This window comes from Leucopleurus acutus (genome assembly GCF_964270905.1).
Source record: "Leucopleurus acutus genome assembly, chromosome: 16".
In the NCBI taxonomy this organism is placed as follows: domain Eukaryota; kingdom Metazoa; phylum Chordata; class Mammalia; order Artiodactyla; family Delphinidae; genus Leucopleurus; species Leucopleurus acutus.
The window spans coordinates 50,390,018-50,450,965 of record NC_139158.1 but is presented as its reverse complement, the minus strand read 5'-3'; the positions used below and the strand labels follow the sequence as shown (position 1 = coordinate 50,450,965).

General features: G+C 48.8%; 1 protein-coding gene across 1 annotated transcript; it reads right to left on the bottom strand.

The window, feature by feature from the left end:
* Positions 1-1,660: 1,660 nt before the first annotated feature.
* On the bottom strand, positions 1,661-37,284 carry JAG1 (jagged canonical Notch ligand 1). The gene is made up of 26 exons (XM_082858200.1): positions 36,667-37,284; positions 35,923-36,228; positions 27,301-27,352; positions 21,741-21,995; positions 20,005-20,065; positions 16,045-16,175; positions 15,690-15,809; positions 15,139-15,252; positions 13,660-13,773; positions 12,963-13,076; positions 12,502-12,548; positions 11,993-12,166; positions 11,443-11,593; positions 10,482-10,646; positions 9,888-10,001; positions 9,281-9,394; positions 9,084-9,197; positions 8,828-8,944; positions 8,312-8,339; positions 7,765-7,850; positions 6,553-6,666; positions 5,798-5,907; positions 5,484-5,717; positions 5,141-5,272; positions 4,800-4,950; positions 1,661-3,815 (listed from the first exon to the last, which is right to left on the bottom strand). The coding sequence occupies exons 1-26, from the start codon at positions 36,745-36,747 to the stop codon at positions 3,358-3,360; spliced, it is 3,657 nt and encodes a 1,218-aa protein (XP_082714326.1). The 5' UTR covers positions 36,748-37,284; the 3' UTR covers positions 1,661-3,357.
* Positions 37,285-60,948: the final 23,664 nt, after the last annotated feature.

Here is a 60,948-nt window from a genome sequence, read left to right as displayed (position 1 = left end):
TTACATAAGTCTAGAATCCCAGGACAGTGTCCCATCCTAAAGCACCCAACTGTGAGCTGATGCTTTCCCGGAGTTTCATGGTATATATGTGTTCTAATGCTGGAGTTCTAGTTAGCCATGTTTCTGGACGGAAAATTCTTCCTTTTCCAGGGCCTGCTTACAGAGGGCACAGAACATTCCCAGGGGATAGGGAAGGTTCTAAGTCCCTTCTTTTGCACATTCCTGCCCCCAGGATAACCAGGGCCTGGAGAAAGGGGACCACCTCCCTTAACGACCAAGGTCGTGGCTTTGAGCCCTGTCCAGATGAGACCATCTCATCCTTTCCACTACCCAGCGTGTCCTGCATAGAAGGCTCCTTAAAGTAACAATCACAAGATCGCTTCCCTCCTGGAATAAAGAATTGCAGAGGCTCATTAAACTCTTTTCTTGGCACACAAGCCTTTGGCAACTACCCAGGGAATTCTGGGTCCTGCAGAATCCAAGTTTACAAACCACCAGGGCAAGGTAGCATTTGAACTCAGACTGTCCTGCTCGTCGGGTCTGTACTGGGAAAGCACTGCTCCCTCCCTCTGACCTGAGCCCCGCAGAGCAGTGATACGGGGGCCCGTTCCAGGACAGGGAGACATCGTGGAAACCCAAACCCGTCACGGTCCAGGTCCTTCGCGCTCCCTCCCCGAGCCAAAACTCTGTCCCGGACTGATCCCCCCGATGGCCTCCACTCGTGCACGAGGAACCAGGGGACTGATTCCCCTGATGGCCTCCACTCGTGCACGAGGAACCAGGGGACTGATTCCCCTGATGGCCTCCACTCGTGCACAAGGAACCAGGGACGCTTCAACCCGCCATCCATTCTTAACCAAGATGCCCATCGGGACACGCCTCCTAGCCTGGTAGAAAGAGAAGCTTCCCAAGAATGAAGAAAGATAAACATCCCCGTAGCTTTTCCTCTGCTCAGTTTGTCGCTCCAGCTGGAGTTCTACTATGAAGACTGGAGGGGGGTGACAGCCTGGGTGTCACAGCTCCGAGGAGGGTAAGCTATAGCTTCCTAACCAGAGGAGGGAACTCCTGGCAACTCCTCAAAGCTGCTGGAAGCTGTCCACATGCCTGTCACTGGTGGTTCATCCCTCCGTGCCGAGATGCCAGAGGCAAAGCTTCCCCCACTCTACCCCGCCCCGCCATGTGGGGCAGGCTTGTTGGCCGCTGGCCCCAGCAGCCACGAGCAACAACCACAGCTCACCTGCCCTTCACAGGTAGGAGCAGCCCGGCTCTGGCACCCCAAGGGTGCACGGGAGGCCAGCCACTCACGCACTCCCTAGGAGCAAGGTGGTGAGGGGCAGAAGGGCCCTCACCCCAGAAGCTTGTAACCACCACCTCCTGCGGAGACCAGCCCAGAGGCACAAGGTGCATGAAAGCCACAAGGGTGTGGTCTGCAGTGACGGCAGGACATCCACATTCATCCAAACAGCCAGGGGAAAATAAAAGAGAAAGCATCCAGTCTCCCTCCTAATCCCCCAGCACCAATTCCAAGCTATTTAAAACCCTTTTACTGCGGTGGGCGTTCCCCCGCAAGTGCTCAAAACAATTCAGTCCACACTGCAGGCCATTAATCCAGTGGTGTTTATTCAAGCAGTATTCACACTTGCTGTCGAATAACAAGGGCATCTAGGCCCCCAAGACGGGGCTCACAGCTCCAGCTTCACAGCAGCCCCTCGGGGTTTCGAGAATGTTATGGCTGAAAAGGCTTTCCGTTCTTGATGGGGGACCCTGTCAAGCACAGCCTACTTCTCACACCCCAGTCACCAGGACAGACCCAGGGCGCTGGCAAAGGCACAAGGCAGAGCCAGGCAGAACTACGTAAGCTCAGAAGAGGCCACACTGGTCCGTGTTTTCGTACAAAAAAATTTAATAAATATGACTTTTCAAAATTTATTGCCAGGAACAACACATCAAAGATGTATGTTTATGTTCGTATAACACTAAGAGGGCAATACAAAGGATCTTCACGGTCTTAACGGTGAACCGACGAAGTCAGTTTTTAATAAGTCTTTTTGATCTTAAATTTCATCATAGCATTTTGATTTCCTCACTTAAGGCAGGCAGTGGACTCTGGCAAATCTAAACAGTGACCTTTCTGGACATTGTACGGTTCAAGTATTCAACTAGCTTATGAGAATACTCCCTAAATGCAGTAGATAACAACACAAAATCAAATCTACAAGTGGTTCAGTCTTACATTACGAATGATGAAAAGAAATCAGAATTTACAAGATAAGATTGGTGTGCTTCCAACTTCACACAATTAATTTGATATCTTTAATGATCTTCAACCACTCACGTTTTGGCTACGTTTAGTCATAGCTCAGCTTGTTCCCTTAAACTGCTCGGTAGCAGATCACCTGCCTGTCTCTTTCAAGTCTAAAGCAAAACAAAAAAAACGAAAAAAAAAAACACTTGTTCTAGACTAACTCTCAAACTGCCTCAGTCGGGGTTTTAAACATCTGACGTCGTACGAAAAAAAAAAAAAAAAAACAACTCCACCAGTATTCCAGGCACAGAAGGCCATCCTATTGTCTTAAAATAAACTATTTTCAAACACCTTAATTTTGGCTTATAGGCAACACGTAATAAGAAAATAAGGTCAAAAAATAAAGCCATACGCTTACAACGCTATCAAAAACCTTCAATTCTAAACACGTACATATAAATAAAAAGGAATGATGTCTTAAGGCTCTTGATTATTAAGTTAATAAATCAAATATACACAGTGATTAATAAAAAAGAATTATTTACAGAACTATACAAAATTCTACTTTTGACACATTTTTCCTCTTTAAATTCTTCATTTTACCAGCAACTGCTGACATCAAAGTCCCCCTCCCCCAACAACAACAACAAAATACAATAAAAAAAATAAATAATAAACTCATTTGTGATAGTTGCTGTGGTTCTGAGCTGCAAAGGCACTTTTCAAATACAGAACTACTTGGACGTCATCATAAAACCAATATACAAAAACAACTCAAGAGTCAATAAATATAAATAAAAACTATGATCCTAAGACTGCATCACCATCGGGACATCTGGCAGAAGTGGAGGCTGGAGACCTCGGGGGCCGGGTGTTCTCCTGGGAGCCTGATCCGACAGGGGCGGGGCCCCGGGGCCTGGTGTTTGCATAGCTGTGCGATGCAGTGCTGCCCAGCCAACCACAGAAACTACCATTGCCAGTGTAAGCCAGCTTGTCAGAACTTAAATTAACACAGGGGTTCTACGTCAAGGACAGCCTGGGACCGGAACACGACAGGACAGCTGGAGAAGCTTCAGGAACCCCGGGCGCCCTCAGACTCCGCCCGCCGTCTGCTATACGATGTACTCCATGCGGTTCAGGCTCTGCGCGCTCTCCAGGTCTCTGTTGTCCTGTTTGTTTGTCCAGTTCGGGTGTTTGGCCGGCGTGCCGTGGGGGGGCTTCTCCTCTCTGTCGACCAGCGTGTACGTGGCCTGCCTGGCGAAGCGGGCTTTCTGCTGGTGCTTGTCCATGTCGTCCTCTTCCACCTCCGAGTTGTGTGTCCTTATTTTGGACATTTTGGAGTTCTTGTTCTCGTAGTCCTTGATGGGGACTGTGTTGGCCCCGTGCTTCTCGATGGGGTTCTTGATCTGGTTCAGCTGCTCCCGCACATTGTTGGTGGTACTCTCCTCAGAGGCCGAGCGCGCGTGGCTGCCGGGCTTCCGCCGCTTGCGCACGCACCAGTAGAAGGCGGTCACCAGGCAGCAGACCCAGGCCACGGTCAGGACCGAGCTCAGCAGGGGCACCAGGAAATCTGCAAGGCAGGGGCACCCCCGTGAGTCCCGCGCCCACGGCTCCCCTGTCCTTGGTCCCTAAGAAGGGCGCATGGGGACGAGTCCCTTTCCCAACCACACATCGTCACCTCCCAGCATCCCTGAAGAGACCAGGCCGAGCAGCAGCCCGTAGAGGCTCCCGCCTCGGCGCGGAGCAGCATCTGGGCCGGCCACGGGGAGTCTGGCTACTTAGGCAGCTCATTAGAGGAGCCGGTTTTCGGAAGCATGAGCAAGAGGGTCCCGGCATGGACGGCTCAAATGCCCCCAGTGGTCCTGCGCCCGGCAAGTCGCTTCACTAGAACGGTGATGCTCGGGGCATCCACGGGGGACTCTGGACATCCTGCGGGGCCATCGAGCCATCTATCAAACCCGTGTCTCGGTGCTTAGGACGGGCTGTCCCGCGATACCGGAGCACAGGACAGGCTCCGCACAGACACACGCTCAAGGCACAGCCATGCTCTTCCCGGGACCCAGAGACAATGTGTGCCTGGAAGGGCGCCTGCCTGCCGGAGCACAGCTTGCAGGCAGGGGAACAAGTCAGGGCCGCCTCTGCCCTTTGCCATGTGACCTTGGTCACGTCAGATGGCCTCTGATTTCTCAGTTAAAAATGGGGGGTCCTTGAGTAGGGAACCGTCAAGTAACTCCCCACCCTGGAGGTTTTACTGGACGCCGGTTGTATTGGTCTTATTTTGTTTTGTTTTTGCGGTACACGGGCCTCTCACTGTTGTGGCCTCTCCCGTTGCGGAGCAACAGGCTCCGACGCACAGGCCCAGTGGCCATTTCTCACGGGCGCAGCCGCTCCGCGGCACGTGGGACCCTCCCGGACTGGGGCACGAACCCGTGTCCCCTGCATCGGCAGGCGGACTCTCAACCACTGCGCCACCAGGGAAGCCCTGTATTGGTCTTATCGATGAGATGGACGTGACAGTCCTCACAGAAAGGGACCACTGCCCCCATCCACCTACCTGTTCTGTTCTTCAGAGGACGCCTCTGAACTCTCACTTCCGCAACGGCGGCGATCAGTGAGCTGTTCCCTTCACGTTTACTAACAAGATCTATGATTTTGTCGGTGATTTCCTTGATTGGGTTTCCATCATCCCGGATGTCTTCAGCAGACTGGAAAAGGAAGACTCATCAGACCAGAGGGGTCAGGGACACTCCACAGTCACCTTCATTCAAAATTATTTGACCACACGTGTATGTCAAGCTCTCCTTCAATGTATCTGCTCATCTGGACACTGGCTAAGTGAAGTTTCTGAGCTACTTGGCAATCGAACAACTAAGCGTGCATGGGTCTCATACTCACAATGGCCACGTTTATTTCATTGTTTGCAGAAGGGGAAGGCTCACAAGCTATGTAGATTGAATATTCAGCAGAAACATTCTTCAAAATATTCAAATTCCGCAACTGGCTGCAAATATGCTCTGTGGTGAGACCCTAGAACGAGATTTTTAAATCCACACACACGTAAAAGAGCGGAAGGAAAAAAGGCTGCTGTTTGCTTGAAAGTGAAGCTATATTCAGAAGCTGAGCTCTGGTGTAAGACAAGAATCTAGGCTAAGGAGGAGGAGATCCGAGCTCGTGACACCCCTGCTTTAGGGCAAGCAGACACACCCCACCTCTCCAAAGCCAGCAAGGTGTTCCGTACCGGCGACATCATCTCCTTGTTGAAGGTGAACGTGATGTTGGCACAGTTGTCCTGGTAGTAGGGGTCGGAGGCACACTTGGTCTTCACGGGCTGGAGGCTGGAGGACCGGCACTCACCCACACCAGTGCAGGGGCGCACGAAGCACTGGGCGTCCAGGATGGGGATGCAGCTCTGCCCACTGGGGCACTCGCTGTGCCCTTTGTGCAGCGAGCAAGGGCGGGGGCCACACCACACCTGCAGAGACAGAGAAGAGCTCAGGAGACGCTCGTTGGCAGTTCCAGAACCAGTACGCCGGTGGCTGGGGCCACGCCTACCTTCGAGCAGGCAATCCTCCCGTCCAGGCACTGGCAGGTGTTGCAGTCATCGTCCCACTTGGCCCCATCAGGTATCACGCTCCCCACGGTGATGCAAGATCTCCCTGAAACTGAGGTGGAGACTCGTGAGTGGGAGGAGTTGCCTTTTCTGGAGACAGTTCTCCTGATTCTTCACTCCTGACTGTCGGGAAGTGATTACACCTGTTGCCCCTTGCCCCATGACAACACAGTTGCTCCCACGATGGGCAAGCATCCCTCCCTCCCCGGTGGCCTTTGCACCCGGCCACGTGACCGGCTTTGGTCAGTGCAGTGCGTTGGGATGCGATGTGAGCAGAGTCTCTCCTGGGTGAGCTTGGCCCCTTGAGAGCCTACTGTTTGCCAGGGAAAGGACATGCCCTGGATACAGTGCTGGTCCAAGGAGGATGGGGTGGCACACAGACCTGGGCACCCAAGCCGAGGCATCCATCGCTCTGCTTGTGCCTTTGTGCCCACGAGCAACACCAATACTGGTCATACGCATGAAGATCGGGGATGGTTGTCACACAGCATAGTTGTGGCAACAGCTAGCTAAAACCAACAGCTACGCTGTTTTCACGGGACTGCCCCCCCTCAGGTTTCCCCTTCCCTGTGGTCCCAAGTGGATGTCCCCCCTCCGTGTTCTCTGAGCATAGTTCCATTCACGAACAGTCAAAACAGTGACTGCAGTGCCCGCTCAGCCCGCAGGACACACGGGCAGCTGGGCCCGGCCCACTTACCTTCCTGGCATTTAGCACCACTGTGCCCTGGGGGGCAGACACACCGGTACCCATTGATCTCATCCACACAGGTTGCCCCGAAGGCACAAGGTGAAGACTGGCATTCGTTGATGTCTAGGAAAAATGGAGTCCGAGCTTAGGCCCCAGTGGGAGGCAGCAACGTTTTTCTAAGTTTTTACTGACAAAACGTACAGAGAAGCTTTCTAAGTATAAGCTTAACGCATTTTCATCACATGACCAGCACCCAAATAAAGAAACAGATCATCAGTACTCCCAGAGTCTCCAGTCACTGCCCCGCAAGGACCACCACTAGCCTGATTTCTAACAGCTGAGAATCATATGGGGAAGCAGCAATTTTTAACTGAGGTTCCTTTTTCTCTGATAGTACAATTTAGAACAAGGGCCGGCAAAGATCTTGAAAAGGGTCAGCTAGTAAGTATTTTAGGCTTTGCAGGCCATGTAGTCTCCGTTATGACTGCTCAACTCTGTTGCAGCATGAAAGCAGCCCTAGACATCAACAAGGGTGTGGCTGTGTGTCAATAAAACTTTATTTTGGCCCCCAGGCCATAATTCGCTGACGCCCGATTCAGAAACATGAAACAGATACACAGTTCCCCCATCTAGTAGTTCTTGAAGTCCCAGACTTGGGGACCTCAAGGACCAGTAAAACTTTAAATACTTTAGGGACAAGAACACAAAAGTAGTACAACTAATCTATCACCTTTTTTGGCAAAAGAAAGAGCATGTAAAAAAAAAAGTAGGGAAAAGGCTCAAAATAAAGAATAAACTGTGAACTTCCTGAAAAACTGCATTGCCTGCCTCCATTTTGTTTAATCATTTCACCGGGGCCTGATCAAGCCCTGGAAACCGCAGCCCCAGTCCCTTCTGTGGCCTTAGCTCTGTCCCCTACCAGCATGGATGTGGCAACGTCCGCTTGCCCATAATTTCATGTTAGTCACGGGGACAGGCACACTCTTTCCTTAGGACCTCAGAGTAGATTAATCACCAAATTCTGTGGCTGACGCTCTCTCCCCTAGAGCAAGGAGGGCTGTGTCCCCCAGGGAGGGGCCGGCCAGAGCCGTCTTAATCCCGGCTGGAGGCAGGAGATTACTCGTCAAGGCTACTTAGAACCATGGCCATAATTATTTTAAAGATGAAAACTCTCAGGCTGAGGGTTTGGAGTGGGAAGACCCCGTCGGAGGTGGTCCTTACTTATCCTGCAGTCGGGCCCAGCGAAGCCGGGGGCGCACTCACAGCGGTACCAGTTCTCTCCATCCACGCATGTGCCACTGTTGTAACTATGAAAGCAAAGACCCCTCGGTCACCACCAGTCCACCACTTCCCCTGCCAGTTCAAAGGTAGCCATGCCAGTTACGATCAGCGGCTCTCACCCCTGCTCACATGCACCACCGCCTGGGAGCTTTCAAAACACTGATGCCTGGGTCCCACCCCCAGAGAGTCTAATATCACAGGTCTGGGTTGCAGCCCAGGGACTGGAACTTATAAATGCTCCCCGGGTAATTCTCGCGTGCAGCCAAGGTTGAGAATCACTGCTCTAAATGAGGACACAACCTGACTAAAGTGTGGTCCACGGACCAGCAGGATCGTCATTGCCTGGGAGCCTGTCAGAGAGGAGGAATGTGCAGCAGCTCTCAGACCTCCTGCATCCGAACCTGCACTTTAAACAAGATCCCCAGGAGATGCCCACACGTGTCACAGCCAACAACAAAGCGCCGGCTTAAAAGGTGGCCATGCTTACCAGGGATGAGGACTGCAGTCATTGGTATCTGCAAAGTAAAAAAAGACAACTTAACAGCGAGGCCTTCTTAGCCCTAAGTCAAAACACCAGTGATTTCCACAATACCCAGATGATAAAGCTGTCGTTAACACCGGCAGAAGGAGCTTAAGACCTCTGCTCAATTGGAACCAGGCCCACACCACACTTGGTCCCATTCACCGTGGGACACATGTACACAGGAAGAGGCCCTGGGTGGGGTGGGCAGGGGGTGTGAGAATGGATGGAGACAGGCTGCTGGTCAGACTGGAGCTGGGAACCACGACGCCATCTGTCTCCACTTATCTCCTCGGCGACTTTCTCATGCCCAGGTCAGGGCTGCATCCCATCAAGTCATTAGAACAGACCCAGGTGATGCAGAAGCAGACATCAAACAGCTCTGCTTCTGGTTTCCATTGCCAGTCCCTGGGGGTGTCAGGATGGACTCCTGCAGCCCTCAGAGAGTTCAAGGTGGCAAGCGGGGGGAGGGGAAACACTCACTCTGCGTACAGATGGGCCCCTCCCAGCCTTCTTTGCAGACACATGTGAAGGACTCGCCGTTGACCACACAGGTGCCCCCATTGTGGCAGGGGTTAGGCAGGCAGCTACTGTTTCGGGCTATGAGACAAGAGCAGACAAGGCCACCCTCCCTGAGGATCCAGTGACAGTCTGGAGGGGCAGAAACCAGGTCCCAGGAAATAGTCATAGGCTCACAGGCCCACGGCCCCTGTGAGGCCCAGGGAGGGCGGAAAGGTACCTATGTTACAGGTCGTTCCTTCCCAGCCTCCGGGACACATGCACTTGAAAGCATCCCCCTCGTCATAGCAGGTGCCACCATTGTTGCACGTAGCCTCATCACACTGGCTGTCACCTGGAGGAGAAGATCCCGGCGTGAGCCCCTGGCCGGCCCTGCTCACAGAAGACAGGGCAGGATCCCAGCCGGCCACCACTTACGTGAGTGGCAGGTCTTGCCTTTCCACCCGTTTTTACAGTCGCAGTAAAAGTCGTTGACCAGGTCGCGACACGAGCCCCCGTTGTGGCAGGGGTTCTGGCTGCAGTCGTTAATATCTGCAATCAGAGGAGACAGCCGGCTGAAGACGCTCCCAAGCCCATCCACGCCCCGCGACGCCTAAGGACCGCATCTCTCCACCCCCAGCCCCTGCTTTCCATGCCCACTTCAAAACCAGCAGACACCCGGGGACTTAAACACGGTCACCCTTTCCCAGGAATAAAGGAGCCCCCGACAAGCCATGGAAGTTAAAGTCAAGATGGGCAGAAAGGACAACCCAAACAGCAAGATGATCACTTTTCCTGCAAGTGGGGATATCTATCATCCTAATTACAGGGTCTAATTCTATAAGCTCCTCCGCAGAAGTTCCTTCCCGCTGGCTGGCGTCAGCATCAACACATGCAAATAGGACACAGGCCGTGCCGTCCCAGAGCAGGAACTGTCGGGGTCCAACTCCCAGATATTTCCACGAAGAAGAAAGGCTTCCCATGTGGATTCTGTCCTGCCCACACCCCCCAGAGCTGTCTGTCCCCAAAGGACCCCTGAACTCACTGGTCTCACAGTAGGCGCCCTCCCAGCCACCACTGCAGATACACTTGTAGGAGTTGACACCATCGATGCAGGTACCACCATTTTTACAGGGGTTGCTCTCACAGTCATTAATATCTGTGAAAGGAAAACAAACAGAAACACAGGTAAGCAAACGAAGGAAAGTAATGCCACCGCCAAGCACTGTTCTGCGGGCTTCCCTGCCCCTCCTGAGAAAATACACTGGGCACCTCAACATTTAACTCCGTCAGGACTGTTTCTGAATCCGGCAGGCAGTTTTATCAAGCAGGGGCCTCCAGAGAGCACCCCGTCCCTTTTATTTAATGCCTTCACACTAAGCTACTTGGAGAGAGTGGGGAGGAAACTCCTAGGGAAAGCGGACCACCCGATCTAGTAAGGTTCCAGAACATTCTAAAATAAACGTGCTGAAGACTTAAGAGGCGTCAGTGATCTCGTAAGTTAAACATGACCTCAGTCTTAGATTGTAGATGGTAAACCTGGACTGATCTCTCCTGAAATGATTCCAGATGCCCCCCAGCTGGGCCGGGGCAGGGTTTGGGGGACCTCGGCCCATTCCCCGAGGATGCGGGGTCTTACTTTCATGGCAGTACGTTCCAGTGAAGCCTTTGTTACAGTCACAGGTGAATTTGCCTCCCGACTGACTCTTGCACTTCCCGTGGGGACCGCAGACATTGGAGGAAATATAGCGCACCCCTTCAGGCGTGTCATTGGAGGCCATGGCCACCGTGCAGCTGTCAATCACTGCGAGACAGACTTGGGGTCAGATCCCCGCCAGGGACCCGAAGACCCGGTGTTCCTGAGCCCAGGACCCATGCCACGCCTGCTCTCCTGGAGCCAGGCACCTTAGCCAGGCTAATGAGGGTAAGAAGCCAGCACCTCGGTGGCCAAGACTGGCAACATGCTGTGTCACGCTGTGACAGGCAAAGCCGAGACCCCAGGCGGAGTTTTTTTTTTTTTTTTTTAGGCGTTTTCTCCCTATGGAGCCAGGAGCCCACGTGTCTGCGGGCCCTGTTCATCCTCCCTCTACTGATACATCTACCAAATTTGCTAGAAGCTGGCTAAGGAGGAGGAACAGCCTTTCCCTCGATGTAAGGGCACTTACGGCTGCAGGAACCTGGAAGCCTGAGCCATCTCACACAGCAGCCACAGGCGGCCGTTTAAATTTAAGTGAATGAAAAGTAAGTAAATCAGGGCTTCTAGTTGCCCTGGTCACACACTAAACGTTCCGGGCCACACGTGTCCCGAGGCTACTGTACCTGACGGTGCAGATATCACCGTGACAGAAAGTTCTACTGGCAGAGGTGCCCTGAGGAATCCACCCCGGCCTTGCACATCAGCGTCCCCCAGAACGGGGATGCTAAATGAATTCCCTTCTCTGCCCTGGGCTATTTGCAGGTATGGTCCCCCCGAACTGGTGGGCCTGAATAGGTTGTTTCCACGTGTTCTGGCTTCCCTCCGAGTGTCACGGGGCAGTGACGAACGGGCAGAGGACAGCAGCCTTGAAGACAAGCCAGAACCCTGGCGGGGAGGGAGGTACCTTCACAGGGGGTGGTGCGGCAGTGGTCTTTAAGGTGGGAGCAGTTCTTGCCTTCATAGTCCTCGGGACACTTGCAGAAATAGTCGCTGGCGCGGTTGTAGCACTGGGCACCGTTCTGGCAGGGATTGGGCTCGCAATAATCGATGTCCAGCTGCGAGGGCCAGGGGCAGGGGAGGGGGGACACAAAGTAAAACAAAGGCGTGATTATGACTCCTCTGGGGCAGCGGCCACTGGAATTTGACCCTTCCGTCTGCTTCTGTTAGGAGAACACCCAGCATGATTTACAGTTGTGTCCTAGCGACTGTCCAGGTACGCATTTGAGACAACAGGGCAGAATGAGAGAGTGCTGGGTCTGGGATGAAATGGACAAAGAGAAATCGACAGGCTGCCGGACAACGGGAAGAAAATCACTCATCACCCTCCTTCCACGGCGCGTGTCTAGCAGAGATCCCTAGTCAACAGGAGGCTCCAGACAGTGTTGGGAATGGGAAGGTGGGGGGAGGAGACTGCCTGTGAAAACTGGGCCATCGGGCGCTCCAGCCCGGCTCACCTGACAGAGGTTTCCAGAGAAACCAGTGGGACAGAGACACTGGAATCTGTTGATTTCGTTCTGACAGTGACCCCCGTTGAGACAGGGGTTGCTGGCACACTCATCGATGTCTGTCTCACAGTGATCGCCTGCATAGCCAGGTGGACAGATACAGCGATAACCGTTAACCAAATCCTGGAGGGAGGAGAAGGAGGGTGAGAAACACATGCTTTTTTTCTAGGTGCTCCACAAACACAGGGCTTCAGTGGTTCAGCGTGACTGTTGCGCTTCAGCTGATTCACTGAAAGAGATGCCAAACCTCTCCAAATGTGAGAGAGGAATTTCTATGTGCATGCCTCCAAGATGACTCCCGGGAGGCTGGGGTAACATGAGCCCGAGTGAAACTTCCAGAGACTCACTTTTCACCTGCATTTTTAAATCTCCCAGGGACAGAGCTTTCCCAGGGTCACATAAATCTTAAGGCTTGTTGTCAATCACTAAGGTTTTGATATAAGCAAAGATTTACATACCCGACAGGAGGCGTCATTCTGACATTGGCCGAGGCAGTCATTAATATCTAAAAAATAAACAAGTCACCGTATTGGAGGGGCAATTTACATTGAAATTGGGCTTCACTGAAAAGCCTTCTCTGCTCAGGACAGATAAAAACCTCCAATCAGATTTCTTGCGTGCTTCCCGTGAAATAAGGTTATTGGTGGGAACACTCCCTAGTTCTTCCAGACTGAGGTACTGAAACTTCACATCATTGTTTTAGCCACCTTATCAGAGTACGGCCGTTTTTTACCAGCTAATGAGCCTGATAACGTGTATGTTTTCATTTCTGTGCCCATCACTCCCGCTCCAAAAACATTCCCTCTATAAGGTTTCTCCTTCCACTACTCAAGTCTTAGACCTGGAGCCTGAATACGGCTGGCAAATGCCTTCAACACCCCAGTTTCATGAAAATCAAAATTGAAACAGTCTCACTCACTTATGTCACAATTCTGACCCATCCAGCCCGGGAGGCAATCACAGTAGTAGCTGGCAATCAGATTCTTACAGGATTTGGCATTTACACAAGGTTTGGCCTCGCATTCATTTGCATCTGAAAAACAGAGAGGATGAACAGTGAGAAGTGGGGTTCTACCCCACCTCCCCCCTCAAAAAAAACACCATACAAATAGTTTGTCTGAAACGAGACATTTTAATAAGCTAGCTAAATAAGAGATGCTACTTTGAACATCTGAACCCTCTCCCCTAGCTATGCTCCAATAAGGAATGCTAATTGATAACGTTCCAGCTGCTGTTGACAACTAGCCCCCGACAGGACAGCAGAAAGCCACTAGGCACTTCTGTGCGAAACCCAGCGCAGCCTAGTTGCTGGGATTTAATAGTGGCAAAAAAGAATGCAGACAGCTCATTCCTCATGAGATCATCCCCGTTTGGAACCCAGCTGAACACTCCTCGGACAGACGATTGACATGGTTCAAGGAATCCCACGACTTTCCCACAGGGCCTCAAAGAGCCAGGCCATTTGCATGCGAGTTATTTCTTCCAGGCCTGCTGGCTGGACCCTAGATAATAAATGACTTCTTGGTACGATGGCACGCAAGCTTGCACCGCTGGCCACATGTACAGCTCCCTTAATCGCTCGGATCAAGCCAGCCCCGGTGCAGGAATTCTCTTACCTAACTGGCACGTTTTGCCCGTCCACTGGGGCGGGCACACGCACTTAAATCCGTTAACCAAGTCCTGGCAGGTGCCCCCGTGGGAACAGTTATTTGGAGAACAGTCATCAATGTCTGTTTGACAAAAAGAGGAGAGGGTTGGCAATTTAATCTCAATCCATTTGACAATTAGATAATTTAATACCACCCCTCACGTGAGGGGCCTTCACTTAAGAGCCAGACACCTGCTGCAAGTGACTGCTACGATGACGATAAGGCCTGATTTTAGCTTTAAATCCCCCACTGGCCCAGTTCATTTAATCCGCAACCTGAGCGGGTGGGAGAGCCAGCTGGATCCCCGGAGCATCAGCCCTGGGTAACTCAGGACATCTCTCACTGCCTACCCTTTATTTTTAAAGACAAGTTCCATCACGGCACAGAGGTAACTAAGGAGAGGTAAGGAAAAATAACTTCTTCGCTGGTGGAAAAAAAAATCATATTCTTGTTTACTCACAGACTTTTCCCGAAAGCACATGCCTGGGGTGCCCAACCTCCTCCTTCTGCACTAGCGATTCACCTCCTGCCCGGGTAGGAGGTGCCAGGCTCTCCTCATGAATCTGCTCACCGAGCCTTCACACCCCCAGGAGATGGGAATTGCTACTCTCCCGTTTAAACAGGGCACAGGTTGGCAGTGACTACAGTCCCACAGTGGTGACGGGTGGCGGGGCCATGGTGCCAGCCCAGGTGATCCAACCCCGGAACCCAGCTCCTTAACCGTGTTGCATGCTGTTCTCAGGGGGCTGAGGACCGTGGACCTCGGGCCTGGCTGCACCTCTGAAATCCAGGAGCTTGTGTGTGTTTTGTTTTTTGTTTTTGCCGCGCTGCATGGCATGTGGAATCCTAGTTCCCCGACCAGGGATCGAACCTGCGTCCCCTGCACTGGAAGCTCGGAGTCCTAACTGTTGCACCACCAGGGAAGTCCCCAGGAGCCTGTGGAAGGTACGAACTCCCCAGTTCCAAAGGGAAACCGTAGCACCCAGAGACCTATACTGGGAAGCACTGGGGTAGTCCTGGTGTGCGGCCAAGTCCCGCAGCCACTGTCACTCTGTAGCCCTGGTCCCTCTTTCAAAATTTGTCCCCACCATGAAATTCAGTCATGACCACCTCCCCCGCAGGCATCCTCTGTACAGCTTTGAGGAGAATAACTGTAATTCAGTTCAGAGGAGGCACAAGTCCAGGGAAAAGGACGCAGCTACCCCACGAGCGAGTTTCTTCCAGTCAGAGACGCGTGTGCTAACTTAGCAGGGTGCCTTAGGATGGGGGTGCCAGGAGACTTCCAAGGGCAGAGGCCGGAAGCTCAGGTCAGCCTCACCACCAGACCCCCTCCCATCGAGACAGACCCATCACTAAGATCGACGTGGGACCCACAACCCTGTACCTTGACACAATACCCCCCTCCCCCCCCGCCAAGAAAGGGCACAAGCCAAAACGCAGACTTACTTGTGGAGCACGTGGGGCCGGTCCAGCCCGGAGAACACTCACACTCAAACCCCAGGGAGGTCTCTTTGCAGCTGCCTCTGTTGTGGCAGGGATCAGAGAGGCAGGCGTGTTCCGCTGTGGACACCAGCACAGCAGTCAGCAAGGGGCGCCCACCGAGAGAGGCTACCTAACACTCCCCCCGGCAACCAAATCCCACGCCCGGGCTACCAGCTCGAGCTCGTTTCAAGAAGTCAAAGCAGGTGTGGGACGTAACCCCGCTGTGTCTGGGGTGGAAAGGAAGTCATCTCTCTTGCTAAGCTCTCCGGCCCCATTTCTCCAAGCTTTTGACCTGGGAGCTGGGTCACTGCCCTGTACACGCCGCCCCCGATGCAATCAGCAGCTCCCAAACCACCTGAGCAACTGGACAGAGGTTTCAAAGACCCACGGAACGGCTGGGAGGACAGGTCTTAACGTTGGAGGCTATTTTCATCTTTTTACGAGTCCCTAAGTGTATTTAAGCTGAGTGTACAGAAAAATTAGACAAAGGGATCTCACTGCGCCTGGTCACTTACCAATTTCACAGTTGGGTCCCGAGTACCCCTCAGGGCATGAACACTGATATTTGTCAGGCCCTGTGTTGCTACAGGTTCCCCCATTGAGACACGGCTGGTGGGTCCCACAGTAGTTGAGATCTGCCAAAAAGACCCCAAAGAAGTCACTCAGTGACCAGAAACACTGTGTTCCTAGACCCATTCCTCTTTAAAAACTAAAACCGAGGGAAACAGACCCAGATTCACAGGGTTAAAGGCAAATTCAAACAGATTTAGAATAAAAGCCCCTGCAAATAAAAATAAATGAAAGTACAAACCAAATCACCCACACCCCACCCCCGACCTCCAGCCCCACCCAGGCCCTCCCCAGACATACCTTTGTCGCAGAGCTGGCCACCCCAGTTGGTCTCACAGAGGCACTGCCAGGGCTCGTTACAGGTGCCGTGGACGCACCCTGGGTGTGGGATGCACTTGTCACAGTACAGGCCCTGCCAGCCATACTGGCACCTGGGGACACACAGCAAACCCTGCTTTACCCTTTAGAACTTGCAGGGAGATCGGAGCCAGAAAAACACAAGGATGCAAAGCCCAGGCTTGCTGCTTCTGGCGACAGGATGGTAGACTGTCAAGGTCTGTCCGGGGGTTCACTCTAAGCAAACATTTTCCCAGTTGGACTGAGGTCCCCTCCCAGGCGACCCCCAACAAAAGGAGGGCTGTTTGGGGAGAGGCCAGCACTGGGCTGCCCTCCACAAAGCCCCTCTCTCTTCTCAGGCTCCCCCATGAGCCCAGGGCGGAGGCTTGGAATAAATCAAGCCCTGGGGGGAAGGCAAGGGCTCTCCCTGCAGTGACAACAATAGCCATGCGAAGCCTCTGCAGACGCAGCCCTTTGGGCAAGTTTTACACAGCAACGCGGCTGGGCTGTGTCCCAGCAGCAAGTCACGACCCCAGCACACAAAAATGCACCGAGACACCAAGTGCGGCAGGAAACTGCCTCCCAAGGAGGCTCCCTGAAATCAGACGAGGAGGGAGAGGGGCTCCCTTCCTTGGAGAGATGGGGTAGGATCTCTGGACCCATTTCTGCAGGGAGGACGAGGAAAGCAACAGCGCTTGGAACCGTTTCCGTACATGATTTATGACCTGCCCCCCTCGTGGCTCCTTAGGCTAATTTATTTCATAGTTATTTCTCACTTTGCACACACACACACACACACACAGTCAACTTGGTTTATCTCGTATTGGGGAAGGGAGTCGAGTTTCCTTTATAAGCGCCTCATTAATCGGACTCTCTGGAGGCCAAATGGTGCCTTTGATCCCCAAACAAAAACACAAACATACACCTTCACCTGGGGCAGGGGCTCCGCTACTCTCCCCTCAAGTTTCAAGCCCTCTGAAACTCTAACTGCCTTCTCAGAAATCAAGCTCTAGCAAACAGGAGCTGGCAGTGGGGGCAGCCCACAGTGGAGTGAAGGTGGGGTGAGCCAGAAACAGCGACCAGCAAATATTTCCATGACGGGACCCAGGAAAGCCATGGTCAGAATCGCCTCCCCCGCAAAGAAGGAAAGGCGTTCTGCGTCCAGAGAGCTGGAGGTGGGCTAAAAATCCTTGTCATGGGAAAATTACAGGGAACCAGCTAATCGCTAATCATCCACGGCCGGGAGTCAACTCAGCCCCTGAGAATTCTGACTCACCACTTCCTAACTCCTAAAAGCAAGCCATCCACGCCCCAGCACACAGAACCACCAGGCTGTGCGGCTAAAAATCAGAGGATTCTGGTTCATCTAAAACGAAACTCCGGTCTAAATGGCAAGGCACTATTAAAGGAGTCAAATAAGAACAAAGTAAATCCTCTGGTAGAAATGTTTTTTCAAAGTGGACACTCAAGGTAGTGGGAGATCACGGGGACGCTTGTGTAAAGACCGATAGCCTTAGTTTGAAAGGTAGATATTAAGAAGGAACTGACTGGGAAATAGCATTATTCTTACAGTCTTTCCCTCATTGCCTTCCAGATGAAGGATCACTACACCTCTTCCATTTGCTTAATACAAGGAGTAAGAGGCAGCTGAGGACCCGCCTCCGCTCTTAATCAGTGAGAGCTGGATACCCGAGCATAAGAAAGGAACCACAAGAGGCCCTGGATGACTTCAAAAGAAAACAAATAAAAATACTGACCCTAAAAGAGGCATCCACAAGGTTATCCCAGTGTAATAATATATGATTAAGGTTCTCATGAGAAATTGAAGTGACTTTCCTCATAGGATGATTCATAATTGAGTCTGATATTATTGGCAGGCTCGCAATAAAGCAAGACTGTGCACCCAGAAAAAGGGATTCCAGGTCGACCTGGGAGCAAGAGAAGCAGTAAAGTGTTCTCATGCGGGGGAAAAAACAAGACAAAACACACCTCTGTAATACATGATCGGAAGGACAACTTACAGGTAACTTGCCATCAGCTATTTCTGGAGCAGGAAGCAACCAGAACTTCCTTGGCGAGAAGGTTCTGTTCTGATTTTTCAAGGGAAGGAGAAGGAGATGGCCTGGGAGACCATGCAAATGATGTGTGGGAAAGTCACACCTTAAGTAAATAAGGGCCTGCGAGTCCAGGCAGGGAGTGGGAGGGAGACTTCGAAAGAGAAAGGCCTAAATTCTGGAAACAAAGCCTGCTGTTCTGGCTGGGAGGGCCCTCCCCAGGCAGCAGTGTGTTTATTCTGATGACAGGAGCAGAAATCGAGGTTGCCCTTGACTGATACTCATCTGAGCTGAGCACCCGCGTGCTGAGCACGAAGCGGGCGCAGCAGAGTCCCTGAGAGCACGGCTGATCTGACTCTCCGGAACAACCTTCACGAAGAAGAGCCTGCCCCCAAGCTTGACAGTAACGCTGTTAAATACCACAGTCGGCTGCCACCAGCGATGGGGGTTCGCAGGCGAAGCCCTTCAGTCTTCCAGAAAGTAAACTTATCTTTCTGAAGTGCAGGAAGAGACAATTTCAGGCCAGCCTGGTTTTGTTTTCCTTCCAGCTGCCCTGATTCCCACTTCAGCTTCAAGCCCCAGAGCTCAGAGCTCCCCGCTGCATGGGAGGGGAGCTGCGGCAGCAGGGCACAAAGGTACGGAGGACCACAGGGGTCTTCAGGATTTTCGGAGCAGCAAAATCCTGTGGCTGTGCTCAGCCTGTCGAAATGCAGATTTCTGGGCCCAACCTAGGGACTGGGGTTCCGTGGGTGTGGGGGGGCACCCAGCAACCTGCATTTCCACACGTCCCTGGTTAACTCAGGGAATGACACTCTGAGTACTGAGGTTTGGAGGCAGTGAATCCCAAAGTATGGTCCCCGCCCCCCCAGCAAGAACAGCACTGCTGGGGGCTTGTTAGAAATGCAGAGACTTGAGTCCACCCCAAGCTATGGAAATCAGGATCTGCGTCATCACAAGAGTCCCAGGTAATGTCAGTTTGAGATGCACTGGTTTAGACTAAGGATTCGTAAGTTTCCCTGGGCTCAAACTGGGGTAGCTTTGGGGGAAAACATGACAGGCCCAAAGGAACCATTGAGTGTCACATTAAATCTGCTAATCCTTCAGATTTGGGAGGAGAGTAAAGTGGGCGATCATGTCAAAATGCCACAGACACCAACAGTATTTCCTGAAACAAGCCTTTCCCAGATTGGCATGATGTACATTTCAAGAAGTTCCAAAAACTGTAATCGGGAAGCCGTGGGGGAGGTCTCCATTTGGCTTCTTGCATTGTCCGGGACCATAAAAGAACAGACTTCAAAGGCCAGCAGCAAAAGTCTACATTCATCAGGCTCAACTGACAAGATTCCAGCGCAGCCATTAACCTCTCAGCACCGGCCAGGCTCCCGCCTGCAAAGGGGCCAGGAGATTGTCCTAATCCCATTCTAAAGAATGCTCCACTTTCCCCTATTGATGGGAAAAGTGGGGGAGGGCTGGGAGACAGAAAACCAGGCGGGGGCTGGAGGGTGGAGGAGGAGAGAGACCGCCGCAAAAACCAAACCCACAGCCCTCCATCTAGTCCATTAGCACTTTAAGGGGAAGATTATAAAAACGAGTTATCAATTTACAGAACCGTTAATACATGAAGTCACTGACTATGCCCAGAAGAGTTTTTTTTTTTTTCCCCCCGAGAGAGAAGCGTGTGCATTTCACTGGACAGCTGGTATAATTTAATAAGCTTCGGATGTGCCTACTTGAAAAAAAAAATTTTTTTTTTTTTTTGGTAATGCTTTCTTGTCCTCCAAAGTAAAAGAGGCGTATTCACAATAAAGTCAGTCCTCCTCTTGTATTAAAGGGATCATTATTAGGAAAAAAAAAGAGTTTAGTTGTTTACCTGCAGTCACCTGGGAGTTTGCAAGACCCATGCTTGGGGCTACAGCCCTGCCGGCAAATAGCTGTAAAAAAAACAAAAAACAAAAAACACAGAAGGATGTGTCAGCACACTGCCAGTTTCTTGCACTGTCACCATCATGAGAATGACCTCGTCCATTAAGCCAACAAAATCCACTATTTTATGAGATCTCGTATCAAGCCCACTGTAAGGAGAGGAAGACGGGAGGTGCCCCAAGAATAAACCCAGCTTTAAACTTCAAGGCCATGCTAGCAGATCCTCAAACATGATAGCACTTGGGGACAAAATGCAGGCAAGCAGGTGGGGGAAGGGGAGCTTTACGGAGTCTCCGAACAATAGCTATGCTGCTCCCGGTCAATTCCCACCCTCGCCAAAAGCAAAAAGGAGGTCTAATCCTTCCTCAACTCTGTCCCCCAGCCTCTTCAGAACCCTCTGACCAAATAAATGCCTGGTGTCTCTAAAATCCCATGGGACTCACGAAGCCAACCAGGCCGGCTTCACTTGGCTGGCTAATCCACGGGCCAGATCTGGTGGTCCTTTTTTTTTTTTTTTTTTTGCAAAGTATCCACAACAAAACCATTCTGCTTCCTTTATTGAAAAAAGTTTTTGAACAGACATTAAAAAATAGTAGGTAGATACTTTTTAAGTAATTGTTACTGATTTTTAGGACACCAACTATTTAAAATATGGTTTATCAATCCTTTCATTTGGATCCCAGGAAGGCCATCCTTTTCACTCTTGTCTCTAATTATTTAAGAAAGCAATATTGCCCAGGAGACCTGCAAATTCCTCTCTTTGCCCTACCCTTCAGTCACAGTTCAAAAATTCGTTTTTCAACTTGAGTTTATCTTACAGGAATTTACCAAATTATGTGAACTAAGCAGAGTGTGTTAATGTTGGTGAGGGCCTATTACATGGTTGACTAGAATTATACACCAATTTGCTATGAATTAGAAGCTTTGTAAAGGTAAAGACCACAGATAATTCTGTGAATGTCTGTGAATATGTGATAACTCCCTGTATTCTAATAGACAGGGCTGGGACAGTAGACAGGAGGTCTGGAAGTTTATCCCACTGTGGAGGCGTTCAGTTCACCACTCGCCCCCTCCCCTCAATACCACGGCCCCCAGAGATGCCCAGTGAAAGCTGCCGTAAGGCCACCCTGAGCCCAAGGGCTGTCATTTTTCACAAGCTGTTCAGACATTGGCTGGGCTAACCCAGTCCCACCTGGCATCTGTTTTGCGTCGGATGCCTTAAAAAGCAGAGCCTGAGAAGGGGGTTCGGGCACAGAGAAAGAGGTAGAGGGCAGATGGGCAGGGGAAGAAGCTGAGCAAGAATGTGGTCTCAGCGGGAGCTTGGCCTCAGCCTGATCCCAGGGGAAACTCTGGAGTGTGAACTGTAGCCCAGAGTTAACGCAAAGGGGGCTGTGGCCTTCTTACGCCCATGTCAGCCATTCACAGACTGTGAGCTGGAGGGACGGGGCGTGGAGTGCCACCTGTTTGGCCAAGGACAACGTTCAGAGAAGGAGATGTTAGCAGCCAATGCTCAGAGCATCTGGGGGATGGGGTACCAACGGCATCTTCATGCTTCAGGCCTAGAAAACAGCCCAAATCTCACCATACCCAAGAAAGCCACCTGATGGCAGGGGCGTGAGAACATGACACCCAAAGGGACAGCCACCAGGAGCTGGTTAACCCACCAGGCACGCCCACACACACCTTTGTTACATTCAGGGCCCATCCAGCCTTCCATGCACGTTTTGTTGCCATTCTGGTCGCAGGCGTAGTGGCCAAAGAAGTCGTCTCTGGGTCGGCAGAACTTATTGCAGCCGAAGCCATAGTAATAGTCATCACAGGTCACGCGGATCTGATACTCAAAGTGGGCCACCCCCGTGTTCTGCTTCAGCGTCTGCCACTGCCGGCTGGGGTTGATCATGCCTGAGTGAGAAGCCTTTTCAATAATGCTGTCGGGTTCTAGAGGCAAAAAAAAAAAAAAAAGGATTAATCACACCAACATTTACATCAGATATCAGAGCTTTCTCCCCCCACCGTTTTGATGACTTTTAATAACAACAAATGCACACGGCACAAAATTCAAACAACACAAAAGGGCAAAAAATGAGCCATTCATCTCCCTCCCCATCATACATTTACCCTTTTTACTGGGCATGTAGTATTTCTTCATCTGGAAATAAAGTGAAATCATTTACCTAGTTCCCAATATGTGCACTGAGGTTGTTTTGGCCTTTGGCTATTAAGCAAAGCCACAGGGAACATCCTTGAACATATTTGCCTGTATGTGGTTCTAGAAAAAAGAAATATCCCAGAAATGGAAGTGCTGGATCGAAGAAGACACACACAAGCAACACGCTTCCGCCCAGAAAACCCAAACCACCAGGAACAAAAGCCCCATCTGTCTGCCCTCCCACCAGCAAAGGAAACTGTTTCCCAACAGCAGTGCCAACACTGCGTTATCAGACTTTCTGATTTAATGGGTATTTAATTAAGTGATGGTGAGCATCCTTTTGACAAAACCATGTGTATCAGCTCCTCTGAACTTCAATCTGTTTCTCTCCTTTGCCAACTTTTCTATTGCGCTGTTTGGTCATACTGGTTTGCAAAAGCTCTTTACATGTGATAGAAAGTGGCCCCTTATGGAAGGCTATTCTTGAAGAAATTTCATTATTCCAGGTAAAGGTTAGCAATCTTTATTTTCTGGCTTTAGAGTTTTGTGTCTTGCTTTAGAAAGGCTGTGTCTATTTCCAAACTCTTCACTGGAAGCCAAAGAGTAATTTTTTTTTAATTATAAACTTTGTCACCTCTTAAGCTGGCATTTAAATAACAATACCATGAACTTGATGCATTTCACCTTTCACCTTTGCCCAGAAGGCAGATGGGAAAAGCATTCATCCCAGTTTACAGACAGGTAGACTGAGGGTCAGGCTCCTTAAAGAGCACCTACTGAGGAAAAGAGACACACCTGGGGCCCAAACAGGTCCAGGAGGAAGAAGTGGTCCCTGCCCTGGGGTCACCTATCACTTAGTATGAGAAGAGACAGGTACAAAAATAGCTCCAAACTCCAGGTGCCAGGAGTTCAGGGGAGGGGCGTGAAAAGGAAACAAGGCCCCGAGTCAGCACCCACCCTGGTCCTGTGTTTGTTTTCTTAAACCTGCCAGCACCAACCCTTGACGCCTTGTCAAATTCAAGGCCACCTTGGAGAGACCGTTAGGACCTGCTTGCAGTGTCTGTGTGATTCTTATCCACATACACCCCTTTTTCTAGGCCTGTGCTCGTCTGCAAGGCTAGGCAAACCCCACAGGTGACCAGGAGACGGGCACTCCTAGGCAGCTTCGGCCACACTCCACTTCCAACAGCGCCCCAGCCCTCACCCTCTGGGCTCTTTACCTGTGGGCAAGACGGGCCTTGAACAAGCCTGCATACCTGCAGACCTACACCCCGGCACGCATGAAGCACTTGCAGAGGAAGCTTTCCTAACCTGAGTTTTGCAAATAAACACGGGCCAAAGAATGACAAAAATGTCCCTGCATTAACTGTGTGCTTCCTCTGCTGGTTCAATGAAAAAGTGTAGTGAGCTATTACCATGTGATGATGAGATCTTAATAAAGGGATTACTTAAACACACTAGCCTTCTCAGGCAGGCTGCAACAACAAACAATTCAGACAAGAGTCCGGGGTTATCCTAAAGGCACAGGCTGACATGTCAGCCAGTGGTTTGGTATGCTCTCTATTTCCGGGAAATGCTGTGAAGACATCATTTCAGAATCCTCAATGGGGCTAACAGGTCTGTATAACTAACTTCACACCTGCGTGACAGATTTTTCCTAAGGGCCCAGAGGGAGTTGAGTGTGTCTGTGACACACTTTCTGGCATCTGGATTACAGAGATGCTTCTTCTAAGCTGCTGTTGCCTGAATCACACTTCCTATCAGCTCAGGGCATTACCAGTGTTTTTGGGGTAGTTCAGTTCATAGCCCAGCTTTAAGATTGGAAGGGGATATTACCAGGCCTTCCTACAACCTTGAACTGCATGAAGATGGAGCACGAAGAATCCACAACAGCCTTGCAGGCCAAGGAGGAGGGGATGAGAGGCGAGTCTGAGCAGAATCCTGCAACCACGCCAACCACAAACCTTAACCAAGAAGGCTTAACCAAGAAGGCTAACAGTATAAGGAAAACCTGGTCCTAAGTATGCCAACCTGTGTTTACATATCTATTGATCAGAACGAGAAACTGAAATCATTTGCTCTGGGGGAGAGAGTAAGATCTGCACCCTTATATAGTGCAGTGCTGAAATGCAATAGCAACGACCTTGGAGGGCTGGCCTCAGAAAATACTTTCTAACATGTGTACATCACCTGGGTTTCACTTGGGCCAGGCTCTGCTCCCAAGGGTTCATTGCAGAGCTGACGTGAGAAGGAATTCTCTGTTCCCAAGCTCAGGACTCTGCCTCTAATCTGAAGCCTTGTTTGGTCCCCAAAGAGCAGCCAACCCCAGTTGGGTTGCTACACATCCTCAGCGTCTGCCCTCATGGAGGACAGTGCCTTGGGAGGGACAGAGGGTGAAGGGAGTAAAAGCAAAACATTCCAGGCAGTGTGAACAGCACGTGCAAAGGCCCTGAGGCAGGAGAGAATGTGATGCATTTGAGGACAGAAAGTTGACTGGTGGGGTTTGAGAGAACACAGGTATGACAGATGACAACGTGGCATGTGAGATGGAGCTGGCAGGGAGACAAGACTGGGCCATGCAAGGGGCTTTGGGGCCACACAAAGATCTGTCCCAAGGGCAACAGGAAGTTACCAAGTGGCTCTCAGTAAAGGTGACACTCAAATGTTATGCTCTGAAAAGATCAAGATGGCAGGAGAATGGAGAAAGTGCTGGAGGTGGACCAGAGTAGATAGGGGTGCATTAATTCAGCCGCTACTGTAAGAATTCAGGCGTAAGCAGACGGTGACATGGACCAGGGTAGCAGCAGGGGAGGTGGAGGGAGGCAAACCCAGTCAGGATTGGGTGTGGAGCACTGGACATAAGATTTTCAGAACTTGGAGGTGGATTAGATACTGATGCTAAGAGAGGGTGGTACACAGGAGGTGCTGTCCAGATTTCTGGCTTATGGTACTGGGCGTTCAAATGCTGGTGCCAGTCGTCCATAAAGGGCCCTAGGCGGGCTCTGCTTTTGGGGAGGGAAGATGACACATTTGGTTCTGAATATGCTGGAATCCGAGATACCTTGGAAGCATCACAAAGGGAGGCTGCACAAGCGCGTGGATAAGCCACTCACAGCAAACCCCCATCCCTCCTCACCAGGGTCACAAAGGGCTTCCCTGGTGGCGCAGTGGTTGAGAGTCTGCCTGCCGATGCAGGGGACACAGGTTCATGCCCCGGTCCGGGAGGATCCCACATGCCGCGGAGCAGCTAGGCCCATGAGCCATGGCCGCTGAGCCTGCGCGTCCGGAGCCTGTGCTCCGCAACGGGAGAGGCCACAACAGTGAGAGGCCCGCGTACCGCAAAAAAAAAAAAAAAAAAAAAAAAAGTGAGGCTCAATGCCCTGCAGTGGGCATTCCGTGACTTTGAGGCAACCCCTCTCCTTCAAGAGTAGAGGCCTGAACGCCCTTTATCTCTACCCCAAGTCTTCCTGTGTCCTTCCAGTGATTTTACCTCTTAGCAAGAGAGGAGAGGCTCCAGAGCCCCAAAATGGGGCAGACAACCGTGGGCAGCTCTGGAGGGGCACCAGCTTCTGGAGGAACAGCTACCTGACCCGTGGGCTGGTGGAAGGCCCAGGAAGGGCCCTGCAAACACTAGGGGCCCCTTGTACACCCTGACAGGTGTCCTAACCCAGCTCTTACCAGGAGCCAGGGTCAACCTCAAGGATGCTCACGCCACCGGCCAGCCTGTGTTAACATCTGCACCAGGACATCTGAAGAGCCTGTATCCCCCTCCCCCTCCCCCATCTTCCCAATGTACAGTTACCATTGTAAGCAGGTCAGCGACATAACGCTCACCCAGCCCACAACGCGTGTGGCAGGGGAGGGAACAGAGAACAAACAGGTGCCCAGGACCCTGACTGGCATCAGCCACAGCCCAGCCCACTGCCTCCCCTCCCTCCACCAACAGCAGGACGGGGGTATCACTCGGGGAGGAAGGTCCACGGATCTGGACTTCAGATGCCAAAGCACAAGGAGTGACCCAAACGGCCTGAAGCTTCTGGCAACCGGGGCTCAGCAGTGATCGAGCGGCTCAAGGTGGGCCAGCGAGACAGTTGGGCAGTGGCTTGGATTCTAAGCCCTCACTGTGCCCTCTCTGGTTATTCACCAGTCCCAGAGTCAGGAAGAAAAAAGCAAGGCGAGAAGAGGGGGAAATGTTCTTAGCAGCAAACACACCAAGGGTCAGAGAGGATGAGACACGCAGAGGGATGGGATCGGGGGGCACACAGAGACACCAGGCCAGTCAACCCCTCCTCTTGCGCAGACTCAGGTTTCAGCGTGAATCAAGTTTTCCCATGACAACCACCCAGATCCTGCTGGCAAAAAGGGAACTGGCTGGCAGTCTCAGCGAGGGAGGGGAAACGTATTTTGAAGCTACAATCCAAGAGCAAAGACTCCGTTCTAAGCCAGACAGATGCTGCCGTTTCTACCGGCATCCTCTAGGGCTTCCCCCGACCCCAGCACCCACCCACCCCCAGCAGCCCTGAAAAGCAGCCTGCGCTGAGAACAGAGCCACCTTTCAGAAGGGGACAAGGCCAGTGTGATGGCTGTGAGGCACTGGAACACCTGTCATGCAGTGTGGGAAACCCTGACCGGCTGGGGGCTCACCTGCCCAACAAGTGAAATTCAAGGTCGGTCTTTAGAGCCCAAAGCCACCTCTTCGGGCTTTATCTTTCCGATGAGAGATTAAATGCTCACTTAAACTTTAAATGGACTTTTAAAAAGTCACTACTTTGATCCTTTCGCAAGTCTACAAGGTTTTAGAGTTGTAAAACCATTAAGATCTCTATCCCAAAGATAATCTAGGGGCCGTATTCAGGGACTGAGTTAACTGGCGATCTGTCCTGGCCACTTAATGTTCCAAGTGAAAATTCTAGGGGAATTGATGGAAAAAGACTCCACGGGGAGGGGGGGGTGCGGGGGGGGCGGGGAGGCAGGGGCAGTGGCAGAAGAGCTCTGAAGCAGCCTGGGGACAGCTCTGTCCAGCTCTGACAAACACCGGGTGCCAAGCTCTGTGCTTCCAGACTCACGCGCTCAGCCCATGGCTGTGATACTTACGGACAGTGTCATTGCTGGAATCCCACGCCTCCACAAGCAAAGTGTAGGACCTCTGTAACACAGATAAACAACAGCTCAGTATTCAGAAACGGGGGTCAGCTCGCAAAGGTCAGGCCTTCTCGGCCTCCCTGCCAAACAAAACCATGCAGCCAAAATGGAAACTGTATTTGCTGTCGAAGTGAGGTCTTGGGTGTTTAGGTCCAGACCGACTCCCCACCCCTCCCCCTAGCACCCACCCCAGGGTGGCAAAAGACACCGGGCCCACCGTGGTCCTCATGCAGGCAGCCTAAGGTCCCGACCAAGAAATGCCATCTCCCTGGACCCGTGCACGCTTTGCGTATGGTTTTCCTAAACTTTCCAGACTCTAACCCTTGTGCTTGAGAAAAACCACACAAAGAATTGATTCTAAGCTAACCAAACCAGGTGTTTGTACCTGGGAGTGGAGGCGCTCACCCAGTGAGGAGGGCTGGGGATTGCTGTTACACTCTGGGCCCTGGTGGGGAGGTCCCCGGGGAGGCCCCTTTTCCTTTGCAGAACCCCTTTGAAAGCCCTGTCTGTGTGAGACCATCTCGGCTCCCACAAGTATCAGGTGACTCCAGGAAGCAGGAGGGGTGGGTAGGTGCAAATAGACTCTGAAGACAAAGGCGGTAACCTAACTTGGGGGTGCAGGGGGGGTGGACTCTAGGGACCAAAGTATAAAAGGAAGAAAGAGCTGCACCCCATGGGTTGTATTTATTGATAAACTTATCTGTCAATAAGATCTAACATTCCAGGAATAATCAGAGTCCACTAACTAAACAAATTCCCTGGACACTGGCGGGATGCCAGCCATTCTACTGAAGGTACCTTTTATCTTCCAGGCTTATCTCAGAATTCCACCTCCTCCCCGTGCCCCCCACCACTGCCAAATCCAAGCCATTAGCAAATTCCCACTTTTACTCAAATCTTCATTTGTAATTTAGAATGAGGTCGGTCTCACAAAACACCAGGGTTTCAAGAAAACTTCTGCTATCTTGGTGCTGGGGAAATGTATCCAAAGGGGTAGAGAGTAGGGAGGAAAGGCACATGAACCCTTTTATGTATCCCCGCCTTGTCAATGGCAGGTACCAGTACGTCGGAAATAGTAGCGTATATTGATCAAATAATACAGTGCCACCTACGAGGTGAAGGCAAAAACAGAGGGGGGAAGAAAAAAAAGAAAAAGGAACTTCATTCATAACTCAAAGCAAGCTTACTGCTCACACAGCGACCCAGCAGGTCTCTGAACATAAAAATATCTTGTGATAGACCCCGCCTTGGAATTCAGCCGAAATATGTTTCATACTCAAAGCAGAGGAGGATTCCATTTCGCTCACTGATAACTGTGGGAAAATGCTCAGAAAAGCAAGCAAAACTGGGCAAGCCGGGGCACATACCCAGTCCTCTCCTGCAAGTGGCCAGAGGTCCAAATTCATTGCTGTCGTCACTGGTGTTTTATTAGTGGAAGTTACACCTTATTTACTGCCTCAGTGTTTCTTAGGACTTCCTACAAATTACCAGACTCTTCCCTGAGAGCACCAAGAAATTAGAGGTTTCTCTACTGATTTGACATGACAGCCAAGTCCAAATGAGGCCAGATGTGGGTCTGATTCTGGATAATGAAGCCCTTCATTTGCTGGTCACGTCGAGACCCACGTTCTCCACTTCCACATATTGTTGTCATTAATCCTCTGATTAAATGCACTGGTACCCGGGAGTTTGTTCAGACTTGTACAGGCACTAAACACATAATATGCCCACAACCCCACGGAAAGGGAAGGCATCCCGGGACCGAGCTGGTGTGACAGTAGTAACTCTGCTTAAAGCTCAAGGGAGAGGGCATCCTTGGTTCTTGCACAAGATCTAGAAGGCCAGGCTCTCTCCCGGACTCATCCTTCCAGAACTGGGAGACCTCAGAAGTCGCTGACCAACATGCCCCACCTTGAGGGGAAAGAGGAGTCCAGAGCCCTTGACACCAGCTGGCATCATGATTTCCCCATGAACGGCCTTCTAGGAGGTGAAGGTGGGGCAGGGGCTGGGGGCTGCAGCACTGACAACGAGGCGTTGGTAGAAAATTCAAGCAGCAGCCCTGGACCGTCTCTCTCCCTTGTTTCAGAGAAGGGCCTGTGGTTCTAGGACTCGCCTCCTGGGGCAGAAGGATTCCTCCCACCCAGCCTTCAGAGAAAAGGATTCTCTCAAGGCTCCTATTAGGAGGCACTCTTAAGCTCCACTCCAACCCCACACAATCGAGATAATTTGGCAATGATTATTGGTTGCTAGGGAACTTTAAGTTTTCCCAGGCCCACGCTTGACCTCTGTACATCCCAGAATGTACATCCCGACTCCGGGATCCAGATCCTGTGCACCTTATGCCATCAAGGCCAGGTACCAGGCCCCAAACTGGCATTCCACTACAATCACATCACACCCAAGTGGCCACTGCAAACCTAACCCTAGAGAGGCCAAGTCCCAGGGCCCTTCTCACTCTTGGGAAGGGGTGCAGGCGAGATGACGGGCAGGTGTTTCAACTTATTAACAAGTTCATACAAAAAAAAAAGAAAACCCGCAAAAAACATAAAAGACAGCAAACACCTGGATTTTTCTTGGTTTCAAACTAGGAGAACAGGATTCTTATAAAAAGCTACCTGGCACTCATCTATTTTTCCTTACATTTTTTCCAGAAAAATGGCCTGGGGGTAAAGCAGGAGGGATGGGCAGCCAGCAGATCTTCAGTCTGGCTTCACAGTGTGAATCGCTCCTGTCCTTCCCCAGCTCCGGGGAAACCTGGCAACACGGCAGCTGGTTCTCACTCTCGTGCAGCAGGAAGGAGCAATGGTCAGCTTTCAGGAGGACCTCTGGGGAGGATGCCCATGGAACTCTACCTCCAGGAGGGTCCTGGCATTGAAGGGCCCCTGGCGCCTCCTCCCACCCTTGGCACTGGGGCTGCGGGAGGCCTGTGTTCCGCGCCCATCCAGCCCCGTGGTGGTTACCTTGGCACCGGGCGGAGTGGTAAGCACTTAATTGCCATATTAAGAAGGGGGGATGTGAGAAACAAAGGTAATTGTGCTGGCAGCTGAGAGCTTCCTCTTCCTGGCAACAGTGGCAGCCAAACCGAGCCCTGAGAAGCTGCTGCTTCCCCTCCTGCCAAGCTGATGGACACAAACAGCCCACCATGCAAACGGCACACGTGCGGCATCCAAAAGCCCGGGCTGCAGGGCAGGCGGCAGGGAGCGCGCCCCGGGAGCGCCCACAGGGCCATTGTACAGAGGCAGCGGCCCCAGGTCGGTCTGGGGCCCTGTGCTCTGCTGACTCAACTGTCGCTTCCTGTGGCTGGCCCTGTATCTGCATTATTTGTGCAGCGGCTGCATTATTCCCCGTAATCCTCATTTCAGTCAATTCGGCCACACTATTGTCCTGCCTGCGTCTGGGTGGCCGGAGTATAAAACATTCCAAGCACAAACGTATTCAATAAAGGCTCCAGAGATGTCATGAGTGGGTACATGCACGCTCGCGCCAACGATTCATGTGTGGCAGGGTTTGGGCAAGGTGAGGCACGGAGGGAGGACAGCCACCCCATGGCATCCCGGCTGAGACCTCAGTCACAGAAAGCAATTTAGTCTGCAGGGCTTGACATTTCAATAGAGTCTGATCTGGTTACAAAGGGTGATTTTCTCATGAAAGCCCACCTCAAAGACTCACCAAGCAGGGCCCCGAAGCTCATATCCAGATTTGAGACTCTCAATGAGAGGCCCCCCCACCCCCTTTCCCATCATTACCCCTACCTGTTTGAAAAGCATCCCACTGATAATTAAATGCACCAGTTACAAAAGGGTGGCGAGGTTAATAGATAGAATACCGAGAAACCAGCCAAGCACAACCGTCCGGTTCACACAGAGCAAGCCTGAACAAGATGCCTTTCTACTCGTTTACCAGAAGCGCATAAAGACTGGGCTGAACTGATGGAGGGCCCTGAATGTTTGACTATTTATGTGCCACTTTTAACCACTGCGAGCCACGCTGTTGTGTCCTCCCAGCACACGCAGTGCACCAGAGACAAATGTCATTGGTGCCACAGAAACAAGGGCCACAGGGCAGGGTAGTGCACGCGGTGATCAGAAACCAGCAAGAAGTCACAACACAGCCACTCACCCCCACCCCATGCCAAGCTAGAGGCGGGATATTTCTGAACCCAGAACCCTACTCCTCCGCCTCTACCATTCTAGAAAACACAAGAATCATCACTTCCCATGCATATCAAAACAAACATCTTCCTAAAGTTGAAAACTAGGTTAGGTTTGTTTAGGGCTAATTTTTTTTTAAAAATGTATTTAAAAGCTGGAGCACTGGAACCTCACCCTGGGGGTTGGAGGGGCAGAGCGTAGGAACATGCCTCTGAACGCTTACCAAGGGGGAGTTCTCAGGAATATTTGCCTTTATGGATTACCATGCTGATTGTATGCATATCCAGAGATTACGCATTCTTACACTGTAACTAATCTCGAAAGCCTGGCATTGGAACCAGGTTCTGGCCCTCCTACAATGGGCCAGTGGCTGCTACGAATCCGGCCAAGACCTCTGTTTGCATTCCTGTTTTCAGATCAGGACGTGAAGACTCCCTGTTGCCTTGGCTTCGTTTTTTCATGAATAACATTTTTCCTCTATGCTAAACTTTCCACATACCTTCCATCCAAAAGGTCCCTTACAACTATTTGCTGTAAAGATTTTAGGCAGCATTCAGATTGCTGGCTTTCTGGGAGGCTACATGCTTTGTAAGTGGCTGCTGCCTCTCCTCCTTAACCATCCAACTCCCCCAAACAGCCTCCATGCCAAAAGCTTCACCATTCTTGAAAAATGCTTGAAGTCCCTGTAGAATTATGGGTGTGGAGCTGGTGGGTTGTAAACTCCTATAAGTACTGGAGGTTTGAATAAGTTGCTAAGAAACAAGACAACAAGGAGGAAGAACACACAGAGGTTACACCTGGAAGAGGAAAGAACGATCAGAAACCAAGTACCTTGAATAGGGATTCCATGGGGGGAGTAGCCATTCTGCAGACACTCAGTACAAAGCAGGCATAGCTCAACTTTCTCTCCAGCCTGGTTTTGCAATGCAGACATATCATTTCATCACTTTAGTTCGAGGTAGGTATCTTAGGGCAAAGGGTGTTTTCCCCATACACAGAAAGTCGCTTGCTCTGAGCACGTACACACGTATGCTATTTGTATGCACGCATGCTGACCACGTGGGTGGCACAGTCTGACTGCAGAGAGGAGCCAGTTCAAATGAGAATCCCATCCCTCCACGTGGCTACCCATCTGCGGAGGCCTAGGGACCCGAAAGCACAGAGGAAGGCATAAAGGCAAGGGCATGTCAGTTACGGTCTGCGACTAACCTTATAGCATCCGATTTACCCAAACCCCTGGCTGTTGGTCATTCAGGCCTCAAGTGTGATGCCAAAGCTGGCATCCCTCTAGTATGCAAGAATCATACTTCACTGGGTTTTCCTAAAAGATGGAAGTTGATCTCAGCAAGCCTTTTGTCAATGTCAATGGCATTTAAATATGAGGCCAAGAGACCAGGTACCTGAACTGCTTCCCCCCAAATTTCTCCAGATTCACTTCACTCCAGGGCCAGCAAAGCATCAGTACAGCTAACTGGGGCTCTGGAGTTCCTAAAAAGCTTTTGGGACTGGGTAGTGGTAATTACACTAATGTACTTTTAATTATCAGGCACTTCTGGGATTTAGTACTAATTTTGGGAAGTGCAACTTAACCATTTCAGTGATTTCTAAATGGTTATTCCCCAATCATTTCCCGTTGAGCCTAATTACCTCCGATAATGCATGGTCTTATCACTGGGTCCCCTGATTGGAGGATCATAAATCAGGCTAGTTGCTTCAAGTCAAGCCCCTCTGAGCAGCACTGCTATGATTAGAAGCCACGAAAGAAAACCATCACCAGGCTGCGGCTCGGGCAGTGGACCCCAAGTGGGACACAATCAGATACTGTCTGGAGGGCAGGCCCACACCACAGAGCTTCTCACAAGGACACTGGCCTGTGGATTACACTTCAGATCTGACCAAATCGTTTTCTCCTCTTCCTCTTCAGAACACAAGCAGTTGTTTGATTGGGGCCATAATTCCAGACAAAACACATAATTACACCACCTTCTAAAGTGACCTTCTTTTGTGCACCCTGAACCACCTCTCTGCCACTGTCAGCAAACTTGGGAGGAACCACACGGACACTAATTGTGGCTGCCTAAGGGTTAGAAGCTTAGGGGCCAGGAAGTCCAAGGTAGTTTAGATTTTTTATTTTTTTAAACCCTGTATCCTCCTTGTTCCATCTTGAATTCTATACCAAGTTCAGCTATTACCTATTTAAGATATCAGCTTTAAATAGACACGCTCACTAATATTTAATTGCCAAACTGAGTGAAGCTGTGCGATCTACTTAGGTACTAATCCAGCTACCTAAGTGCTTTCACTTCAGTTAACACTCACACTGGAATCATTCTTGAAAGTTACAGACAGTGGTGTTTCTCCAACCGTGCTGGGGAAAATAACAGGGCACACCCCACCTCCACTCTCTCTTGGGAAGTCAAGCTTACGCTGCACAGCAGGCCTTTTTGGGGCGGTGGGGTGGGGAGTTGTTTAGGAGGGAAGCAGGCATTTGGCCCAGCTTCAAAAGAACCACACTCTCAGTGTGAGCTCCAGCCGTCTCCCCCATTCTAGAAAAGCCGAGAGTCTATTTCATGGTTGGTGACCCGCGGGGCCTGAAACCACAGACGAGCACCAGCAAATCAATCGTCTCCCTGCCCTCACACACCACTGCCGCTCTTCCCCATCTCGGGCTCTCTGCCAAGTGTCAAAAGGAGGCAGACACACCTTCTGGGTCACTTTCCCCAGCCAGCCAGGGAAGCAAGGCTCCCTGTGTTCATCCCAGCCGTTTCTCTGACCCTCCTCTCCAAGAGGAACCTCAGCCAGCCCTGCAGCTTTTCCACATCAGTAATAAGATTCCTTTTATGGTCTTGTGAAAAGCGAGGGGCTCCGGACTGATCCTCCAGGCGGGTGTAACCACCTGCAGGCCCCTTCCCCCTACCTCCAAACACACGGACAAGGGCAAGGGCGGTCAGTCGTCACAGTCAACTTGGGCCCAGCCAGATTAAAAAGCGGCCAACCTCTTTAGCTTAAAGTTCTCCCTAAAGGGGATTAACAAACAAGATAAACACTCTTTGTAAAAATGAGATCCCACAACAGACTCAGTCCTCCATTCTCAGAGAATTCCACAAACCACAGGTTTTTATAAGCCCCTTTTAATGGCATGTTCTGATAAATGTCTCATCCCACCCAGGCAGAGGGCACTTTATAACGCCAGCCCCAGTCAACGTGGGCCTTGAGAGGCACCCCGAGCTTCTCACATACTCCAAGGCTGACTCTCTCCCCTCCCTTCTCACAGTTGCGATTGCAGCCCTAGCCCGCGATAGGAGGCAGCAGAGTGCGCCCCATCAGAGCACGTGGCGAAGAGTATTCCCCAGGGCACCGACCTCCCCCTCTCACCACCCACCCGCCCAGCACAGGCCGGGCCAAGCCCCAGTCCTGGTACTGAGTCACGCCTCCTGGACGGCAGGAGCGGGGCAGAGGGCACCAACATTTTCCCCTTTCCTCCCCTTCTGCAATCACACTCATCTTCCTTCCACCCATTTCGAGACGTTGCCAGGGCCTCGCTGCAAGATCGGCCAGCGGGGCCCGAGCCTCGAGCGGCTCCGGAGTCGTGGGTCTGTGCACTTGCACCCGTAGGGGCTGCCTCGCTCGGGCCGCCCCTTCCAGGCCTCGGCACGCCCCCCGACGCTCGCGGGGCCCGCGCGCCCACCGGACGAGGGCGCACCCCCGCCCTTCCCGGGGAAGTTTGCAAACACAGCTGTTCCAGAGCCCGGGAACCGCTGTTAGTGAGGCCACAAGGGCTACGCCGCGCGGGGGCGAGGGCAGGAAGGGGCCGACAGGGGGCGGGTGGCTCCCGTGCCCACAGCTCTGGGGAAAGCCCGGCCGCCTCTCCGGCGGCGGCCGCCCCCGGCCTTACCCTCAGCCCAGAGCGCGCCCCCGCACGCACCGAAATCTCCCGGGGAGCAGCGGGAAGTGGGCTCCCCACACCCTCCAGGAAGGACACACCCGCCCTCCCGGCTGCTCACGGGAAACGCGAGGGTGCCAATTTGGACGGCGTTCGGAGGCCAGAACTGTGCCGAGCCGCCTTCCCCGGCGCATCAGGTTTAATAAGGCTGAGCAAAGATCATCTATAATGACCTCCTGGCTCGGGCGGTTACTCTCGGGCCTTCACGTTGTAAGTTTCAACCGGCCTTCCTAGGAGCCTTGCCCCACCATCCGCTCTGGGGTCCCACTTTCGTGCGCTTAGCAAAAAGCACTGGGGCTGGGGCCTGCCGAGATCTAGCTACAGAGCCTCGGCTCCCTAACCCCGCCACCACAGAGACATCCCGGGTTAGCGCCGAGCTTCCAGCCAAGGCCCTTTAAATCCCTCTCCTCTCGCAAGAGAAAGCAGAGCTCGGCCCACGGGTGCAAACCACCGTCCGTCCGCCCCCCGGCCGTCACTCACCGGCCAGGCAAAACTGAAAGGTAGCACGATGCGGTTGCGTTCGTTGCCACGACTGGCCTTGAGGTTGAAGGTGTTGCCCCCAATGACAGGCGTGGACCCTGAGCCAAAGCTGCAGGGCCCCCCGGCCGTGACGCGCGACTGGTACTCCTTGAGGCACACTTTGAAGTACGTGTCACACTCGTCGCGGGAGCACTTGCGGTCCCCCGGGTTCCGGGCGCCGCCGCAGCAGTTCCCGTTTTGCAGCTCCCCGTTCACGTTCTGCATGGAAAGGATCTCCAACTCGAACTGGCCGGAGGCCCCGCACACCTGCCGGCGAGAGAGGGAGGGAGGGAGGTCAGCGCAGGGGAAAGTTGTTTTCTTCGGGGGTGGAAGTGGCGACTCCGTCCCCGCCCGCCCCGACAAGCCCTTGGCGCCAAGTGAAATTAATTTTACAAAACTGGGTGCAAGGACTCAACGTGATTCCCGAGCTTGAGAGGCTAGAGTGGGAGCAAACTGATACGACTGCCCCCCCCCCCACCCCGGGAGCAAGAGCGGAGCGAACGCGCGCTCTGCCCAGCCTGGAGTGTACATTTAGGAGCCAGGGGGCTCCCCCAGCCCAAGTGCAGCTTCTTGGGCGCAGGGGCCGGGGCGGGAGCCGGCGCCCCAGGGCTACCGAGCCCGCTCCAGAGGCTCAACCGCAGGCGTCCGGGGCGCCGCGAGGGAAAGAAGAGGACGGGTCGGGAGAGTGGCCCGTTGGGCTCTTACCTTGGCTCGCAGGGCGCAGAGCAGGGCGAGCAGGAGGCTCAGGGGGCGCCCGGGCCGGCCGCGCGTCCGTGGGGAACGCATCGCTGCACCGCGCGCCGCGGGCACTCGGGACGCCGCCGCCGCCGCCGCTGCTGCTCGCGCTGGTGCTGCCGCTGGTGCTGCCGCCGGTGCTGCCGTCGCCGCTGGCCCTGCGGCCGCCGCGTCCCGGCTCTAATATACTCCGCCGATTGGAGCATGCACGACTGGAAAACAACACCACTTTTCAAAAGCCCTTTCAAGAGCGGCCCGTTCCAGAAGGCAAAGAGCCCGGCCTCCTTTTATTATTCTGATCGCTTCTTTGAGGCGCTCCCCCTCCTCTTCCACCTCCCGGCTTTCTTTCCTTCTCTCGAGCTCCCCTTCTTTTATTATTATGATTATGCGCAGCCTTTTATTCCCTTTCAGATCAGCTGCTTAGAGAGGAGGGAGGGAGGGGAGAAAAAAAAAAAACAACCCGAACCCAGCTCGCGGGCCGGTCGCAGGTAACACAATGACGCGTGCCCGCCCGGCTCTCGGAGAGGGACTCGGAGAGCCCGTCTGGGAGCCGCGGCCGGGGCTAGCCACCTCTACCCAGCGCGCCTGGCAGGCGCATGCGCGCTTATTAATATTCATGAGGGGCGTGTCCACCATCGACACGCCCCTTCCCTCCCGTTGGATGGGGTGGGGGAGTACAGGGAGGAACTTGGAAGGGGCAGGGGGCTCAGGGACGCGCAGAGACGCGTAGACGTCTGGGGGCCCAGCGCAGACCCCCCCGCCCTCGGGCGCTTTGGGCCAGGCGGGAGGCGGGTAGGGGGTAGGGCGCGGGGAGGAACGGAAGGTCTCCGTTGCTCTGGGACGCGCTAAGCCACTTAGACGCCCGGGGCCCCCCGCGCGGACCGCCCCCTCGGGCACCTCGGGCCGGGCGCCTCTGGCCGCCCGTCGGGGCCCCAGGTGTAGGCCCTGCGGCGCTGCCTGAGCAGTCGGAGCGGGGCAGTTTCCGCCTTCCGAGCCGCCTGCGTCAGCTGCGGCTTTCGCCCCGGGAGGAGGGCCTGCCCGCCGGGAGCCGGGCCGGCTTCCCGCGAGCAAGCTAGCGAGCGAGAGAGTCGCCCAGAGCGCGCGGCTGGCGGCGGCGGCGAGGCTGGCGCGCTGGCCGCCGTCTGCTCGCCCCGCGGAGGCGACCTGGGCAGGCGCTGCTGGGAACTTTGAAAAACTTTCCCGGAGCCAGGCTGGCCGCAGATTCGAGGGGAAGCCTCGGCCGCGCCCTACCCTCTTCCAAACCCGAGTCTGCGGAGCCTCGGAGGGCTCCCAGCTTCCTTTCCAAACCGCGCCGGGGCAGAGGAGGGGAAGCCGGGGGCAGAGGGCGGCTGGCACGAGGGGCGGGGGGAGGAGGGCCCTGCGCAGGCTTTGCAAGAGGCAGGCAGCGATGCAGATGGGCTGGGGCTCGCACCCTCCCCGTCCCGCTGCCCAGGCCGCAGTGCCGGGATTGCACCTGTAGGCGGCCTCCGAGCAGCTCTGGGTGGCCGGAGACTAGCCTGGAAGACAGTCTCACCGCCGTCGCCCGGCAGCAGAACTTGGCTTCTCTGGGGTGGCAGTGGAAACCGATGCTATTTTCTACCTTGAGGCGAGCCTCGCAATTAACAGCGACACTCTAGGTCACAACCAAGGTCGAAGGAAACCTGCGGGCTGGCAGACGCCTCTGCCAACCCCTCTACGGGAGGACCTAATGCTGTGTTGGAGGACATCTCTTTAGGGAAAAGACTGATTTCCCCTGAAAGGTGGACAAAGTTTTGGCCCCTATATTGGGTACGTCCTGAGGAAAAGGGGCCGGATCGTGGCTCAAACCCTCCGAAACTGTGGGGCATGATGGGCTGCAAGGGTGAAAGGAAAATATTTTCCAACATACTGAGTTATGAGAAAATAAAACGGTGGCTAATTTGTAGTTATTTATTTACTGCATTTAATGGGTGGATCAACATGGACAATGTTTTCAGTATTAGATCTCATCATGCTAGGGAATAAAAGAAAGCAGCTAACTGACCTCGTGACATTGGTTCAAAGTCACCAAGGATGGTTTAGGAATTTTGGCATTTTAACAGCCTAAGAAAGGCACCTTCTCTCTTCGTTGTTATTTATTTATTTATTGACCAGTCCACGTGGCTTGCAGGATCTTAGTTCCCCGACCAGGGATTGAACCCCGGCGACCGCAGTGAAAGCACCAAGGCCTAACCGCTGGGCTGCCAGGGAATTCCCAGAAAGGCACCTTCTTAATGGTGATGTGTCCCATCTTGATGATCATTGATGAGAGAATTAGTCCATATTTTGGAAGGGACATATCCAAGATCAGAACCATAAGCAGTAGCAACCTGGGTGTTTTGTCTTAATGTACCGCAGTCCCCACTCTTCCCAATTATACTGAATGCAAGACATCCAGTTGTCATATGTAATCCCATCTAGACTTTGCTCACCAACGTTTCCATACAAACCAATCTCCCCTACCTCCTATCTGCCCCTTCTCACCTCTACCCCCAAATTTTCCCTAATTAGGGTACTAAGGAATGGTTTAAAAGCAAAATGCTGGTACTGGGAAAAAAAAATACACGAAGGGCTGGTAAGGTCTTCAAATGTGCATTCCTTGGAGTTCCCCATATTTGAACCTGTTTTGATTCTGTGCCCCTGTGGCCTGTTTTCCACACACCCCTCAGAAAGGAGCCAGGCCGTTAGCTGAAGAGGTTAGATCCAGCCACCTGACTTAACTCGAGAGGGCTACCTGAGATGGCAGATGCCTCCAGGTGGGGATCTGGTGTGCATGTAAACCGAGGTCAGCTCCAGGCCAGAGGTGAGTTTAGCCCCCTTGAATAATAAGAGAACATAGGTTTCTGAGGGATGGAAACTATCTGATTAACCCTAACTGAAATGTCAAATCACTAATAAACATGAAATTCGCATGCCAAAGAGCATGGTGCCCCTCACCCTTCCTGAGCTTGGGAACCTACTTTTGGAGAAGACAGTTGTGGGCTAGAGGGGATTCTTTGGAAAATTTTCAGTTGAGACTCTTGCAACTAGTTGGTACTCCCCCAAAAAGCCAGTCACGTTTCCCACAACAGACATCAAGTGGACGCTCTACCCTCTACTTCCTCCCATCCAGTTCTCAGCCTCCCTCCCTGGAGAATGGGGAACTACTGCAGAAAAAACTCAAATGTGCAGACTCCTCCTTGGCCACTTTGCATCCTGCCTTTGGGTGTAGCCTATAGTAAGTGACCATTCCAGCAAAATGTTCCTGTGAAAACTGCTACGTTTAGCCATCACACTTACACCTGCAAGAAGGGCAGAGGCTGGTGGCCAGTTCCTGTCTAGCCTGTCTCATGTGTTCAAATTGTAAGCGTCTTTGGGTATCTTCCTTCTTTAATTTTAAAAAGATGATGCCTCATTTTTCTTTTTCTACAAAACTTGCCCTACCTTTGCTGAATCATCAACACACAGCAGTGCTGAACACCCCCCCCCAACCAAGGCATAATAAAAGACATTCAACTATACTAACTGTACTTAAATATATTTAGTTGACTTAAATCTCTGGTTAATAAAATCTGTGATAAAAATCAGCAAATCAATATTTATTGAGAACTTTGTGACATGCAACAACATGGATGATCTCAAAAATATCATGCTGAGTGAAAGAGGCCAGACACAAAAGACTACATCCTGTCTGAATCCATTTCTATGAAGTTCTAGAACAGGCAAAACTAATCTCTGGTCAAAAAAATATTGAAAGACTAATTGCTTGGGGAGATGGGAGGGTGGAGAAGAGCTGGGATGGGCTTGAGGCCTCTTCTTGGGGGTGGATAAGGTTCTGTCTCTTGATAAGGCTTTGGGCTACACAGGTGTCTGCACTTGTCAGAATTCATTAAACAGCACACTTAAGATTGGTGCATTTCATTGCATGTTCAAAAGAGAAAAAAATGTAATACTTGAGTTAGTAGTTACATGAGTGCTGAAGTATTCAGAGGGAAGAGAAATGATATTTTCAACTTGGAAATGCATAAAAAATTAGAGGGACTGATGGATGGATAAAGGATGGCTGGATCAATAGGTATATGCAGAAGCAAAATAGTAAAGTGTTAGTGATAGGATCTAGGTGGGGGGCATACTGGTGTTCATGTAAAATTCTTTCAAACTTCTCTATGTTTAAAATTTTTCACTATAAAATGTTGAGGAAAATAGTTATTGATGTGCCAGGTATTGTGTAGGGTGCCAACAATATAGTGGATAACACAAAACAATGGGCTTAATAAAGTAGAGGGCATGCTTGTAAGGGACGATGATAGTTTAGATTGTAGTAGTGAACCCAAGAAAGGTAGTTCCATTCCCCCACACCTTTTCTCCCTAATTTCTTTCTTCTTTCCAATAAGTAAGAGAGGAAGGTCCAAATATAGAGAAGGGACATGTAAAATATTCTTCAATATCTTCCTTTTTCTTCGAGGATGAAGTTAGTGCAAGTTCATGAGCCCTCTTCCATGGATAAGCAGATGTGATAGCTTTCTGTCCCTTTCCAGCAGGACCAAAGGACACTTTTTTTTCTTATTTATTTATTTTTTATACAGCAGGTTCTTATTAGTTACCTATTTTATACATATTAGTGTATATATATATCCAAAGGACACTTCTGTGTCCTACAATCTCTCTACCATATTACTATGTGAGAAAATGTAAGCCTCTGTAAACTCTGTCTAGCCAACTCCCCCAGAGAAGCTCAGCATCTGAATATACAGCCATTTCCGTGGATTATTCTTATTCTTCCACATCACAAGAAGTCATGAAAAAGAAAAAACAAGAACCACCTATGGGCAACAAATTAGACATTAAAAAATCAGGATAAAGTTACAGCTCCCACAGCCACCATAACCAGGCCACAGGTTTATACATCCAAGTATGAATTGAGTAGATCCAACCATTTTTTTCAAAGCTTCATTTTACATACAAAAGAGATGTGAATTAATTTTCTTTGGAAACTAGAACTATGAATTTCTTGCATCTTCAACAGTAATTTTGTATGAGCTTTTAAACATTGTTCTGTTTTTGCCTTGAGTTCAGGTATTTATAATTTTGACTGTCTTGCCCCAACCCTGTTTCACAGTTATTATCTGGAAATCTATCAGGACAAATAGAGTTACATGTCCATGTCCCCTTTAACAAGCCAATCACAGAAAGTCACAAAAAACCCAAGATGCAAAATCCAGGAACTGTGGGACTAATTTCCTCATTTCACTCCTTGAATTAAAACCAAAGATTTTTAAAATGACCTTTCATAGTTTTATATAGTTTTATAGTTTCATAATTTACTGGGGAGAAAAGAGTACTTATAAAGTGTCCTCTTTTCTTACAGTGGAGAGTCTTCTCTGAAAATAAAAATCTTGGGTGTAAATTGCTGTTAAATTGGCATTCTCAAACAACTGTAAATGATTCATCTACCCTCCTTTTTGTGGTGATGATGTAGTGAGTTTTCTGTTCTATGAATGACACCTGAATGACTTGACCCACAGATATTCTGGGATCATATTTTTGAAACCAAATTGGCCCATTTGTACAGTTGACTGATCTAAATGAAACTAACAATTTTCTATAATTTGAAAGTGTGACTGAACTCTTACAAACCTTTTCATCTCCTAAAAGGCTCTGGAAATTACACTTCCAGAAGGAGGTAGCATTTGGAAAGTACCACAATACAATTCACTCTTGAGCAACGTTTCATCTTGTTTGCACTCAGATTTCCAAACCTGTGCAAACCCAAATCTGCCTCCAGATCTCAAAAAAAGAAAAAAAAAAATCAAAGTAGTTGTTGAAACTCAAGAAAAGGAGAGCTAAATATATCCAGTTATCTGAGAAAATTTCAAAACATACATAAGTGTGAGAGTCAAAGACAGGTGATTACCCTACCAACAGCACGAAAGCCACAGGGCTTCTAATCCCAGTATTTCATGTTTGGGTTAATGGGTCTCAATAAATTACAAGATTGTGTCTGTGTTTGACATTTTTGTTCTCAAGCCAGTGATTTCTTTCCCGATGGCTTTCTCGAAATTAGAAGTTACTAAGGACATAAAGTGTGGATGACTGCAATGCTTAAGCTTTTTTTTTTTTATGTGGAAGGTAAATAGTTGTTTTTCATATTGTTTTTATGCCAAGAGCAGTCAACGATGGCTAAAGAAACATTAGCTTGAGCACAGAAACACTGGCACAAGGACTACCTATAAATTTCTAAATCCTTAGATACTGATCACGATAGGTTACTGATAGACAGATTTTTCATAAGCATCATTCAGAAACGATTTCAGAACCTATCAAAGATGATTTTTTCTTTTGGAAATAAAACTAGGACATAGAAAACTTCAAATGATTATAAAGGTGAAAGTTTAATTACCAAAAGATGCATCCAGTGAAGTGGTAATTTTTTTCAAAGCAGGTAAAAGCTAGGGAAGCCAATTACATTATTTTAGGATAATTTGGCAGTAATTCATGTGCAGAGGAGGTGGGGATTTTAATAGACCACACCTGTGACATGCCTAATTCTATAATCAGGCTACTAAGAAGGGTAGGGCCACAGTATGAGGCTGAATTACTAGAAATGCAGGGGGTTAGCGATCATGGAGAAATCATAGCCTCAGCAGATTCTGCACTAGCGTTAACACGACTGAAGTGTTCTGACCAGCTCTGGGCACCGTCTTTTAAAAATTGCGGTAAAATACACATAACCTAAAATCTGCCATCTTAAACATTTTTAAGTGTACAGTTCAAAGGTGTTAATTACCTTCACACTGTTGTGAAACCAATCTTCAGAACATTTTCGTCTTCTCAAACTGAAACTCTGTACCCATTAAAAAATTCCCCATTTCTCCCCTCCCCCAGCCCTGTCAATCACCGCTCTACTTTCGGTCAACAAATTTGACTACTCTAGGTACTTCATGTAAGTGGAATCATACAGCATTTGTCTTTTTGTGACTGTCTTATTTCATTTAGCATAATGTCCTCAAGGTTCATCCTTGTTGTAGCATGTGTCCGAATTTCCTTCTTTGTAAGGCTGAATAGTGGCCCATTGTATGTGAATGCTGCATTTTATTTATCCATTCATCCACTGATGGACACTTGGGTCATTTTGGCTATCGTGGATGCTGCTGCTATGAACATGGGTCTACAAATATCTCTTCAAGACCCTGCTTTCAAATCTGTTGGGTATATACTGGGAACCATTTTAAGAGGTATATTAACCAATTGGGTCATACCCAGAAGGCTTGAAAGGCCAAAAAATGCAGATCTTTAAGCAGAGCAATATGAAGGACTGGGGGGGGGGTGTCTAGTTGTAGAAGAGGGAATAGGAGGCATAGCAGCTGTCTGCAATATTGGAAAGGCTGACTTGAGTCAGAGGGAGCAGACTTGGGATGCTGCAAATGGCAGAGGCAACTTAGTGGGTGGAGGTTACAAGGAAGTTGGTTTTGACTCAGCAGAAAGAGACTTTGTTTCCATGAAAGCTATTCCACACTGTAACAAGCTGCCTTGGAAGTAGTGAGTCCCTGCTATTGAAGGTAATTAAACAGAGGCTGCTGGGACCACTTGTCAGCAGCAGGAGAGAGGGGGATTCCCCATCCTGGATGGGACATTGAACTAGGTGGTTTCCTAGGAACCTCATCTCTAGGAGGCAACGACAAAATAAACAGAGTGGGAATTCAGGTCTCTACCTGAGAATCTAGGAGCCGGTTTTTGATACCACTGATTGGGGATCAGCAGAGACTGGTGTGCAAGGGTGAGAACGGCGTGGACCCATCTGCTTTCCTGAACTGACTTTTTGAGGCTCAATCACACCCATATTTACATAATGGCTGCAGCAAAGAAGTCAGCTGTGTCACAGAGTTGGTCATCTTAGCCCTGGCCCATGACTGTACTCTCTCCCTTGCTACTCGGAAAGCCGTCTGAGGCCAGCAGCACTGGCTTCACCTGGGAGCTTGAGAGAAAGTTGAACTCTCAGGCCCCTGCCCCAGACCTTCCGAATCAGCATCTGCAATTTCACAAGATCCCCAGGTAATTCGTCTGCACATTAAGATCTAACCCACACTGAAACCGAAAGTCTACACATTAGTTAAGCAGAAGTTATCAGATGTTCTTTCCACTGAATGGTGGCAATACTGTGTCATTGGATGGAAGTGTTGGTTAGTCAAATGGACATTTTGGTGGTCCCATCATGAGCTCAGAGTCATAATGGGAATTTCTCTCACTTATTTAACCAAGTCTGTATACAACAGCCTAGTCTTAAAAAAAGACTTCAGGTGACTTTCAGGTAAAATATATAATAGTATCAGGACCTGGTAATAAATATCAGGACCAAGGAAAATGGAGCTGAAGTTAGGAGACCAAGATCGGGAAGGAAAAATAATAAATGAAGACAGGTGGGTCAAGCACAACTACCTGAGTTGAGCTGAGAATTGGATGATGAGCTTGCCAACAGCCAAAGTGATCAAGAAAACAGAGTCGGCTACAAGAGTAACCTCAGAGTGCCAACAAGATGGTCCCTCAGATGGAGCAAAGATTTTCCTGGCATTCTGTGATGAAAGATATCCTCATAGGTGGAAGTGTATGATTACGAATGTCTAGGGGGGCTTGGGTCTTGCATTGATGGAGCTCTGAAAAATTAGACTGTTTCTCAGAACGAAGCACCTGAAAATTGAGGACCTGACATCAAAGCACTGCTCAGAGAAAGTGGTATGGGGGTGGGGCCGGGGAGGAAGATGACATGCTTCCAAGTGTACATCTTTCTGAGAGTTTTGCTTAATCCAAAGATGATCCCCAACTATCTAGTGCGGTGGCTTTTTGGTTTGTTTTTGTTTTTTCATAGCTGCTCAGCAACGATTATTGAATCACTGAATAAACTCTCATGTGTGGAAATGATTACAGATTAAATTCCTAGCAATTTAATTGTTCTTGTTCAAGAAAACATTCACAAAACGCCCTGCCTAAAGATTGACCCAATGTAGGCTCTAACAACACAGCTTTCTGAGATCTCTGATCTTCCAGTTTACATGGCTGTAATTACCCAGGTCAGTAGCACGGTGGATTTCATTTTTTTTTTCAATGGAGTTCTCCTCTCATGTAAATGTGCTGATTTTGATGAACTCAGTAAACTTTTTCTGGGAAGTAAAACTAACGGGATATAAGCACCTTTTTTTGTGAAGGACGCTACTTATAAAAAGCCTTTTTAAAAAAATAAGTAGTGAAATAAGCCATTCAGCTTTCTCAAAATGTAAGTTTTATGAGAAGAAATGATATGACTAATCTTCTATCAAAAGATACTAGACTTAATGTTTTTTAAATATCTTGATTTCCTCCGCCTGTCCCCACCCTGGCTCTCCACTCCGCAGATAATAGTAATAAGGTTATAAGCTTAGACCCAGGGAGTTTAAATTTACTTCTCTAACGCATGTGTGTGGAATCTAGAAAAATGGTACAGATGAACCTACTTGAAAGGCAGGAATAGAGAAACAGATATAAAGAATGGACGTGTGGACATGGGGCGGGGAGGCGGTGGTGGGATGAATTGGGAGATTGGGATTGACATATATACACTACCATGTATAAAATAAATAGCTAGTGGGAACCTGGTGTATAGCGCAGGGAGCTCAGCCTGGTGCTCTGTGATGACCTAGATAGGTAGGATGCGGGGGGGTGGGGTGGGTGGGATGGAGACCCAAGAGGGAGGGGATATATGTATACATATAGCTGATTCACTTTGTTGTACAGCAGAAACTAACACAACATTGTAAAGCAACTATAGACCAATAAAAAGAAAAAAAAATTTACTTCTCAAGCTTTCATCTAGCCTTTCCTGCTCTCAAAATTGCATTTACACTTCACCTGGCACAAATCCAACATTATATATTATGTCCAGTTCTGTTTTTCTTTTTTTAAATCCTCTTCATATTAGCCCACAATTAAAGCAGTACTCTTTAGTAGTGACATGAGAATAAACTGGACATCAAAATCACACGAGTAACACCTAGAGTAAGGTGGTCATACAAACAATCCAGTATATTCTTATGCAAACATTTGATATATATTCATTAAAATAAAGACTCTATGTAGACCTGTTTAGCAAAGGTGTTGCAATTAGAAAATTACTCAATTACCTCTAAGATATTTTCTTAAATTACAAATTAACCTATGAGTGGTGAATTGCAAAAAATCGCCCCAACTCTTTACCACCACCCCCTGTCCCAGCCTCATATCTCTACCCCTTTGGGATGTGAGTTTAAAGTCCTTCCTACCTTGTGGATCTGTATTGGCCTCATGGGTTGCTGTGGCCACGAATCAGTGCAGAAGTGACGGTGGGCCAGCTCGGAGCCCAGGCCCAGAGAACTTGCTTCCCTCTTGCTTCAAGACTCTGCCATGGTCATGGGACAAGCTGGGCTAACCAGCAGGAGGATGAGACATTATGGGTGGGGAAACTGAGTAGTCCCAACCAAGATCTTTCTTGACCAGTCTCACTGGACCCGCCAGTTGACTCCAGACACACCAGGAAGCCCAACTGACCTCAGCCGAATTGGCCCAGATCAGCAGAACCTCCCAGCCAACTCACAGACTTGTGAGAAGTAACAACTGCTTCCTTTAAGTCAACTTGTTTGGAGCCGGTCTGTTATACAGCACTATTGTGGAGGTAGATGATAATCTGGCCTCCATGGGTGAAATTTTTGAAAAATTTTTATTCAGTTTATTTAAACTAAAAAAAAAAACCAAAACAGTTCACCCATTTCTTACCTCCACCACACTCCTCCTCTTGCGATCACCAGTCTATTCTCTGTATCTAAGAGCCTTTTTTTAAGATTCCATATATAAGAGAGATTATGTGGTATTTGTCTTTGATTTATTTCACTTAGCATAATACCCTTGATGTCCACCCATGTTGCCACAAATGGCAAGATTTTATTCTTTTTTATGGCTGAATAATATTCCATTATATATATATTTATACACACACACACATACACACATATACATATCACTATTTCTTTAGCCATTCATCCATCCATGGACACTTAGGTTGTCTTCATATCTTAGCTGTTGTAAATAATGCTGCAATGATCCTGGAGGGTGCAAACATCTTTCTGAATTAGTGTTTTTGTTTTCTTTGGACAAATACCCAGGAATGGAATTGCTGGATCATACAGCAGTTCTATTTTTAGTTTTTTGAGGAACCTCCACACAGTTTTTCATAGTGGCTGCACCAATTTACATTTTCACCAACAGTGCACGTGTCCCCTTTTCTCCATATCCTTGACACTTGTTGTTTCTTTCTGGTGTCTCTGATTAATAGCCACTCTAATAGGTGTGAGGTGATATCTCATTGCGGTTTTGATTTGCATTTCCCTGATGATTAATGAGCACATTTTCATGTACCTGTTTGCCTTCTGTATGTCTTCTTTGGAAAAATGTCTATTCAGAGCTTCAGACCATTTTTAAATTGGATTTTTTTTTTTTTTTGGGGGGATTGAGTTGTCTTGAGTTATTTTGGGTATTAGCCCCTTATCAAATATATGATTTGCAATTATTTTCTCCCATTCAGTAGGTTATCCTTTCAATTTATTGATGGTTTCCCTTGCTGTGCAGAAGCTTTTTAGTTTGATGTAGTCTCACTTGTTTATTTTTGCTTTTGTTGCCATGGATGAAATTTTAAAGAAAACAGAAACGCAAAAATTGCTTGCAAGCATGCAATGAGTGGTAATTGCCACTAGTAAACTTTTGTGAGCTAAGCATAGCCTGGGGTAACCAACCTTAACTCAGCAGCCTCTACTTCAGAAAGCAAGCTGAAATGTGAGCTCAAGTGACATTTATTGTACAAAAATTCTTGCATCTGTTCACGTTATCTCAAAAAATAAATTATTTTCGGGCTCCCCTAAAAAAGTCATGACAGACTCTCGTAACATCCTTTGCTTAACCTAGTCATTGAATTGACCTATGTCCTTCATCCCTTCTTTAATAAATACTGACAGTAACCCACAGCATGAAGAATTCTGGCAGCTAATAGACTAAGTTCTGTTCCAAAGAGGGGTAGGATGTTATATTTTCCAAGAGTCAGTTTGGATGAGTTCCCAAAACTGTATATGCCAGTTGTTATTGTAATTACATCATTTAATTCACTATTACATAAACCGATGAAATATGAGTGCTGAAAGAAAGATGTTGCTTCTAGTCAAACTAAATTGAATATAGCTTGATGAGAATAAATGTGAATAGCTAAAAATAAATTCTTGGTGAGTGAATATGAGCGAGACAACTTTAAAAGGGAGTGGGAATCCTTGAGCATCTTGTTAAAAAGCAGATCCTTATTCATCGGTCTGGGGCAGGCCTGAGAGTCTGCATTACTCATGAGAGCCCAGGTAATGCTGATGCTGCTGGCCCCAGAACGCACTTAGAGGAGCAATGCTCTCAATGCCATTGGCATCAGCACAAAGCCTGAGATGTCCCTTGGTGGGAAGCAGAGGTCCTGAATGGTCCTTTAATTGTGTCATCCACACAATACAATTTGCCTTTCATTTTGTCAATGAAGAATTTGAAGAGGGAACACAAGGGGGGAGCTGTATTAAAAGAATGAGTCCAAGGAGGGGTGCCGAGGCCCCACATTCTTCATGAGAGAAAGGAGGGAGAGCTGAGGGGAAGTAATTGGGACCATCAGAGTAAGAAAACCCACCACTATATGCTAAAATTATCGCCTCCTGGAAGCAACCAGGGATACAGTCACCTGGTCACCGACTGCGGGAACATGTGATGGGAATCTAGAACAATCACTGGTGACCACCGACAGGAAGAGGGAGGGTGAGATTATAGTGAAAGCTGCGACAAGGCCTGAGAGTTTTAAAACCTCTCTGTTTTTTTTTTATAATTACCTTCCTAGTCTATATTTTTTACTTTTTGTTATGTATAAAAAGCAGCTAGGGCTTCCCTGGTGGCGCAGTGGTTGAGAATCTGCCTGCTAATGCAGGGGACACGGGTTCGAGCCCTGGTCTGGGAGGATCGCACATGCCGTGGAGCAACTAGGCCCGTGAGCCACGACTGCTGAGCCTGCGCGTCTGGAGCCTGTGCTCTGCAACAAGAGAGGCCGCGATAGTGAGAGGCCCGCGCACCGCGATGAAGAGTGGCCCCCGCTTGTCACAACTAGAGAAAGCCCTCGCACAGAAACGAAGACCCAACACAGCAAAAATAAATAAATTAATTAGTAAACTCCTACCCCCAACATCTTCAAAAAAAAGAAAACCACAGCTTTGAAAAACAAAACAAAACAAAACTAAAAACATGCATGGTTTGTAAGGAAATGACAAATTTCAGAAAAATCATAATCTGAATACACTCTATACCTAGCTTCTAGATAAAGGCACAGAAAATCGCCAGACACTCAGAGGCCCCCTGGTCCCATTCTAGTGACTCCCCTCAAGGTTTACTATTGTTCTGGTATCTAACAAAAAGATCACTTCACCTGTTATTGTATTTTTTTTTTAATTTTTGAATTTTATTTTATTTATTTTTTTATACAGCAGGTTCTTATTAGTCACCAGTTTTATCCACATCAGTGTATACATGTCAATCCCAGTTGCCCAATTCAGCACACCACCACCACCACTCCCCCGCCGCTTTCCCCCCTTGGTGTCCATACATTTGTTCTCTACATCTGTGTCTCAACTTCTGCCCTGCAAACCGGTTCATCTGTACCATTTTTCTAGGTTCCACATACATGCGTTAATATATGACATTTGTTTTTCTCTTTCTGACTTACTTCACTCTGTATGACAGTCTTTAGAACCTCTCTTCACATCTTTCATGACGGAGCTGTTACTGATTTGTTTTCTTTACTTACATATAGTAATGTTCCCTCTTTTTCCTGCACACAGTTGTGTAATCACCATTACAATCAAGATGCGGATATTCCCTTAGCTCCCACATCCCCTCGTGCTGCCACTTGGTATTCAGCCCCCTCCCCCAAGCCCTATAGCGTTCCCTTTTCTAGAATGTTACATAGATGGAGCCACACAGCAGGCAACCTTTTGAGTTTGGCTTCTTTCACTTAATATAATACACTTGGGATTCATCCATGTTAATCAATGTGTCAACAGTTGGATCCTTTTTTATTGCTGAGTGATGCTCCATTGCAGGGATGTACTGCAATGTGTTTATCTATCCCCTGCTGAGAGATCTTTGAGTTGTTTTGGTCCCTGGCATTTATGAAGAGAGCTGCTATAAATATTTGAGGGCAAGTTTTGGTGTCAACCTGTTTTCATTTGTCTTAGGTAAATACCTAAGAGTGGGATTGCTGGGTTCCATGGTAAGTGTATGTTTGTAAGAAACTGCAAACTATTTTCCACAGTGGTGGCACCGTTTCTTCACTGCCCCCAGCAGTAGCTGAGTGATCTTTCTGAGCTGCATGCCAGGCACTGCCCCCAGTCCCTCGACACACGCAGTATAGACAGCCTTCACCTCGGGATCTCAGGCAGGGTAATGCAAGGAGCACGAGCCACCCGGGAGGAGGCTGAGGTCAGAGGATCTGGGAAAGCCAGGGAGGCTGGGCTCACCTTCCCCAGCCCCTCCCAGCTTCTAGACCCACCTGTTGAAGCTCTGTGCCTTCTCTTTGAGGGAGGCTTTGAGCCCACCTCTCTCCCCAGCAAGTGTGCAGCCCCTCAAACACCACTCTCCTGGGTCAGGCTTTGTTGCCAGACAATGTGACTGTGAAAAGAAGCCCTTCTCTTCCCCCCAAAAGGAGGCTAAGAAAGGCCCTCAGATCAATCCTCAGCAGATCCATGGAGTCACAAAGCTCCAGCAAATCCTTTATTCTCCCCTTGGAGCAGCTGCCGCAGCAGCTCCGCCCTGCAGCTCGGGCCCCAGTAGAAACCTGAAAGCTATTCATACCATTTAATCCCGTTGAAAATCCTCTTCGCTCTTTCACTGAGGTGCGGTCGGCCGAGGTAAACCTGGGCTTAATTCATATGTTGGAAGGGAGATGAAATGTGTCACATGATTTGACATCCTATCCAGGAGGCTGACTCTCCCCTAATCTAGAAGCCTCCAGTCATAACCCCGGTTTAAGATTTAAATAAGGTCTTCAAGGAAAAGTACTATTTGGACTTTCTTTTACTGTGCATTCACTTTAGAAAAGAGCAAAATTGCAGAGGCAAAGTAAAGATGGTTTGAGGGGATTTGAGTAGCCTTTCACCTATAGCTCATTCACGTTAAGGATCTACAAATTTTTTTACACTTTATCCTAACCATGGTGAAACAACCTTTTAAGACCATTTTACCCATGGTCAATCACAGCCATGTATCTTGGGTCTCTCTCCTGCACCAGGAAGTGTGAGATCTTAGAGCCAAGTTCTTTAATTTTAAGAAATTTGGTCCTAAGATACTGATACATCCAGAATGATCAACAAACCTACTCTTTTCATTCTAGAACACCCATTCATACTTATCAGTAGTAACAGGCTCCCAGATCTTCTCTGGTCTTTCCGGTCTGGGAGAAGACTCCTCATAAGAGTTCCATAGTTCATACGGTTACAGAGAAAGGAAAATAACATAGGAAATTATATTCGTATTTCAAAGAATAAATTCCTTCTGGTTTGTTTTGGGACCCAAGTAGGATCTGGAGAATAAGTGGTCCCAGGTGGCTGATTTAGGGTGACTTCCCTATGAGGAAAATTATTATAAGACCCCCATGAAAAAACTCAGTTCCCTGGCAGGTGACATTTATTAAGCTTCCACTGTATGTAGGATGGTCCAGGAGGCATACTGGAGGAACACAGGTATAAGGGCCATCCTGGAGAGTTTTGTCATCATAAGGTACTTGAGAAATATTAGGACAGTAGCAGGAAGATGAAGCCTGCAGTCAGTGTTCCCGATCTTTGTTACACATTAGAATCACCTGAGGAATTTTGAAAAGTATCCATGCCTGGGTCCCTCCCCCAGAGACCTTGGTTTAATTGGTGTAGGTTGCAGCCTGGGCACTGAGACTGTTTAAATCTTCCGATGTGTAGCTGAGGTTGAAACGTGGTTCTGGACAAACTATCTACTAAGCAGGCAAATGAACGAATGACATAACCAGAGCCTTCTCTACCACGGAGGGACCATCAGATGTGTGTCCCATGGTGCAATGGGCCAGGAAAACTAGGTGAGAGGACGCTTTAGGATGCATAACAGCTGGGATCTGCAGTGGTGGTGAGAGAGAAACTGAGAAAATGCCACATTAACGCTTAAATGGGGAATAGGACTGAATAGCGGAGGACTCCAAAAGCATGGGAGAGCCCATAGAAGAATGTGTTTCTGGTGGATCGTGTTTTGCAAGTTCAACTTACTTTCACATGTATTTTCTCTTATGCCTCTAGAGGCAATAAAGCATAAAGAATCAAAGATAGACTTGGGGTAGAATCCCAGCTCTGCTATTGATTAGCTGTGTCATCTTGGGCAAGTGAAGCCTCAGTTTCCCCATCGGTAGAGTGGAAATAATAATAGTAGCTTTCTCACAGGGTGGTTGGGAAAATGAAAGAATGTATGTAAAATGATGCTTGGCACAGGGTAAGCTCCCCATGTGTTTTAGCTGCAGTTACAATTATCACACACGGGGTGTGAGGACCAAAGGTCAACGTCAATCAAGAGGTAGAGGGGAATGAGAAATAGTGAAGTTTTTCTGATTGAGTGGAGTAGGAACTAAAAAATATTAAAAGTTCCAGAAACTAAGCCTAGTAGAGTTCTTTAAGAAAGACATCGTGATGGGTATGTTTGAGCTCCGAGAAACTTCTTCTCTCTGAGGAAGTCTGTTTGCTGGGCACTTTCAGAGGAAGTGACGTAGAATGTAACCAGGCCGGGAGGCAGGAGGTGATGTAATAATCGCTCCATGAAGAACTTCTTGGGTTGATTTGAGTTGAAACTGAAGGGTCTGGAGTAGCAGTGACACGGACCTTTGGATGGAGCTCGATTCTCCATGAGAACACAGCAGAGTGGGTGGGGGGCTCAGCCATGGTCAGTGACAGTGGGCACGTCCTGGGGTTGAGTGGACGCACCTGGGGAAGGACAGCGAGCTGAGCGTGTGTGTGTGTGTGTGTGTGAAGTCAAGATAGGCTCAGCTTGAGGCCGGTAAAGAGCCCACTCTCACATGAGAGGGTTTGTTTAGGTTTCTGGCCTTGAACCTGCACTTCCTTTGCATTACCACTGGAAAAATGAGAAGGCTGTCAGGCAGGGTCCAGTGTTTCACTAAAGATCAAAATTAATGCATTCCTGTTGGATGGATGGCATCATCCTAAGGACCCGCTGGTGATTCCAAAGGGGGCCTGGGGGCCCACTCTCTTCTCCCTGCCCCCCTGCCACGCCCTTGCTGCATTTATAAAGTCCTGCAGGGCTGACCTCTCCGGCAGCTGCCAAAATGCTCCCGAAGACCTCCCAGGAGGGGTGCTTCTCACAGTTAAATGTACAGAAGAATCGCTTTGAAAATTTGTCAGACAGATTCGTTCCCCTCTCCCACTGCAATGCGGATTCAGCACGGTTGGGGCGGGCCCTGAGAATCTGCTTTTTAACAAGCTTCCAGATGCTGTTGCTGCTGGTCTGAGGTCCACACTCTGTGCAACCTGCTTCAGCCGCTCTCAGGATTTCTGGGTGTGTGCCTTTGCTTACCTCCAAGGGGAGGGGTTGAACTTCAGTAAATTCTCTAGGGGCTGTGGGTTGGAATTCTGGCCTCACATGGGGCGTCTCAGTGGAAGTTTATTAATAGGACTCAAATGTTGGTCCTTTTGGAGGCGATTTTGTGGAAACCACAGTGTGTCATGTCAAGGTTCTTCCAAGGAGAGCCACGATTCCTTATTGGGTCCCATCTTAGCACGTGAGATATGAAGACATAAGATGAGGATGAGAAGTGTTATAAAATTTTGTAAATTTAGAGTCTGTATGCCAATGACACATATATGTTTTTTGCATCTGGGGGATCGTCGAGAGGAAGACAGGCTTCTTCTCTTAACAAACTTTTTGACCATCTTGTCCACTCTGCTGAGCTTCCTTTGTAGCTTGTATCTCAAAACCAAAACTCTCCACAGGAGATCCTCGTGTTTCTCCTGGATCTGCCAGGATGAAATCCTCAGTTCAGTTTGACCCCATCCCACTCTCTTTCTGGACCTCACAAACAACACTTATAATAGAATATGAATAGAATGTCTTTTTTAAGGAGCAAATTCTAATCTCAATGTTCTGTTTAAAAAAAAAGCTCTCTGGGTTAACAAATAGTCGTAGTTTCTTCAATCATGTGGACTTCTCAGGTTTGGTACCCAAAGGGGGGTGTAAGTTTCTGCTGCTTCTCGGAGACTCAAAGGTTCCTCTACAGATGGCCAAGCTGAGAAATCAGAACAGCCCAGAGTTTGGTATAAACAAGTTCATCTTAATTCCTATTTGGGGTTTTTCACTGCTTGAATAGCTGAGAAATCTCAGTGTGGAGTCATTTTACTTAACCAGTCTTATTTTGTAGACTTACCACCTGTCCCAAGGTGGCCTAAATGGAGTGAGGCCCAGTGTCCCCACAAAAAGAGGTGGTTCTTAGGCAACAACTGGAGTTTATTTTGATCTCTGTCTTTTGAAGCCAGAAACTGTTCATGTGTAACTTTAAAGAAAACTGTGATTTTTTTTTTTTTTTCCTAGAGCAAAGCTGCAATTTGAAGGCAGGATTCTATTAAAAACAGACAAATAATTCCCATTCCTTCCTTGTCCTGCCTATTGTTTTCCTAAGTTTGTTTGCATTCCCAGATTGAATCCTGCTGGCTAACCCTCCAAAGAGAGGGTCCCGGCCACTGTCATCCTGTGAGGTGACTGTCTCATGAGCTCCTTGGGGAACACATCCTGTTTCCCCATCAAAGAGGCATTTGGAGGATGTGGGAGAGTGTCTCCTGTATTCCCCGTTCAGACAGCCTTTATTTCCTCCCTGTGTTTTGTCTATCGACTGCTTCAGTCTTCCGAAGAACTGTCCCTGGGAAGAAATATTGGTCGAGAGCCAATATCATTTGTAAGTCATAAGTAGTTAGCTATGGGATTGGTTGCCCTGCCGCCCAAAATAATCCCCCTCCATCAACCCCCAGACAGACACATCAAAGACAATTATCTGATGCTCACATGGTGCCTTTAGATGTATTCGCTGATGATGCCCTATGTGTGCCACATCCTTCCACGCTGCGGAAGTCATCCCGAATCATGTGACTGTGGCTCCTTTTTCCCAAGGGGACCTAATGTACCCAAGATTGTTCATGTAGCCAGTGTTCATTAATCAGAGCCCAGATGTTAGTTGCAACCTAGTAGCCCAACGCTGAGTCAGGTGTTCACTTTTCTCTTCAAAGGAAAATATTCTGGAGACAGTGATATAGTGATATCATCACCTTCGTATGACTTTGACTTTCTTTTTCCATAGGTCCACACGACCATGCTGGCCTAGACAGGGAGAACGATGCCATCTTGTTCTAGATTTCCTTGCTCTGTGGAGGTTGCAGGTTCTTCCCAGTGCTTGCTGAGAAAGTTCCTAGTTGAGAAATAATGAGAGGAAACTCTTTTTTCTTCGCCCTCAGTCTCAACCTGAAAGTTCCACTGCTGATTAAATACATCTGGTAAAGAATCACTTCTCTTAAGCTTTAAACTGAAACCTCTAAACCCAGAATATTCTTTCCCAGAATATTCCAAAGACAACCGGGCAAGTTGTATGATTTCCAAGTTGCCTTTTCCTTAGGGAAAATGAGTGATGTTCGAGCCAGGCAGACACGGAGCTCTGCTCATCCTGATAAAGATAGGGACTTTAGGCTAGCAAAAAAAAAAAAAAAAAAAATCCAAATAAACAGATTTTCAAACAAACCAGCTTTCCTTTTGGTAGCTGAAAAGGAAACCCCACATCCAGGAGGAATGCAGATCAAAGCAGAGTCTACAAATGATGCAGAAAGACATAAAATAACAAACAAGCCTGGTGGGAAGAGAGAACTTTTTGTAAAAGAATAGGCCTCTTCATATTACACTGAAATTGAATGCAAGATTGCAGGCAAAGATACATGAGTTGGGAATACAAAGCTATAGTTTCTTTCCCCTTTTTTGGAGCCAAGGGTATACCTTTAATAGGTCAGACTGGAAGCCACTAAAAGCAACGGACAAAAGATAGGCCCCTTGTTGGAAACCTTGCCTAGCCCACCTTTTGCGGTTGCCTTGGCCTCTCTCTTTCTCGGTATAAAGTGGACAGACTAATGAATCCGTTCTGGCTGTAAAGGTGGAACCCAAATCACAGTGGTCTCTGAGCGTTCCATGTCAAAAGCTGGGCCTTTTCACTCTGGCAAACCTGGTTCTATTTAGAGTGTTCCCAGGTGAGGTGCATCTTTAAAATTGTTGACCCGATGACATCTTCATTCAGAGGCTGTCCTCTTCCCTGGTGTTAAAGTTTTTTTTGGGTCAAAGTCTCAGTTGAATCATAGTTAGCAAGGTGCAAAACCAGTCTTAGGACATTTTGTCTTTGGGAATTAAGCTCATTTAAAATCCTATCTGTGTTCTGATAGTGAGGTGCTGAGTGGCTACCGGAGACCTGGACTGCTATTGGTTGCTATTACTCACTATTTAAGAGTCAAAGTAACTGTCAGTGTTAAGTGTCTTCTGCTTTTTGAGAACCCTTGGAATGAATGCTTGGCGGTGTTGGATCCTCCTTAAAGACCTCAAGGTGTTAAGTGCACATTTAGTTGAGCTTCTAACTCATTTACTACCTCTGTTTGGAAAGGGGAGCTGACAGTGACTGTTAGGTAGTTTGTAGTAACTTGCCCCTTTAGCAGCATTAGCCTCACCTGGGAGCATTCCTGGGGTCTATTCCTCAGAGCAGAATTTCAGGTCCCTGCATATTTATCTTCAAATATATTGGCCGGTGCCAAGTTGCTCTCCAGAGTGGTTGCCTCAATTTCCACTCCTGCCACTGTGTAATAATAATTCTGTGTGCTATTGTTTCGTATTCTTCCTATATCATACTTATTTATTTATTTTTACTGAATTTTGATGGCTGGGAAATGGTACTTTGTTTGAATTTGCACTTTCCTGACTACTTGTGAAAAAGATTACCTTTCTAGATGATGACTGGACATTTGAATTTCCTCTTCAGTAAATCGCATTTTTTGACCATTTTTTCCCCCTTATGAATTGTTTGTCTTTCTCTTGCGTATTTGTAGGAGTGAATTATCTGTTCCATATAGTGATCCTTTACCATGACAAGCATTGTAAATATCCTCTTCCAATCTGTGGCTTGACTTTTTATTTTTTAATGCTGTCTTGTAATATACAGAAATGTTAACTTTTAATGTAGTTGAATTATGAATCTCTATTTTTGTGATTTGTGTGGAAGAGTTTGGTATGTTGTTAGGAAAATCTTCCTTACCCTCAAATCATAAACAGATTCTCCTATATTGTCAACATTAGGCCTTTAGACCACCTGGAACAGGCTTTTGTGTACAGCGTAGAGCAGGGATATAATTTTGTGTGTAATGAGCTGTCCTACCTGCAACATAAATACATAGTCAATTGTTTCCTCAATAATCTATGGTGCCTCATCTGTTACATGCCACATTTTCATGTATAAATGGGACAGTTTCAAGAGTCTCTATTCTGTTCCATTGACCTTTGTCTATCCTTGTGCATTACTACACTGCATTCATCCCTATCACTACACATAAAAATATTAGATTTGGGGAAATGAGTTTCTCCATTCATCCTCATTCTTCTCCTTAAAGACTGACTTGGCTGTGTTGGGCCTTTGTTCTTCTATGTAGATTTTATAATCTGACTATTAAGGTTCATGAAAAACCATATGGACATTTTTATTGGAATTACATTAAAATTGTATTTTAATTTGCTGATTAACATTTTTATGATTTTGTCTTCCCATCCATGAACATGGTATATTACTTTGTCTATTAACGTTATTTATTAATGCCCTTCAATAAAGCATTTGTCTATATTGTATTTGTCTATAAAATACTTGCATATCTTTTGTGAGATTCTTATATTTTCATTGCTGTCAATTTCTGTTGTTTGCCACCAAGAACTCTGACATGTGCATTCACATATATGCTCCCAGTTGAAGATGTCTTAGGTGCTCAGGGGACTGTATAAAACATGGTTCTTGCCTTTGGATCTCACATTTTCACTGAGGAAGCAAGACAGATGAAGTGTCAATCATCATCAGAGCTAGCTGATGCTGAGTAGTACAGAAGAGGGAAGAAGCGATAGGTGGAGTGTTTGGTTGGAGAACGTCTCATAAAAGAGGTGGGGCTGGAAGTTTGAGTTAGCATTTTGATCAAGAGATAAAATGTATAAATTAGAAGAAAGTCTATGAATATAAACTTAAGCCTAGAACATAAACAGAGGCTTGGGTGACAGAGGTTTGGGGATAGTGAGAGAGAAGATTGTGGCCAGACTCTGGATGAACTTGAATGCCAGGATAATGCCTTGAACTTTATCTTCTTCTCCATAGGGAGCCTTCCAAAACTGGATGCTACGTCAAACCATAATAGTCTGATTATTCCCTTTCCACAAAGAGGTAAGAGAAGTAGGCTTTCCTTGAAAAAAATCTTTTAAATTCGTTTTGATTCAGAGCTGGGTGTGAACTAAGACAAAGCAGTTGTTATACATGTTATCAAATGCTTTAAAGACAAGTTTTAGAGTAGGCATCAATCTCAAATGTTAAGAAAACCTGGAGTTCTAAGAATTGCCAAGGAAGTGTGGCCCAAGGCCCAATATACAATGTATCTTCTTTTTACCATCATTTTCTTTCTGTAAAAAGTGTCTTATTGCCAGGATTTCCCAATGCATCTTCTTGGGGTTTCCTGAGACATGGTAGAAGCATGGGCTAGAGCTGACTGAGAAGTATGAAGGGATCTCCAGGGGTCTGTGACCCTCAGGAGGAAGTTCTCATTGTTCTCCACTGCTCGACAAGTGATTTGTTTTCTTCTCCCTCAAAATTTCTTTTCAATTTCATTGAAAGTTATGCATCTTTCTCCACTAAGCATCATGCATTCTGTTTCCTGAAAGAGCCAGAGCATGGGAGAAAGAGAGACATATCTTAGCTCCCATGGCAGTGCTGCCTTGACAATGATGGGGGAGCTGACAGGGCCTGCGCGATAAGGGTTGGAGCTGTGGCTTCCAGCTGCCAGTAGGCCTCAAGGATGGGCCATCTTCTCTTTTTAAAGCTCAGGAGGCAGCTCTCTGAAATAGCCACAAAGCATGCTTGCCAGGCCTGTCCCAGCTCCATGGAAATACAAGGAGTTATCACTTCTTGGGAATGTTGATGTTCCAGGAAGATAGAAGCAGGAAACCCTGCTGCACTTTTCATTCTCAAAAGCATCAGAAGGCTCTGAGTCCCCAGTATCATTCAGTTCCTTCCCCTCACCCAGGATCCTTGCTCATTCAGCTGCCCCCTCTCATTCTTCCTTCTCTAGCCTTCATCCTCTGCAGTTGGGGAAAGCATCCCTGGCCATTTTGCCATGAAAGGCCAACAAAAATGCACCCTACACCCCACCAACACACACACACACACACACACACACACGTCAGTGAGTCACCACCAACTGCTCAATGTACAGTGGGTGTCACATTTCTAGACAATGGGCAGCCTGTCTCAAGTGAGAACTTTTCCTGAGACCACGTAAGACTCCTTGGAAACCATAGCTCCAAATAACCTTGACAGTTATTAGGCTATTGTCTCTCAGCTCTGAGCTCCCTTACATACTCTGTGATGCTGGGACTCAGACCCTGTTAACCCCAGTTCAGCTTTGCCAGTTGCTGCCAGTAGGGGGTGCTAGGTTGAGACTGCAAGACTGGAGGAGGGAGAAGGGGCTTCTTGGTTTGGTGAGCATCACCTGAGCATCCTTTGTTCCCTGTGGCAGCAGGAGTTAATTGCAGTTTGCTGTTTATTTCCCACTAACAGAACCAGCTTCATCGCACCCCCTCAGACACTTGGCACCAGCCGCCAGAGCCCCTTCTCAGAAGCCTGGGTCTCGCCCACTGGAGTGCCTGAGCCCTGATCCTTCTCAGTGACCCATTCTCAGTTCCACAGGAACCCTCCTCTCCTCCATCTAAGTTTTAATAATTCTGATCTCTTGCCTTTGTTCCCCCAGTCCTGGGAGGGCGGGCTGCTTCCTCCAGTTGCTGTCTCCTTGAGGCCTTGGCCTTCCCTTTCTGCCTCTTCAGTTACTAGTTAGAACTTTTTGCTTGGTTGAC

Coding starts and splice junctions, on each gene's coding strand:
- JAG1 (XM_082858200.1), bottom strand. CDS start 36,747: ATGCGTTCCCCACGGACGCGCGGCCGGCCCGGGCGCCCCCTGAGCCTC. Junction 20,066..21,740: donor GGGCCCTGAATGTAACAAAG/GTGTGTGTGGGC, acceptor TTTTTTTTACAG/CTATTTGCCGGCAGGGCTGT. Junction 15,810..16,044: donor TGGCCAGCTCTGCGACAAAG/GTATGTCTGGGG, acceptor TCTTTTTGGCAG/ATCTCAACTACTGTGGGACC.